General features: G+C 45.4%; 8 protein-coding genes across 8 annotated transcripts in view; 1 reads left to right on the forward strand and 7 right to left on the reverse strand.

Annotated features, from left to right (window-relative positions):
* Positions 1 to 9,880: 9,880 nt before the first annotated feature.
* Positions 9,881 to 10,819, reverse strand: LOC133021944 (olfactory receptor 13C9-like). The gene has a single exon (XM_061088956.1). It carries the CDS (start codon positions 10,805 to 10,807, stop codon positions 9,881 to 9,883), a length of 927 nt encoding a protein of 308 aa, XP_060944939.1. The 5' UTR covers positions 10,808 to 10,819.
* A 9,912-nt stretch (positions 10,820 to 20,731) lies between these two features.
* Positions 20,732 to 21,658, reverse strand: LOC133021954 (olfactory receptor 13C9-like). The gene has a single exon (XM_061088966.1). It carries the CDS (start codon positions 21,656 to 21,658, stop codon positions 20,732 to 20,734), a length of 927 nt encoding a protein of 308 aa, XP_060944949.1.
* Positions 21,659 to 36,881: 15,223 nt separating this feature from the next.
* Positions 36,882 to 37,838, reverse strand: LOC133022002 (olfactory receptor 11A1-like). The gene has a single exon (XM_061089014.1). The coding sequence runs from the start codon at positions 37,836 to 37,838 to the stop codon at positions 36,882 to 36,884; it is 957 nt and encodes a 318-aa protein (XP_060944997.1).
* A 4,130-nt stretch (positions 37,839 to 41,968) lies between these two features.
* On the reverse strand, positions 41,969 to 42,907 carry LOC133021947 (olfactory receptor 13C9-like). Its single transcript, XM_061088959.1, has one exon. It carries the CDS (start codon positions 42,893 to 42,895, stop codon positions 41,969 to 41,971), a length of 927 nt encoding a protein of 308 aa, XP_060944942.1. The 5' UTR covers positions 42,896 to 42,907.
* A 4,115-nt stretch (positions 42,908 to 47,022) lies between these two features.
* LOC133021943 (olfactory receptor 13C9-like) lies at positions 47,023 to 47,961 on the reverse strand. The gene has a single exon (XM_061088955.1). It carries the CDS (start codon positions 47,947 to 47,949, stop codon positions 47,023 to 47,025), a length of 927 nt encoding a protein of 308 aa, XP_060944938.1. The 5' UTR covers positions 47,950 to 47,961.
* A 4,183-nt stretch (positions 47,962 to 52,144) lies between these two features.
* Positions 52,145 to 53,083, reverse strand: LOC133021946 (olfactory receptor 6N2-like). The gene has a single exon (XM_061088958.1). It carries the CDS (start codon positions 53,069 to 53,071, stop codon positions 52,145 to 52,147), a length of 927 nt encoding a protein of 308 aa, XP_060944941.1. The 5' UTR covers positions 53,072 to 53,083.
* A 6,418-nt stretch (positions 53,084 to 59,501) lies between these two features.
* Positions 59,502 to 60,946, reverse strand: LOC133022005 (putative nuclease HARBI1). The gene is made up of 4 exons (XM_061089017.1): positions 60,316 to 60,946; positions 60,122 to 60,234; positions 59,930 to 60,041; positions 59,502 to 59,821 (listed from the first exon to the last, which is right to left on the reverse strand). The coding sequence occupies exons 1-4, from the start codon at positions 60,746 to 60,748 to the stop codon at positions 59,502 to 59,504; spliced, it is 978 nt and encodes a 325-aa protein (XP_060945000.1). The 5' UTR covers positions 60,749 to 60,946.
* A 5,588-nt stretch (positions 60,947 to 66,534) lies between these two features.
* Positions 66,535 to 70,486, forward strand: part of LOC133022006 (MAGUK p55 subfamily member 4-like) — an 11,646-nt gene continuing 7,694 nt past the window's right edge. The window contains exons 1-5 of the mRNA XM_061089018.1: positions 66,535 to 66,556; positions 67,305 to 67,426; positions 67,537 to 67,614; positions 67,791 to 67,874; positions 69,807 to 69,938. Coding sequence (XP_060945001.1) covers positions 66,535 to 66,556; positions 67,305 to 67,426; positions 67,537 to 67,614; positions 67,791 to 67,874; positions 69,807 to 69,938 — 438 coding nt within the window. The remainder of the gene's footprint in view (positions 66,557 to 67,304; positions 67,427 to 67,536; positions 67,615 to 67,790; positions 67,875 to 69,806; positions 69,939 to 70,486) is intronic.

Consider the following 70,486-nt stretch of genomic DNA (forward strand, 5'->3'; position numbering starts at 1 on the left):
GCATCGGAGTAAAAAGAGAAAGGTTTCTGGGAGCTCAGCCTTTTTAAGTAATGTTCCAGGTGACTCCCCCCTGGGAGGAGGGGTCAAGGGTCAGTGTGGCCCCCGGCCAATTAACTATCAGAATTTGGCCCCAAGGGGCGGTTTACAGTGGAGGACCCAGGAAGTGATCTTCTGCCACATGGAGATAAGAGCTCCATGCTGGATTTTTAAATGTAAGGGGTCTCCTGAGGCGGGTCCCAAGTTTTACGACTCTTTGTTATAAGTCAGATCACTGGGACCTCAGTCCCAACAGTCCCCCTTTGACCTGGAAAGTGGGTCGTTACCCGGTTTCCAGGGCACACTAGGGTCGTGAGTCCAGTGATAATTCAGGAGAAGGTAATCCTTGAGTGGAGTTGAAGCATTGAAAGTTAGTTCATCATGAGGCAGAGAGGCATAAATGTCTTTGAGGCATGAGTCTAAACAGAGAGAGGTAATTGTCTGGGCAGACAGGCTAAAACATATATTCTAAAACACGGCGCACATTTTCAATTTCACATCATGCTTATCGGCAGGTATTGTTCACATACCAATGAATTTCGGTGAAGAGTGAAATGAAAGAAAAGTGGAAAAAGGGACAGAAGAAAATGTTTGAGTGGGTGCGGGTGTTTTGAGGTAAACATGTGTGTTATCCTGTCAAACCAAAACATTTAGAACGGCGAGTCACGTTCTGTTGTTCGCTAATCTGTGAATATATGGTAAATCCTATTTCTAGGTTTGCAAATCTACAGATATTGAAATTGCACTGCCAAGACTCAATTGCCAAGTGTACCCGTGAGGGCTGCACAACCGTAGTGGTAACGACTTCAAAATTCCTCACCGAGGTCTAAAGAGTTCACTACCTGAACATACGTTATACAATTTTCTGACCGAAGGTCTAAAGCATGCAGCTATTGATGGAGTGAGTGGTTTGAGCGGTCTTTGTTTTAAAATTGGGATTTCTTTCCCCCCCCCCTTTCAGGTGTGGAGGTGAGAGGGGTTTCTGGCAGCGCCTTGTTCTTCCCAGTCATTGAAGTCATCTTTAGGAGTGGAGAAGGAGGGCGTCTGCTCCTAGTTTCGCCAACGGGGTTCAGTGTCTGGTCTCTTAGGGGAGCCTGGAGGAACACGTGGCACAATGTCTCTCATTGCTTCATCCACACATCTCAGTATTAATTCCTCTGTGCCAGGATGCATCCCATGTGTTGGATTTCGGTCACCATATCTATACTCCTGGTATTGATGAGGTTTCCTTTGGTTCCAGCGCCTACTTCTCTGTTGAGAGGGATTCAGGTGCTGAGGTCGAAACTGTTTGTGGGGCTGGTTGAAATCCTCACCCCCTTGGTTTTGAGGGGCACCCTGTTGGAAGGGTCGTTGTTTCTGGTTCTCTTTGCTGGGGTTCATCTGGGCGTGGGGAAAGTTGTCATCTTCCAGCGCCCGGTCCACATGTGTTTGGACTTGAACTGCCAGAACCACGGTGTCGTCTTCGTTGAACCCTCGGTTGTCTGGGTTGAAGCGATAAATGTCTTTTTTCAAGGGGCTCTTGCTGCCGGTTGCGGATTTCCTCTCTTTGAGGGGGTGCTGAGTCATCAGTGTCTTTGACTCGAATGTGCCACGGTACTCATCTTCGTGGCCACCATCTCTTGCACCGGGGGTGGAGGACCATCCAGGACGCGACCGTGAGTCATGGTGCGCCTCTGCCTGAGTGGCAGACTGGGAATCTCCTTCAGCCCTCCAGGACGGAGTCCTTCCGTCGTTGTGATGTGGATCAGCATGGCTCCGTGCAGGATGTGTTCGTTCTGGCTGGAGTGGATGCTTAGTGTCCGCTGGACAGGCATTTGATGTTGCCTCATCGCGGTCCCAGGTCACTGCACGTCTAGGGGTTGAGTCCGGCTCCCCCTTTGGTGTTGAGTGGGTCGGAGCGGTTGACTGCTGGGTGTGTCTGGCTCTCCAGAGCAAAGCTCCCTCTGCATGAGGGTTGTGGAGCTGTGCTCGCAGCTGTTCTCCCAGTGTCTCTGTTCCGCTGGCTCCACTGGGAATGACATCAGCTCCTGGCCCTGTCATCAGGGATATCAGCTTGAGGGGGGGGCAGCTCTGTTTGACTGTGCCCCCCTTTCTGCTGACCTTTGACCTGCGTGTGCTCCTGCACCGCCTGGTCCTGTTCTTTGCGGGTCTCGATGATATGCCGCAGGTGGGAGTTTTTTCTCCTGCTCCGCTCGACATGCTGCTTGCATGGCTCTGAGCACCTTCGCATGTTCTTGGGTCTGCAGCTCGGCTCTCTGCTGGTAGAGGAGTGTCAGTTGACCCAGAGCATGGGGTATTTTCGGATGCGGGCCAGTGGGGTTGATGAGTGCATGGACAGTTCTTGATCTTACGATCGTAGGTACTTAATTCATACTCGGTCAACTCACTCACCGCATCATTAGAAAAAATTAATCAGACTGGCTACAGTCTCTGATAGGACGTCTGGTCCTGAGGGAGCACTTGCCCCATGGTGATACATGCTACTCATCTTCTGAGTGCGAAAAGACACCTGGTGGACTGCTCACGCTCGCTTGGATAAAAGCGGGTAAAACGCTTAATTAACACTACACAACAAGATGCACAGGTGAGCTTCACCCTGTGTCTATAAAGTAGCACTGAAGGATAGCTCGGTGGCTCAATCCTTAAGACCTAGTTGTTCAACAACTAGTCTTCTCAAAACTAGTCTCTCAAATCTAGTTTGTCTCCTTAAGATCAAAAAGCATGCAGAAAATCTCCTACAAAAATTACCAACTACTGAAACGCAGTCAGCAACCAACCAAAGTTACACAAAAGTATGCTTAGCAAAGGGAATTAAGAATAAAGAAACTTCAAAGAGAAATTAGTTTCGAACCTATGTCTCTCTTCAAAATTTAATCATAATTATTGTGCATTGAGATGACACAACCACTTATATGCTATAAGCAACCAACCACGGATACACAAGGCACTAGTATACCTGCTTGGGACAGGTGCAAAGGGATTAAAAATAAAATTTCAAAGAGAAATAAATTTCCAGAATTATATTTCTATTTTCTTAAATTATTTATGATTCTTGTGCTTCGAGAACACAACCACCGATTGCAATCTGCAGCCAATTACGGATACACCAGGCACTGGTATACCGGTTTGGTAAAAGTTCAAATGAATTAAAAATAAAACTTTGCAAAGAAGAATAAATTTCCAAAATTATTTTCTTCTTCAACAACGAATCATGATCAATACCAAATGAGAGAAAGGAAGAAAAAAAAAGGAAAAAATTTAAATTTTTCGAAAAAATTTAAATTTTTAAAAAAAAATCAATTTCTGGAAAAAAAGAATCTGGATTATTGTACACAGTATAATGATAAAGCTGGAGTTAGATTGCCTCACAGGGGGCACCATTTATGTTGTGCAATAGGAGTAGACTTGACGTTGGCTAATTATTAATAATCATGAAATATGATTATTAAAATAATAAAAGATTATTTATTAAAAATAATTAAAAATGATAAGGCCATAAGTTATCGTAGAGGGGCACCACCCTGGTTTCCAGGGACCAACGATCTCAAGCTATAATTATCAGTCTCATAATGATAAATGTCAAATTAATAATGTAAATATTTTAATATTAACGATTACTTAATAAACAGTGAAGGCTTCTAAGTTCGAGCACAGGCAATCATAATCCAGCTGTATTCACACACCTATGCACAAATAATCACAGACTACAGATACTTTAATTACAAAAGTATTTATTAAAAAGGGGAAATAAAGTTATAATGTTATTCAATGATTCCTCATTTTAACAAGCTCCAATATTTCAAAGATAAACACAGCAGCAGCACTTATCACAATTCAGAAAATACATGTAACCTGCGGTCTACCTATGTATGTCTGTCTCTATGTGTGTGTGTGTCTGTGTCAAAGTGTCTCTCTGTGTGTATGTGTCTATGTGTGTGTGTGTGAAATAAAGTTAGTGTTATTTAATGATCCATCATCTTAAAAAACTCCCATATTTCAAAGATCACAACAGCAGCAGCATTTATCACAATTAAGAAAACACATGTATTCATCTATGTGTATCTGTGTGTGTGTGCATCTGTCTGTGTCTATCAAAATGTGTGTGTGTGTGTGTGTGTGTGTGTGGGTGCGAGAGAGAGAGAGAAAAAGAAGGGGCGTGGCGATGACGCAGTCACGTAGTGACATCACATCTAAGATGGAGGCCAATCATGATTCGTGGAATCAAGGCCTAAAAACTCTCAAAATGGCGGATTGACTACAAAACAAGATGGCGGAGCCGTTATGAATTTAGAGCCAGGATGGGAGGAGAGAGAGAGAGGAGGGAGAGAGAGACAATTCTTTGTCTCTGCTTTGGCCCTGGGCCGCATAGTTTCCAGATGTGTTCAGCCTCTCTGAATATAGATTTAACTATGTTACATGAACTGTATTATAAATACAGATCGGAAGTGTGTATAGGTCAGTCTAGAAGGAGAGAGAGAGAGAGAGAGAGAGAGAGAGAGAGAGAGAGAGAGAGAGAGAGAGAGGGAAGAGAACGAACTCTTAAAAATACGCCTGAGATGAGTTAACAGTGATTCACCCCTCAGCCCTCAAGCGAACGTTGTGGGCCGAGGTTCTGATCGGTGAAATCACTGCAGACTCACACAGACGTTAACAGTGCGGGCGGAGGCGCTTCTCGCGGCCCTATTTACTGTAACACAAAACATTGCCATCAAACCGGAAACCGGAAATAGCGGCTCGGAGTAGTGGCCGGCTAAAACAATGGAACACGGAGGTTCCACCCACAAAATACACTCAAGTATTAAATCAATACGCTACGTATTAAAACTAACATCTGCCCAGACAACATAAGCCTCTCTTACTGTAACCATGGTTTCGTGGGGTGCATGCGCGTTGGCGCGAATCTCCCGGAAGTCCAGTGAACAAGCTCGTAGTCTCTTAGGCGTGTTCCCGCTGTTCCGCCTGGAGCAGCGGGCGTCGCGGAGGGCTGAAGTTGAGAGGATTTTCTCGTGCTGCGTCGACGGGATGACGTCATCTTCTTCTGCAGCAGCGGAGATCGCGCTGCCTCACAGGAACGTGCGGCTGCTTGTAGCCGTTGTAGATCGTGTTGGGAAAGAATAAAAGTAAAGTCCGTGTCTCACTCGTCCCGAGTGAGATTCCTGTTTGTCTTTTCAAGTTAAAACAGCAAAAGTCTTTTCAAAATAAAAACGTCGACTGAGATAAAAGAAGAATACTGGAATGAGTTAAAATAAATGTCTTATCGCCTCCATTAGTTTACTGAGAAGTCTGGTAAATCCTTGGGAGGCCTAATGGTAACTTCAGCGTTGGAGTAGAAAAAGAGGACAAAGAGTTAGTTGCCTCCTAAAGTTGCTGGGTTAACTAGTGAGACCCCGGGGGGGGGGTCTCGTTGTCACATCAGCATCGGAGTAAAAAGAGAGAGGTTTCTGTGAGCTCAGCCTATTTAAGTCATGTTCCAGGTGACTCCCCCCTGGGAGGAGGGGTCAGGGGTCAGTCTGGCCCCCGGCCAATTAACTATCAGAATTTGGCCCCAAGGGGCGGTTTACAGTGGGGGACCCAGGAAGTGATCTTCTGCCACATGGAGATAAGAGCTCCATGCTGGATTTTTAAATGTAAGGGGTCTCCTGAGGCGGGTCCCAAGTTTTACGACTCTTTGTTATAAGTCAGATCACTGGGAACTCAGTCCCAACATAATGATTATTTAATAAACAGTGAAGGCTTTTAAGTTCGAGCACAGGCAATCATAATCCAGCTGTATTCACACACATATGCACAAATAATCACAGACCTCAGATACTTTAATTACAAAAGCATTTATTAAAAAGGGGAAATAAAGTTAATGCTATTTAATGATTCATCATTTTAACAAACTCCAATATTTCAAAGATCACAACAGCAGCAGCACTTATCACAATTTAGAACATACATGTAACCTCTGGTCCATATATGTGTCTCTATGTGTGTGTATCTGTCTGTGTCTATCAATGTGTGTGTGTGTGTGTGTGTGTGTGTGTGTGTGTGTGTGTGTGTGTGTGTGTGAGAGAGCGAGAGAGAAAAAGAAGGGGGCGTGGCGATGACGCAGTCACGTGGTGACGTCACATCTAAGATGGAGGCAGACAATGACTCAAAGAGTCATTAGGCTTAAAACTCTCAAAATGGCCGCTTTGGAAGTTAGATCCAGAATGGGAGGAGAGAGAGAGAGAAGGCGTGGCAATAATAGACTCTCAAGATGGTGGTTTAACTGGCGTTATTCAAAATGGAGTTTATGTTAATGACCATGTGGCCTGAGCCCACAATGGCGGTCGCCACATGAATTACACAAAGAGATTTTCAGACAAAGAGAATTTCTTATCTCTGCTTGGCTTTGGGGGCCGAATTGCTTCCAGATGTGTTCAGCCTCTCTAAGTATAGATTTATCTATATGACATGAACTGTATATACAGATCGGAACGTTTGTGTAAGCCGGTTCAGGAGAAGAGAGAGAGAGAGCGAAGAGAGAGAAAACATGCGAGGAGAGTTCAAAGAGGCTCTTAAAACACGCCGGAGATAAGTTAACAGTGATTTAACCAATCAGCCCCAAGCGGACGTTGTGGGCTGAGGTTCTGATCGGTAAACTCACTGCAGACTAACACAGACGTTAACAGCGCGGCCGGAGGCTTTCCTCGCGGCGCTATTCACTGTAACACAAAACATTGCCGTCAAACCAGAAACCGGAAGTGGCGGCTCGGAGTAGCCGGCTCGTCACGGCTAAAACAACGGGATGACGTCGTCCTTCTTCTTCAGGGATGTGCAGCTGCTTGTAGCCGTTGTAGCTCATGTGGAAAAAGAAGAATAGTAAAGTCCGTGTCTCACTCGTCCCGCAAGTGATTTCCTTTTTCGGCCTTCTAATCGCCTCCTTAGTTACTGAGTCGTGTAGTTAGGCCCCTGGAGGGTCTGGATACGACTTGAGCAAAGTGGAAAGAGGACAAAGAGAGTGTTAGTCATTCCCTCCTTAAATTTGCTGGGATGACTAGTAGGACCCCGGGGGGGTCCAGTTGCAGCCTCAGCATCAGAGTAAAAAAGAGTGATTTCTGTGAGTTCAGCACCTTTGTACCTTCTCAAAAAGTACCGGCCCCCTGGAGGAGGGGTCAAGGGTCAGTGTGGCCATCAGCCAATTGAGATGTCAGGATTTGGCCACCAGGGGCGGGCTTCACCCTCAGTGGACGTCTCAGGTTTCATTTAGATCTCAGCAGAGCTGATTGCAGCATCTCCCACCAGGGCCTGCTGCTGGGGGGGGTTGGGGTGTCGACACCCAGGAAACTCTAGGGCTGGTCTCAGGATCGCGTTTAGGCCTCAAGTTTTATGGGCCTTTGTTGAAAACTCAGATCACTGGGGCCTCAGTCCCAACAGTAGTCAACCAAAGTTTACAGAATGGAAGGCTACCTCTGAGCTGCAGGAGGGCCGTCATCACCCTGCTGCCAAAAAAGGGAGACCTACAAGAGCTAAAGAACTGGAGGCCATTCTCTCTGTTGTGCACAGATCACAGAATCCTGTCCAAAGCTCTGGTCCTCAGACTGAGGGAGGTGATGGCGTCTGTCATCCACCATGACCAGATTTACTTTGTGCCCGGCTCATAAGTGACAGTGTCCCTTTGATTCCAGATGTTTTGGACCTCTCCAGTGTTGGGACAGTGTTTTTTTTAAAACCAAAGGCCTCCTCTTCGGCCTCTATGTTTAGTCAAAATCCGGAAACCACATGTTCCATGGTTCCGGAAAAAAACAGAGCACAGGGAACTCAGTCTCCCAGGATTCCTCAACTTCACACAGAGGTGTGAAAAGCCACATGGGTCAACTCCTATTGGTCACACTGGACCCCATGACCTGTGAGGTCCCAGATCAATATAAGGCCACATCACCCCTTCCTCAATCTCTTTTCTACAATCCCTCCAAAGAGAGAAGGATGTCAGCCTCTCTTCCTGCATCGCCGAGGGGAGAAGCCTGATTTCTCCAGCTCACATCTTCTCTTCGCATCCAACTCTACGAGAGGAGCGCAAAAGTGCAGCTTCCAGCTCATCTCACCAAGGAAACCTCCTTGCACTTCAAGCTCTACTAAACTCCTAGTAGCGACTCGATGTCCTGCAGGAAAACTTCAACCAGCATCTGAGCTGCACAGCTCAACAGAACCGCGAAGGCAGAAACCAGATGACCAGCTAGAAGACTTCACAGAACTGAGGACTGAACTGCAACTTCCTTTTCCCCCTCTCCACGGATGGGTAACAAAACCGGGCTTAATAATTATACTAGGCTAAGCAAGACTGTTTATTTGATTCTGTGTGATGTTTATGAGTTTGATATGTGTTGTGATATTTTGTGTTATAAGTTCATAATAAATGTTTTCTTTTCACAAATGTTCTTTCATTAAGGTTGCATAAGTGAATTTTGCCAAAATCTACACTGTCAAGAACTCCATAACCTTCACTGTTCATTATATGATCTATAATAGTAAATATTGAGATTTCTAATTGAACTAGATCAAAATGAGACTAATCTTTACATTTGATTGTTGGTCCCTAATACCAGGGTGGTGCCCCGTTGTTTATAAATTATAATTGCAAATTATATTATTCTTAATTGATAACTTTATCGTTTTTTAAATGATGATTGTATTATTTTAAATAAATAATTGTATTGTTTTAATAATCATATTTTATGATTATTAATAATTAGCAAACATTAAGTCTACCTATTATTGAACAACACCAGTTCATTGGCAATAGAGTCTTATTTCCACAGACCAGGAACCGGCTTTTGACCGGGTTGAACACTAGTACTTATGGCAGACTCTGGCTGCTTTTGGGTTCAACTCAGGCTTTATAGCCATGATCCGGGTTTTTTATACAGACATTGAGAGTGTTCTGAAAGTAAATGGTGGGCTGAGTGCTCCTGTTAACCTCCAGAGGGGGGTGAGGCAGGGCTGCTCTCTCTCCGGCCAACAAGCCTCTGCTCCACAACCCAAGGAAGGTTTTAAAAGGTGTGATTTCTGCAAAGAACAGAAAAGCTAATTAGCTGTTTCCAACACTGGACAATATCGTCTCTAAAGCTCTGCCGTCAGATACCACTCGGTCCTGAACGTCCTCTTCAGGAACATTTAAAGTGACTCTCGGACTTCGTGTGGTCTTCATCTGTTGTTTCCTGTTTGACTTTAAGTTATTTTGTGTCTGATGATGTTTGACTTCGTCTTGTCTCCTGCTCGGAGCTGATTCACCTCATGTCTCACTGTCCCTGCCTCAGCTTCACCACCTCTATCGCCCATGTGTGTTACACACTCAGAGCCTTCGTCACCGAACATCGTCATCAGGCCCATATGACGGAGCTTAGGCAGTTAGCGACTGTTTGCCAGATCCAGGCCACAAGTAAACCATAGCAACACCACATGTAAACCAAAGGGGCCAAAGGGGAGCTCAGTTAGTTTTGTGCCATATTCAGCATTTACCTCCTGGGACACTTTAGGTTCATAGATCACACTTTGTCTAGAGCTCTTTAAATAACACATTGCTTCATAATAAAAGGTCACCAGCAAAAGAAGGAATAAAGATCTTTGTGATGCAGTCGTATTATACTTTATTTAAAGATGTTAGTATTTGAAACACAGACTTTCAACACCGTACAGTTTACAACTTCTCAAATATTGATCCTTATTTTGTGACCTTTACGAAACTGAATCAATACAAATACAGTGACACTAATATCATTCTCAGTAAAGATGCTGTTCGATGGTGTTAAAGGAATCTGGAACATACTCATCATCACTGCAGGAAAAAGACCTGACATCAGATCACAGTGAGGATATTTTAATGTGATTTGACCTGGAACAACAAATGTTTGAGGTGTTTGGAGATTTCTTTCATTTTCAGTCCGTATATAAATGGATTAAGAAGAGGATGATACACCATTATTTGTAATGTCAATATCAAACGGGTAGGTTTTGGTATATCTGATTCCAGTCGAACTACAATAACGTCATACGCAATAAAACCGGAAAGGTTGATGAGAACCAGCAGGTGAGGTAAACAGGTCTGTAGAGCTTTTGTCCTCGTTGTTTTAAACATTCTGTAAGTGACGATGAGTATCCTGATGTAAGTAAAAAGTATGAAAAACATCGGGAGAAGAACAGTATTCAGCAACACAAACACTCCATAAATGGACAGAGCCACTGAAGGCACACATTGAAGTTTGTAAATTGACGTGTTGCAGAAGATGCCTTTCAGACTGATGTGACAGATCTTTACATGAATGTACAATACAACTAATATTACAAATTGACAAACAGGAACAAACCAAGCTGTGAAGAGAAAGACTTTTACAGTTGTCTTCCTCATGATGGTTGGATATTGAAGAGGTTTACATATGGACACATATCTGTCATAAGCCATGGCCGACAACAATAGAAACTCTGAAGTGGTCAGAGTGTAATACACAGCAAATTGAAAGAGACAACGTGGGAAAGTCGTGATCTGTTCTTCAGATAAGAAGTCGATCAAAAGCTTGGGGTAGATTGTTGTGCTGTAAAGTATAGAGTTGATTAACAAAGCTGCAATGAAGATGTACATCGGCTCATGGAGGTTTTCATGAATCACAATAAGATAAACAATGGTGGAATTCCAGCAGATTATTATAATATATAATGTAAACATGACCACAAAATACACATATCTGTATTTCTGCACTTCCACATGTCCATCGAAAGTTATATACGTTACATTGACTTCATGATCCATCAGGCTTCTGAAAAACAGAGTGAATCAGTAACAGGTGCAGATCAAACAACAGACGTTCATAAAGAACACGTAGCAAGTCTCCCTGAGAGGATTCAGGAGCCTGTGGCCTGGAGGAGATTCACTCACTGACTCCAGAGGCACAGACAGTGGAGGGCTGCACTCTGGCTTTTTATCAGACTGCTTCACCCTCCATGAATCTCATTAAACTCTCCAACAACATGTCAACAACTTCAGAAAACTCTAGAGTCCTGGACCCAGAGGTTTTGTTCCTGTTGACCTCATCTTGTTAGTTCCTACACTTTGTTTTCTATTGTTTTCATGACTCTGTGCTTACTTAGTTTTCTTGTCCGTGATATGTTAAGATCAGCTTCATGTGAATATCTTCAGATTTGGAACTGATTAGATTTTGGTGATTTAAGGTCAAAAGATCAAGGTCAAGTGACCTTTTGTTGTTGTGAACATGATATTTAAGGAATTAAAGGATATAAGGATTCTGCGCAGCCATCACTGTCTGGTTTGGATCGGCCACCAAACAGGAACAGACAGCAACAGACAGTCCGGTCTGCAGACTGCCCCCCCCATCCAGGACCTGGACAGAGTCAGGAACCATCACTACAGACCCTTCACAACTAGTTCCATCTCCTCCCCTCTGGAGGCGCTAAAGAGCGCTGAGGGCGACCAGACAGCAGAACAGCTGGTTTCCTCTGGCCTCTTTTTTCATTGTTGTTGTGTTTTATGTCATATAAACATACTTTTGCATATGTAATTATATTTATTTTCTTACTAAGTAGTTAAATGTTTGCTTAACCTAGTGCTGCTTTTTTCACCTCGTTCTTTATGGTTTATTGTCTATTTCTGTACGTTGAGAGCAACAGAAAAACCAGAGTCATATTCCTTGTATGTGTACGAATACATGGCCAACATCTCAATCTAGTAGCTTCCACAGGAACTCGAGGGCATTTAGATTCCCTCAGGTCCAAACAGTCGGCTATAGCCAACCTGCTGGGCGTCTCAGCACTGGGAGCTCTGGTCAGGTCCCGGTTCATGAACATCTCACAGATGGATGCCCCCTCCCAGTTCGTCTTTGGGTTGGAGCAGACAAATGGACAAAGGAAGATCATTCACTGTTTACGAACATGGAGCAGCTCTGAAGTCTCCGACTCGTCTTAGGTCAGGAAGTGTGCTACCGGTTTCTATAGAGACCTCTTTGAGAGTGAGTTGTCCAGTAATCCAGATGTGCACAGCAGCTTTCTGGATGGTCTCCCTCAGGTAAGCAGGAGCAACAACACGGAGCTAGCTGCAGACATTACAAAGGAAGAGCTGCACAGAGCCACTGTTGGGAAACACGTTTTTATGAAACCAAAGGCTAATATCCGGCCTTCATGTCTAGTCAAAACCTTGAGGCCGCATGGCCTCTTTGTCTAGAGAAAGGAAGGAACTCAGTCTCCTAAGGGGCAACATGTTTTATTTGTTCTTGGAAGGCCAAGAAACTCAGCCTCCCAGGGGGCAACAGGTTTCATTCTTCTCCCAGGATGCCCAGAGGTGTCAAAAAAGCCACCAGAGTCAATTCCAATTGGTCACTCTGGCCCATGTGTCACGGGTATGGTGAGGACCCAAATGCAGCACAGGCAGACGAGATCTTAATTGGTAATGAACTTTATTTTTCACTGCAGTCTTAAACAGTTCTTAACAGTGGCAGGGTGAAAAGTCTTTGTTCCCAGTGATCTTCAGCGAGATCTGGCAAGGAGTGAGTCTGGTGTTGCTGAGTGGAGGCAAGGTCCACAGCAGGAGGATTACCTAGATGCAGACAGGTTCAGTGGTGAGCTGTGTAGCAGGCCGGAGCAGGTAGCAAGCAGGTAGCAAGCAGGTAGCAGGCAGATAGCAGGCAGATAGCAGGCAGATAGCAGGTAGCAGGCCGGAGCAGGTAGCAGGCAGGTAGCAGGCAGATAACAGGTAGCAGGCCGGAGCAGGTAGCAGGCAGGTAGCAGGCAGATAACAGGTAGCAGGCCGGAGAGAGAAATGCTGGAGGTCAGGCATTTACGCAAGACAATCTGGCACTGAAGCAGAGACAGGAGCAGGCTTATATGCAGCCAGGGCTGTCACAGGTGTGGAGAGTTGGCCTGATGAGTGGGCGTGGCTAACAGGTAGAGTGGAGCAGAGACAGAGGAGTGGAAAAATACCAGCAGACAGGAGATGAGCAGACTGTGACAGAACCCCCCCCTCAAGGGACGGCTCAAGACGAATGGACCAAACCGGGTGGGAGGCGGGGGCCTGGAGGAGGGCTAATACTCGTCCGAGAGCCCAGCGTCCATCTCCAAGACCCTGGTCCCGGGGAGACTGTCGTCGCTGTCGTTTGGGGACTCCGACGGAGGATGTGGTCTGGGAGGTGGCCTGGTTCTGGACGTCTGGGTGGGGTTGCGTCGATGGAAATCCCTGATGATGGTGCGGTCCAAGATGTTCCTCCCAGGAACCCAGAACCTTTCTTCAGGGCCGTAACCCTCCCAGTCCACCAAGTACTGGAATCCCCTCCCACGCCGGCGAGACTGCAGGATACGACGGACAGTGTAGGCGGGACCTCCATCGATGAGGCGAGGAGGTGGTGGAGGTGGTGTGGCAGGAACCAGGGCGCTCTCTTGGACCGGTTTAACCTTGGAGACATGAAACGTGGGATGAACCCGCATAGATCTAGGGAGTTTGAGCCTCACTGCCACTGGGTTGACGATCTCCTGGATCTCGAACGGGCCGATGAAGCGAGGAGCCAGTTTCTTGGATTCCACCCGGAGGGGAAGATCACGGGTGGAAAGCCAAACTTTCTGACCCGGCTGGTAGTCTGGGGCCTTGGAGCGGTGGCGATTGGCGGCCGCGGTGTAGCGGTCAGCGGCCCGGAGTAGAGCCGCCCTGGCTCGGGTCCAAGTCCTGCGACAACGGCGGATGAAGTCCTGGACAGAGGGGCAGGATGTTTCTTTCTCAAGTGCCGGAAAAAGCGGTGGTTGGAACCCATAGGTGCACTCAAAGGGGGAGAGACCGGTGGCGGAGCTGGTCAAGGTGTTGTGGGCGTATTCTACCCATAGGAGCTGTTCGGACCAAGAAGTAGGGTCTTGAGACGTCATGCAACGTAGTGCCGTTTCCATCTCCTGATTCTTGCGTTCGGTCTGGCCGTTGGACTGGGGGTGGTACCCCGAGGACAGGCTGACGGTGGCTCCCAGGAGCGAGCAGAACTCCCTCCAGAATACTGAGGCGAACTGGGGACCCCGATCAGAGACCACGTCCACTGGGATGCCATGGAGACGGACGACGTGGAGGAGGAGTAGTTTAGCCGTCTCTTTGGCAGATGGGAGTTTGGGCAGGGGCACGAAATGTGCCATCTTGCTGAACCTATCTACCACCGTCAGGATAGTAGTGTTGCCGCTGGATGGTGGTAGACCGGTGACAAAGTCCAAAGAAATGTGCGACCAGGGACGATGAGGCACAGGCAGAGGATGTAGAAGACCGGCAGGGGCATGATGAGCCGGCTTGTGCTGGTTGCAGGTGGGACAGGCATTGACGAACCCCCGAATGTCCTCATCCAGTGACGTCCACCAGAACCGGCGCCGCACCACGTCCTTGGTCCGTTGGATCCCTGGATGACAGGTAAGTTGAGTGCTGTGGGCCCATTGTAGAACCTCGGACCGGAGGTCAGGCGGGACGAACAGACAGTTGGGAGGGCAAGCACTAGGTCCGGGCTGGTCTTGGGCGGCGACCCTGACCTTCTCCTCTATCTCCCAGGTGAGTGTGGCCACCAGACGGGAAGAAGGCAGGATAGTGTCTGGGTCGGTCCTGTCCCCCTCCTTTTCCGAGAACTGACGGGACAGGGCATCGGGCTTGACGTTGCGGGACCCCGGTCGATAGGAGAGGGAAAAGTTGAAGCGGGTCAGGAAGAGTGCCCATCGATCCTGGCGGGAGTTCAGTCTTTTGGCGGACTGGAGGTACTCAAGGTTTTTATGGTCAGTCCATACCAGAAACGGCAGTTTAGTCCCCTCGAGCCAGTGTCGCCACTCTTCTAAAGCCAACTTGACGGCGAGGAGCTCTCGGTTTCCAATGTCATAATTCCTCTCTGCCGGGGTCAAACGTCGGGAATAGAATGCGCAGGGGTGCAACCTCTGGTCGGAGGCTGCTCTCTGGGACAAGACAGCCCCCACTCCCGAGTCGGAAGCGTCCACCTCGACCACGAACTGCCGTTCAGGGTCCGGTATTTGGAGGATGGGGGCCGAGGTGAATCGTGTCTTCAGGGCCAGAAAAGAGTCATTGGCGGCCGTGGACCAGAGAAACGGAACCTTGGAGGAGGTAAGAGCTGTGAGGGGGGCCGCCACCGAACTGTAGCCCCTGATGAACTTCCGGTAGAAGCTGGCGAAGCCCAGGAAACGTTGCAGCTGCTTGCGGGAATCAGGGGCGGGCCAAGTGGTGACGGCAGAAACCTTGGCTGAGTCCATCTCCACGGTCCCTCTCCCTACGACGTACCCCAGGAAGGAGACAGACGAGACGTGAAACTCACACTTCTCGGCCTTGATGAACAGGGAGTTTTCCAGCAGACGTTGGAGGACCTTCTGGACGTGATGTACATGTTCCTCTCTGGAGCGGGAGAAGATCAGAATGTCATCAAGGTACACGAAGACGACCTTGTTGAGCATGTCCCTGAGCACGTCGTTGACCAGAGCCTGGAAGACAGCAGGAGCGTTGGTGAGGCCGAAGGGCATCACCAGGTACTCGTAGTGACCAGTGGGGGTATTGAACGCCGTCTTCCACTCGTCCCCCTCGCGGATCCGGACCAGGTGGTAGGCGTTGCGCAGGTCAAGCTTGGTGAATATGGTGGCCCCCTCTAGGAGCTCGAAAGCTGAGGAGATGAGAGGCAGGGGGTACCGGTTCTTGATGGTAATGTCATTCAATCCACGGTAATCAATGCAGGGGCGGAGTGTCTTGTCTTTCTTCTCCACGAAGAAGAAACCTGCTCCAGCCGGAGACGAGGAAGGGCGGATGATGCCTGCCGCTAGACCGTCATTGATATATGTCTCCATCGCCCCCCTCTCAGGAACGGACAGGGAATACAGGCGTCCTCTGGGGGGCGTGGCACCGGGCTGGAGGTTGATGGCGCAGTCATAGGGCCGATGTGGGGGCAGGGAGGTTGCCTTGGCCTTACTGAACACCTCCCTGAAGTCCAGATACTCAGCCGGGACCCCCAGCACATCGGTAGAAGAACTGGTCGTGGCAGAAGGTCGTGGTGTGGCGGCTTGCTTGAGGCAGACCTGGTGACACGATGAACTCCACCCCAGGATCGCCCCTGTGGTCCAATCAAGGTGTGGATTGTGACGTCGGAGCCATGGGAACCCCAGAAGGAGAGGATGACGAGGAGAGTGCAGGATGTGAAACTGGAGTGTTTCATGGTGGTTCCCGGAAATTAACATCCGTATAGGCACTGTCAGGTGGGTCACAGTTCCCAGAAGTCGGCCATCCAGAGCGTTGGTGGAAACTGGAGCTGGCAGGGGAATCTGACCGACACCCAGCTGCAGAGCTAGGTTAGAGTCCATAATGTTGGCATCAGAGCCAGAGTCAATGAGGGTGGCGAGGGTCTGGGATCCCTCAGGCAGTAGCAGGCCGACCTGGCACAGGGATCGTGGGCTGGAGGAGGAGCTAGATGTATGACTCACCAGGAACTCCTTCCTTCCTGATGAGCCCGACCTTTTAGCGGGCACCTGGAAATAAAGTGTCCCGCTTGGCCACAATACAGGCAGAGGCTCCCCTCGCGGCGTCTCCTCCTCTCTTCTGGAGTTAGACTGGCCCGACCCACCTGCATGGGTTCAGGCTCCCCTGAATACCGGCAGCCAGAAAGCATCGATACGTCGGAAGCCGCTGGTGAAGGGGCGGGCTGGCGTCGTCCTGCGAGCCCCTGATGTTTCTCCCGCTGTCTCGCTTGAATGCGACGGTCGATGCGGGACGCCAGCTCGATGATGCCGTCGACAGTGGTGGGAAGGTCGTACGAAATCAGTTCGTCTTTAATGTAGTCAGCGAGCCCCATCAGGAATGCGTCGCACTGGGCAGCCTGGTTCCACTCACTGGAGCTAGCCTGGGTGCGGAAGTGGATGGAGTAATCGGCCACTGAACGAGACCCTTGCTTCAGACCTAGAAGCCCTCCAGAAGCGTCCGGACCTCGGGAAGCTTCTCCGAACACTTTGCGGAGCTCAGCGGCGAAGGCTTGGAAAGTGGAGCACGCTGGAGTGCGACGCTCCCACTCGGCTGTTCCCCACAGCCGAGCGCGCCCAGTCAGATGATTCACGGTGAACGCCACCCTGGCGTCTTCCGAAGCGAAGGTGTGGGGCTGGAGGGCAAACAGGATGGAACAGTTCGTGAGGAACGGGCGGCAGCCCTCCGCGTCCCCGGCGTAGCGTTCAGGAACCCCCACACGAGGCTCCGAGGCGGAAGCAGAGGCAGCCGGGACTGGTAGAGGCTGGACTGGTTCTGGAGGCAGAGGGACAACTTGAGCAAAAGCTGCGGCGAGTTGTTGGACCTGCGAGGCTAGCAAGGTAACCGCCTGCTCCTGCTTAGTCACCGCCAGTTGAACATCTGCTGAGTTCGAAAACAGCAGCGCCTCGTGGTGCTGGAGCATCGCCTCTACCTTCTCCAGGCGATCCATCGGCGTGTGCGCTGGGTCCATGTCTGGCCAGATTGTACTGTCACGGGTATGGTGAGGACCCAAATGCAGCACAGGCAGACGAGATCTTAATTGGTAATGAACTTTATTTTTCACTGCAGTCTTAAACAGTTCTTAACAGTGGCAGGGTGAAAAGTCTTTGTTCCCAGTGATCTTCAGCGAGATCTGGCAAGGAGTGAGTCTGGTGTTGCTGAGTGGAGGCAAGGTCCACAGCAGGAGGATTACCTAGATGCAGACAGGTTCAGTGGTGAGCTGTGTAGCAGGCCGGAGCAGGTAGCAAGCAGGTAGCAAGCAGGTAGCAGGCAGATAGCAGGCAGATAGCAGGCAGATAGCAGGTAGCAGGCCGGAGCAGGTAGCAGGCAGGTAGCAGGCAGATAACAGGTAGCAGGCCGGAGCAGGTAGCAGGCAGGTAGCAGGCAGATAACAGGTAGCAGGCCGGAGAGAGAAATGCTGGAGGTCAGGCATTTACGCAAGACAATCTGGCACTGAAGAAGAGACAGGAGCAGGCTTATATGCAGCCAGGGCTGTCACAGGTGTGGAGAGTTGGCCTGATGAGGGGGCGTGGCTAACAGGAGGAGCAGAGACAGAGGAGTGGAAAAATACCAGCAGACAGGAGATGAGCAGACTGTGACACCATGACCTGTGAGGTCACCGGGCCTATATAAAGGGACTTCTGCCCCATTTCTATCTCTCTTTTCCAACAACCCCTTCAAGGACAGCAGGCTGTCCAGCCTCTCCTCTCCTGCATCGCCTAGCGGGGGCCTGGCTGCTCCTGCCTGGCATCTTCTCTTCGCATCAAAATCTACAAGAGGAGCGCAAAGGTCTAGCATCCAGCTCACCTTCTCAAGGAAACCTCCTCACCCTTCAATCTCTACCAACTCCTAGCAGCGACTCGGTGTCCTGCAGGTAAGGACTTCAAACAAGCAACGGAGCGCCACAGCTCCACAGAACCGCGAAAGCAGAAACCTTACGACCAACCGGAGACTTCACACAAAGCCAGGACAAACGGTGAACTGCACAGCAACTTTCTCTCTTTCTGAGGACTGGTAACATACTGGGCTTAATAATTATACTAGACTAAGCAAGACTGTTTATTTGATTCTGTGTGGTGTTTATAAGTTTGCTACATGTGGTGATATTGTGGTTACAAGTTAAATCAAAGTTCACAGAATCTTTCATTCTCTAATAAGCATTTACACAGTAACGCATATCACTACCTACTTAGCTACGTCCCCACTCCAGAAGAAGGGGGGGAGCTACCAACTTACCAGCCACCATTTTGAGAAAACCCTGACTTACTTACACACACACACACACTCACCTACACACCTTTGTTTTAGATCGTACTCTGTTAGTAATTTGTGTTTTATACTTTATTATATTCATATTAAATGTTTTTCTTTAACAAATGTTCTTTCATTAATGTTGCATAAGTGAATTTTGCAAACCTCTACACTGTCAAGAACTCTATAAACCTTCACTGTTCATTATATAATCTGTAATAGTAAATATGGAGATTTCTAAGTGAACTAGATCCAAATGAGACTGATCCTAATCAATAAATTGGCTATCTTTTCCCTTCCATGAAGGGTGGTGCCCCGAGAGAACTTTAACAAACTAAAGTTATGATTTAATTTTAATATTTTAATATTAATGTTTTATATTTTATTTTTTATAACCAAATTTATTGAACGCCTAAAGGCACACCATCTTATGGTATCACTCCTAACATTATTGCACAACACCACCATGAGCCTGCAGAGCGGCAAAGCTCCAGGGACAGACGGCCTTCCTACTGATTTCTTTAAGTCCTTCTGGGACATCTTAGAACAGGATCTGCTTAAGGTAGTCAATGACAATCTACAGAATGGAAGGCTACCTCTGAGCTGCAGGAGGGCCGTCATCACCCTGCTGCCGAAGAAGGGAGACCTACAAGAGTTGAAGAACTGGAGGCCGGTCTCTCTGTTGTGCACAGATCACAGAATCCTGTCCAAAGCTCTGGCCCTCAGACTGAGGGAGGTGATGGCGTCCGTCATCCACCCTGACCAGACTTACTGTGTGCCCGGCTCATAAGTGACAATGTCACTTTGATTCCAGATGTTTTGGACCTCTCCAGTTCATTGGCAATAGAGACTGGTCTTATTTCCATAGACCAGGAACAGGCTTTTGACCGGGTTGAACACTAGTACTTATGGCAGACTCTGGCAGCTTTTGGGTTCAACTCAGGCTTTATAGCCATGATCCGGGTTTTCTATACAGACATTGAGAGTGCTGTGAAAATAAATGGTGGGCTGAGTGCTCCTGTTAACCTCCAGAGGGGGGTGAGGCAGGGCTGCTCTCTCTCCGGCCAACAAGCCTCTGCTCCACAACCCAAGGAAGGTTTTAAAAGGTGAGATTTCTGCAAAGAACAGAAAAGCTAATTAGCTGTTTCCAACACTGGACAATATTGTCTCTAAAGCGCTGCCGTCAGATACCACTCGGTCCTGAACGTCCTCTTCAGGAACATTTGAAGTGAATCTCGGACTTCGTGTGGTCTTCATCTGTTGTTTCCTGTTTGACTTTAAGTTATTTTGTGTCTGATGATGTTTGACTCCGTCTTGTCTCCTGCTCGGAGCTGATTCACCACATGTCTCACTGTCCCTGCCTCAGCTTCACCAGCTCTATTGGCCATGTGTGTTACACTCTTAGAGCCTTCGTCAGTTTGTCTGCTCCTCTCACACCAAACCTGTGACACCGAACATCGTCATCAGGCCCATATGACGGAGCTTAGGCAGTAAGCGACTGTTTGCCAGATCTAGGCCACAAGTAAACCATAGCAACACCACATGTAAACCAAAGGGGCCAAAGGGGAGCTCAGTTCGTTTTGTGCCATATTCAGCATTTACCACCTGGGCCACTTTAGGTTTATAGATCACACTTTGTCCAGATCACTTTAAATGACACATTGCTTCATAATAAAAGGTCACCAGCAAAAGAAGGAATAAAGATATTTGAAATGCAGTCGTTTTATACTTTATTTAAAGATGTAAGTATTTAAAACACTGACTTTGAACAGCGTACAGTTTACAACTTCTGAAATATTGATCCTCATTTTGTGACCTTTAGGAACTGAATCAATACAAATACAGTGACACTAATATCATTCTCAGTAAAGATGCTGTTCGATGGTGTTAAAGGAATCTGGAACATACTCATCATCACTGCAGGAAAAAGACCTGACATCAGATCACAGTGAGGATATTTTAATGTGATTTGACCTGGAACAACAAATGTTTGAGGTGTTTGGAGATTTCTTTCATTTTTAGTCCGTATATAAATGGATTAAGAAGAGGATGATACACCATTATTTGTAATGTCAATATCAAACGGGCAAGTTTTGGTATATCTGATTCCAGTCGAACTACAATGACGTCATACGCAATAAAACTGGAAAGGTTGATGAGAACCAGCAGGTGAGGTAAACAGGTCTGTAGAGCTTTTGTCCTCGTTGTTTTAAACCATCTGTAAGTGACGATGAGTATCCTGATGTAAGTAAAAAGTATGAAGAGCATCGGGAGAAGAACAATATTCAGCAACAGAAACACGCCATAAATGGACAGAGCCACTGAAGGCACACATTGAAGTTTGAACATGGAAGTGTTGCATAAAATGCCTTTCATACTATTGTGACATATCTTTACATTCATATACAATACAACTGATATTCCAAATTCACAAACAGGAACAAACCAAGCTGTGAAGAGAAAGACTTTTACAGTTGTCTTCCTCATGATTGTTGGATATTGCAGAGGTTTGCATATGGACACATATCTGTCATAAGCCATGGCCGACAACAATAGAAACTCTGCAGTGGTCAGAGTGTAATACACAGCAGCTTGAAAAAGACAACATGTGAAAGTTGTGATCTGTTCTTCTGATAAGAAGTCGATTAAAAGCTTGGGGTAGATTGTTGTGCTGTAAAGTACAGAGTTGATTAACAAAGCTGCAATGAAGATGTACATCGGCTCATGGAGGTTTTCATGAATCACAATAAGATAAACAATGGTGGAATTCCAACAGATTATTATAATATATAATGTAAACATGACCACAAAATACACATATCTGTATTTCTGCACTTCCACATGTCCATCGAAAGTTATATACGTTACATTGACTTCATGATCCATCAGGCTTCTGAAAAACAGAGTGAATCAGTAACAGGTGCAGATCAAACAACAGCCGTTCATAAAGAACACGTAGCAAGTCTCCCTGAGAGGATTCAGGAGCCTGTGGCCTGGAGGAGATTCACTCACTGACTCCAGAGGCACAGACAGTGGAGGGCTGCACTCTGGCTTTTTATCAGACTGCTTCACCCTCCATGAATCTCATTAAACTCTCCAACAACATGTCAACAACTTCAGAAAACTCTAGAGTCCTGGACCCAGAGGTTTTGTTCCTGTTGATCTCCTCTTGTTAGTTCCTACACTTTGTTTTCTATTGTTTTCATGTCTCTGTGCTTATTTAGTTTTACGTGACCGTGATATGTTAAGATCAGCTTCACGTGAATATCTTCAGATTTGGAACTGATTGGATTTTGGTGATTTAAGGTCAAAAGATCAAGGTCACTTGACCTTTTGTTGTTGTGAACATGATGTATAAGGAATTAAAGGATATAAGGATTCTGCACAGCCATCACTGTCTGGTTTGGATCGGCCACCAAACAGGAACAGACAGCAACAGACAGTCCAGTCTGCAGACTGCCCCCCCCATCCAGGACCTGGACAGAGTCATGAACCATCACTGCAGACCCATCACAACCAGTTCCATCTCCTCCCCTCTGGAGGCGCTAAAGAGCGCTGAGGGCGACCAGACAGCAGAACAGCTGGTTTCCTCTGGCCTCTTATTTCATTGTTGTTGTGTTTTATGTCATATAAACATACTTTTGCATATGTAATTATATTTTGTTTTCTTAAATAGTAGGTATATGTTTGCTTAACCTTGTGCTGCTTTTTTCACCTTGTTCTTTATGGTTTATTGTCTATTTCTGTACGTTGAGAGCAACAGAAAAACCAGAGTCAAATTCCTTGTATGTGTACGAATACATGGCCAACATCGCAATCTAGTAGCTTCCACAGGAAATCGAGGGCATTTAGATTCCCTCAGGTCCAAACAGTCGGCTATAGCCAACCTGATGGGCGTCTCAGCACTGGGAGCTCTGGTCAGGTCCCGGTTCATGAACATCTCACAGATGGATGCCCCCTCCCAGTTCTTCTTTGGGTTGGAGCAAACAAATGGACAAAGGAAGATCATTCACTGTTTACGAACATGGAGCGGCTCTGAAGTCTCCGACTCGTCTGAGGTCAGGAAGTGTGCTACCGGTTTCTATAGAGACCTCTTTGAGAGTGAGTTGTCAAGTAATCCAGATGTGCACAGCAGCTTTCTGAATGGTCTCCCTCAAGTAAGCAGGAGCAACAACACAGAGCTAGCTGCAGACATTACAAAGGAAGAGCTGCAGAGAGCCACCATGAGCCTGCAGCGCGGCAAAGCTCCAGGGATAGACGGCCTTCCTGCTGATTTCTTTAAGTCCTTCTGGGGCATCTTAGGAAAGGATCTGCTTGAGGAACCATGACATGACATGGCGGCAGACTCTGAAATTATAAAATAAAATCTTCACCACGGCTTTGATGAAGGAAAACATGCCTCATCCTCCAGCTGATCTGATGCTGCTGATGGTGAGGCTGCAGGTGAAGCTGATGCTGAGGACGAAGGAGATGCCGACGATGATGATGATGAGGATGAGGACGGGTTTGCACTGGATGGGATGAAGGTTAGGGGGTACATGAAATCCCCAGTAAGTGGTTCACACCATTAAATGGTGTGGAAAGAGGGTTTGTAAGGATTTCAATATTTTAACTGTAGTCGCTGTCTTGCTGTACTCTTAACAATAAAGATAGAAGCAGTTTTAGCTAGATATTATGCCTTCATACAAATGATTTTAATAACAGTTTCTGCTTGGGGTTAATAATTAATCTTTTAATTGTTCTTAATTCTTACTTCTGATATTAAAGGCTTATTCCCTTTGCTGCACTCAACATCACACAGACTTCACGGAACTGTCCCTTCTGGGGCAAAGTCAGACTAACATTGTTTGGGTTCAGTTGTTCCTAATGTTTACACAGTCAGGACATGTTTTGATGAAGCAGAAACATAATAATCTTTTCTCCAATTGTAAACACCATTGCCCCTCATGTCATTTGCTGGGTCAAGTCCTTTCAAGAAGTGAACAGGTTGCCGAGCAACTATCAAAGTAGGAGCGTCATTGGGAGTGGCTCCTTGCTACTTCCGTATTTCAAATGCCAGGAGGATGGCCTACGCCTGCGCACTTCCAAGGAGGGAGGAACATAAATCTACTGTTATAAAATGGACAGGCGCCTGATGTTTGTGGCGCTCTGATACGACCAGTGTGTTGAAAGCCCATTGCTTTGCTGATTCATAACCTGTTCATTGCTTCCTAAATAAATTCTTGATTGAACAAACCGAGTTCGGCTCATCTTCTCATACAAAGGATAAACAAACACGCATGACAGTAGTGTTGTGCAATAGGAGTAGACTTGACGTTGGCTAATTATTAATAATCATGAAATATGATTATTAAAATAACAAAAATTATCTATCAAAAATAATTAAATTATTAATTGAAGATGATCAGTAATCAAATAACAATAAAACCACTAATGAGAAAATAGGAATTATCAATTTGAAAGTACAAGCTATCAATTAACAATGATAAGGTTATCAACCAAGAATAATGAAAATAATTATTCAAAAACAATAAAATTATCAATTTAAGAATAATACTATCTATATTAATAATTGAGAAAGGGGGGCACCACCCTGGTTTCCAGGGACCAACATATCAAGCTATAATTATCAGTCTCATAATGATAAATGTCAAATTAATAATGTCAATATTTTAATATTAACGATTACTTAATAAACAGTGAAGGCTTCTAAGTTCGAGCACAGGCAATCATAATCCAGCTGTATTCACACACTTATGCACCAATAATCACAGACTACAGATACTTTAATTACAAAAGTATTTATTAAAAAGGGGAAATAAAGTTATAATGTTATTCAATGATTCATCATTTTAACAAGCTCCAATATTTCAAAGATAAACACAGCAGCAGCACTTATCACAATTCAGAAAATACATGTAAAACCTGCGGTCTACCTATGTATGTCTGTCTCTGTGTGTGTGTGTCTGTGTCAAAGTGTCTCTCTGTGTATGTGTGTCTATGTGTGTGTATATGAAATAAAGTTAGTGTTATTTAATGATTTATCATTTTAACAAACTCCCATATTTCAAAGATAACAACAGCAGCTTATCACAATTTAGAACACGCATGTAACCTGGTCCATCTATGTGTCTCTGTGTGTGTGTATCTGTCTGTGTCTATCAATGTGTGTGTGTGTGTGTGTGTGTGTGTGTGTGTGTGTGTGTGTGTGTGTGTGTGTGTGTGTGTGTGTGTGTGTGTGTGCGAGAGAGAGAGAAAAAGAAGGGGGCGTGGCGATGACGCAGTCACGTAGTGACATCACATCTAAGATGGAGGCCGATCATGATTCGTGGAATCAAGGCCTAAAAACTCTCAAAATGGCGGATTGACTACAGAACAAGATGGCGGAGCCGTTATGAATTTAGAGCCAGGATGGGAGGAGAGAGAGAGAGGAGGCGTGGCAATAATAGACTCAAAATGGTGGGTTAACTTGCGTTATTCAAGATGGAGTCTATGTTAATGACACCATGTGGCCGGAGCTCACACTGGTGGTCGTCACATGAATTACACAAAGGGATTTTCAGACAAAGAGAATTCTTATCTCTGCTTGGCTTTGGGGGCCGCATGGTTTCCAGATGTGTTCAGCCTCTCTGAATATAGATTTAACTATGTTACATGAACTGTATTCTAAATACAGATCGGAAGTGTGTATAGGTCGGTTTAGAAGGAGAGAGAGAGACAGTGAGAGAGAGAGAGAGAGAGAGAGAGAGAGAGAGAGAAAAGAGAACGAACTCTTAAAAATACGTCTGAGATGAGTTAACAGTGGTTCACCCCTCAGCCGTCAAGCGAACGTTGTGGGCCGAGGTTCTGATCGGTGAAATCACTGCAGACTCACACAGACGTTAACAGTGCGGGCGGAGGCGCTTCTCGCGGCCCTATTTACTGTAACACAAAACATTGCCATCAAACCGGACACCGGAAGTAGCGGCTCGGAGTAGTGGCCGGCTAAAACAATGGAACACGGAGGTTCCACCCACAAAATACACTCAAGTATTAAATCAATACGCTACGTATTAAAACTAACATCTGCCCAGACAACATAAGCCTCTCTTACTGTAACCATGGTTTCGTGGGGTGCATGCGCGTTGGCGCGAATCTCCCGGAAGTCCAGTGAACAAGCTCGTAGTCTCTTAGGCGTGCTCCCGCTGTTCCGCCTGGAGCAGCGGGCGTCGCGGAGGGCTGAAGATGAGAGGATTTTCTCGTGCTGCGTCGACGGGATGACGTCGTCTTCTTCTGCAGCAGCGGAGATCGCGCTGCCTCACAGGAACGTGTGGCTGCTTGTAGCCGTTGTAGATCGTGTTGGGAAAGAATAAAAGTAAAGTCCGTGCCTCACTCGTCCCGAGTGAGATTCCTGTTTGTCTTTTCAAGTTAAAACAGCAAAAGTCTTTTCAAAATAAAAACGTCGACTGAGATAAAAGAAGAATACTGGAATGAGTTAAAATAAATGTCTTATCGCCTCCATTAGTTTACTGAGTCGTCTGGTAAAGCCTTGGGAGGCCTAGTGGTAACTTCAGCGTTGGAGTAGAAAAAGAGGACAAAGAGTTAGTTGCATCCTTAAGTTGCTGGGTTAACTAGCGAGAACCCGGGGGGGGGTCTCGTTGTCACATCAGCATCGGAGTAAAAAGAGAAAGGTTTCTGGGAGCTCAGCCTTTTTAAGTCATGTTCCAGGTGACTCCCCCCTGGGAGGAGGGGTCAAGGGTCAGTGTGGCCCCCGGCCAATTAACTATCAGAATTTGGCCCCAAGGGGCGGTTTTCAGTGGGGGACCCAGGAAGTGATCTTCTGCCACATGGAGATAAGAGCTCCATGCTGGATTTTTAAATGTAAGGGGTCTCCTGAGGCGGGTCCCAAGTTTTACGACTCTTTGTTATAAGTCAGATCACTGGGACCTCAGTCCCAACAGTCCCCCTTTGACCTGGAAAGTGGGTCGTTACCCGGTTTCCAGGGCACACTAGGGTCGAGAGTCCAGTGATAATTCAGGAGAAGGTAATCCTTGAGTGGAGTTGAAGCATTGAAAGTTAGTTCATCATGAGGCAGAGAGGCATAAATGTCTTTGAGGCATGAGTCTAAACAGAGAGAGGTAATTGTCTGGGCAGACAGGCTAAAACATATATTCTAAAACACGGCGCACATTTTCAATTTCACATCATGCTTATCGGCAGGTATTGTTCACATACCAATGAATTTCGGTGAAGAGTGAAATGAAAGAAAAGTGGAAAAAGGGACAGAAGAAAATGTTTGAGTGGGTGCGGGTGTTTTGAGGTAAACATGTGTGTTATCCTGTCAAACCAAAACATTTAGAACGGCGAGTCACGTTCTGTTGTTCGCTAATCTGTGAATATATGGTAAATCCTATTTCTAGGTTTGCAAATCTACAGATATTGAAATTGCACTGCCAAGACTCAATTGCCAAGTGTACCCGTGAGGGCTGCACAACCGTAGTGGTAACGACTTCAAAATTCCTCACCGAGGTCTAAAGAGTTCACTACCTGAACATACGTTATACAATTTTCTGACCGAAGGTCTAAAGCATGCAACTATTGATGGAGTGAGTGGTTTGAGCGGTCTTTGTTTTAAAATTGGGATTTCTTTCCCCCCCCCCTTTCAGGTGTGGAGGTGAGAGGGGTTTCTGGCAGCGCCTTGTTCTTCCCAGTCATTGAAGTCATCTTTAGGAGTGGAGAAGGAGGGCGTCTGCTCCTAGTTTCGCCAACGGGGTTCAGTGTCTGGTCTCTTAGGGGAGCCAGGAGGAACACGTGGCACAATGTCTCTCATTGCTTCATCCACACATCTCAGTATTAATTCCTCTGTGCCAGGATGCATCTCATGTGTTGGATTTCGGTCACCATATCTATACTCCTGGTATTGATGAGGTTTCCTTTGGTTCCAGCGCCTACTTCTCTGTTGAGAGGGATTCAGGTGCTGAGGTCGAAACTGTTTGTGGGGCTGGTTGAAATCCTCACCCCCTTGGTTTTGAGGGGCACCCTGTTGGAAGGGTCGTTGTTTCTGGTTCTCTTTGCTGGGGTTCATCTGGGCGTGGGGAAAGTTGTCATCTTCCAGCGCCGGGTCCACATGTGTTTGGACTTGAACTGCCAGAACCACGGTGTCGTCTTCGTTGAACCCTCGGTTGTCTGGGTTGAAGCGATAAATGTCTTTTTTCAAGGGGCTCTTGCTGCCGGTTGCGGATTTCCTCTCTTTGAGGGGGTGCTGAGTCATCAGTGTCTTTTGACTCGAATGTGCCACGGTACTCATCTTCGTGGCCACCATCTCTTGCACCGGGGTGGAGGACCATCCAGGACGCGACCGTGAGTCATGGTGCGCCTCTGCCTGAGTGGCAGACTGGGAATCTCCTTCAGCCCTCCAGGACGGAGTCCTTCCGTCGTTGTGATGTGGATCAGCATGGCTCCGTGCAGGATGTGTTCGTTCTGGCTGGAGTGGATGCTTAGTGTCCGCTGGACAGGCATTTGATGTTGCCTCATGGCGGTCCCAGGTCACTGCACGTCTAGGGGTTGAGTCCGGCTCCCCCTTTGGTGTTGAGTGGGTCGGAGCGGTTGACTGCTGGGTGTGTCTGGCCCGCCAGAGCAAAGCTTCCTCTGCATGAGGGTTGCGTAGCTGTGCTCGCAGCTGTTCTCCCAGTGTCTCTGTTCCGCTGGCTCCACCGGGAATGACGTCAGCTCCTGGCCCTGTCATCAGGGATATCAGCTTGAGGGGGGGGCAGCTCTGTTTGACTGTGCCCCCCTTTCTGCTGACCTTTGACCTGCGTGTGCTCCTGCACCGCCTGGTCCTGTTCTTTGCGGGTCTCGATGATATGCCGCAGGTGGGAGTTTTTCTCCTGCTCCGCTCGACATGCTGCTTGCATGGCTCTGAGCACCTTCGCATGTTCTTGGGTCTGCAGCTCGGCTCTCTGCTGGTAGAGGAGTGTCAGTTGACCCAGAGCATGGAGTATTTTCGGATGCGGGCCAGTGGGGTTGATGAGTGCATGGACAGTTCTTGATCTTACGATCGTAGGTACTTAATTCATACTCGGTCAACTCACTCACCGCATCATTAGAAAAAATTAATCAGACTGGCTACAGTCTCTAATAGGACCTCTGGTCCTGAGGGAGCACTTGCCCCATGGTGATACATGCTACTCATCTTCTGAGTGCGAAAAGACACCTGGTGGACTGCTCACGCTCGCTTGGATAAAAGCGGGTAAAACGCTTAAATAACACTACACAACAAGATGCACAGGTGAGCTTCACCCTGTGTCTATAAAGTGTCAATGAAGGATAGCTCGGTGGCTCAATCCTTAAGACCTAGTTGTTCAACAACTAGTCTTCTCAAAACTAGTCTCTCAAATCTAGTTTGTCTCCTTAAGATCAAAAAGCATGCAGAAAATCTCCTATAAAAATTACCAACTACTGAAACGCAGTCAGCAACCAACCAAAGTTACACAAAAGTCTGCTTAGCAAAGGGAATTAAGAATAAAGAAACTTCAAAGAGAAATTAGTTTCGAACCTATGTCTCTCTTCAAAATTTAATCATAATTATTGTGCATTGAGATGACACAACCACTTATATGCTATAAGCAACCAACCACGGATACACAAGGCACTAGTATACCTGCTTGGGACAGGTGCAAAGGGATTAAAAATAAAATTTCAAAGAGAAATAAATTTCCAGAATTATATTTCTCTTTTCTTAAATTATTTATGATTCTTGTGCTTCGAGAACACAACCACCGATTGCAATCTGCAGCCAATTACGGATACACCAGGCACTGGTATACCGGTTTGGTAAAAGTTCAAATGAATTAAAAATAAAACTTTGCAAAGAAGAATAAATTTCCAAAATTATTTTCTTCTTCAACAACGAATCATGATCAATACCAAATGAGAGAAAGGAAGAAAAAAAAAATTTAAAAAAAATTTAAATTTTTCGAAAAAATTTAAATTTTTCAAAAAAAATCAATTTCTGGAAAAAAAGAATCTGGATTATTGTACACAGTATAATGATAAAGCTGGAGTTAGATTGCCTCACAGGGGGCACCATTTATGTTGTGCAATAGGAGTAGACTTGACGTTGGCTAATTATTAATAATCATGAAATATGATTATTAAAATAATAAAAGATTATTTATTAAAAATAATTAAAAATGATAAGGCCATAAGTTATCGTAGAGGGGCACCACCCTGGTTTCCAGGGACCAACGATCTCAAGCTATAATTATCAGTCTCATAATGATAAATGTCAAATTAATAATGTAAATATTTTAATATTAACGATTACTTAATAAACAGTGAAGGCTTCTAAGTTCGAGCACAGGCAATCATAATCCAGCTGTATTCACACACCTATGCACAAATAATCACAGACTACAGATACTTTAATTACAAAAGTATTTATTAAAAAGGGGAAATAAAGTTATAATGTTATTCAATGATTCCTCATTTTAACAAGCTCCAATATTTCAAAGATAAACACAGCAGCAGCACTTATCACAATTCAGAAAATACATGTAACCTGCGGTCTACCTATGTATGTCTGTCTCTATGTGTGTGTGTGTCTGTGTCAAAGTGTCTCTCTGTGTGTATGTGTCTATGTGTGTGTGTGTGAAATAAAGTTGGTGTTATTTAATGATTTATCATCTTAACAAACAACAGCAGCAGCATTTATCACAATTAAGAAAACACATGTATTCATCTATGTGTATCTGTGTGTGTGTGCATCTGTCTGTGTCTATCAAAATGTGTGTGTGTGTGTGTGTGTGTGTGTGTGTGTGTGTGTGTGTGTGTGTGTGGGTGCGAGAGAGAGAGAGAAAAAGAAGGGGCGTGGCGATGACGCAGTCACGTAGTGACATCACATCTAAGATGGCCGATCATGATTCGTGGAATCAAGGCCTAAAAACTCTCAAAATGGCGGATTGACTACAAAACAAGATGGCGGAGCCGTTATGAATTTAGAGCCAGGATGGGAGGAGAGAGAGAGAGGAGGCGTGGCAATAATAGACTCAAAATGGTGGGTTAACTTGCGTTATTCAAGATGGAGTCTATGTTAATGACCATGTGGCCGGAGCTCACAATGGTGGTCGTCACATGAATTACACAAAGGGATTTTCAGACAAAGAGAATTCTTTGTCTCTGCTTAGCTTTGGGGGCCGCATGGTTTCCAGATGTGTTCAGCCTCTCTGAATATAGATTTAACTATGTTACATGAACTGTATTCTAAATACAGATCGGAAGTGTGTATAGGTCGGTCTAGAAGGAGAGAGAGAGAGAGAGAGAGAGAGAGAGAGAGAGAGAGGGAAGAGAACGAACTCTTAAAAATACGCCTGAGATGAGTTAACAGTGGTTCACCCCTCAGCCCTCAAGCGAACGTTGTGGGCCGAGGTTCTGATCGGTGAAATCACTGCAGACTCACACAGACGTTAACAGTGCGGGCGGAGGCGCTTCTCGCGGCCCTATTTACTGTAACACAAAACATTGCCATCAAACTGGAAACCGGAAGTAGCGGCTCGGAGTAGTGGCCGGCTAAAACAATGGAACACGGAGGTTCCACCCACAAAATACACTCAAGTATTAAATCAATACGCTACGTATTAAAACTAACATCTGCCCAGACAACATAAGCCTCTCTTACTGTAACCATGGTTTCGTGGGGTGCATGCGCGTTGGCGCGAATCTCCCGGAAGTCCAGTGAACAAGCTCGTAGTCTCTTAGGCGTGCTCCCGCTGTTCCGCCTGGAGCAGCGGGCGTCGCGGAGGGCTGAAGATGAGAGGATTTTCTCGTGCTGCGTCGACGGGATGACGTCGTCTTCTTCTGCAGCAGCGGAGATCGCGCTGCCTCACAGGAACGTGCGGCTGCTTGTAGCCGTTGTAGATCGTGTTGGGAAAGAATAAAAGTAAAGTCCGTGTCTCACTCGTCCCGAGTGAGATTCCTGTTTGTCTTTTCAAGTTAAAACAGCAAAAGTCTTTTCAAAATAAAAACGTCGACTGAGATAAAAGAAGAATACTGGAATGAGTTAAAATAAATGTCTTATCGCCTCCATTAGTTTACTGAGTCGTCTGGTAAAGCCTTGGGAGGCCTAGTGGTAACTTCAGTGTTGGAGTAGAAAAAGAGGACAAAGAGTTAGTTGCCTCCTTAAATTGCTGGGTTAACTAGTGAGACCCCGGGGGGGGGGTCTCATTGTCACATCAGCATCGGAGTAAAAAGAGAGAGGTTTCTGTGAGCTCAGCCTATTTAAGTCATGTTCCAGGTGACTCCCCCCTGGGAGGAGGGGTCAGGGGTCAGTGTGGCCCCCGGCTAATTAACTATCAGAATTTGGCCCCAAGGGGCGGTTTACAGTGGGGGACCCAGGAAGTGATCTTCTGCCACATGGAGATAAGAGCTCCATGCTGGATTTTTAAATGTAAGGGGTCTCCTGAGGCGGGTCCCAAGTTTTACGACTCTTTGTTATAAGTCAGATCACTGGGAACGCAGTCCCAACATAATGATTATTTAATAAACAGTGAAGGCTTTTAAGTTCGAGCACAGGCAATCATAATCCAGCTGTATTCACACACATATGCACAAATAATCACAGACCTCAGATACTTTAATTACAAAAGCATTTATTAAAAAGGGGAAATAAAGTTAATGCTATTTAATGATTCATCATTTTAACAAACTCCAATATTTCAAAGATCACAACAGCAGCAGCACTTATCACAATTTAGAACATACATGTAACCTCTGGTCCATCTATGTGTCTCTGTGTGTGTGTATCTGTGTGTGTCTATCAATGTGTGTGTGTGTGTGTGTGTGTGTGTGTGTGTGTGTGTGTGTGTGTGTGTGTGTGTGTGTGTGTGTGTGTGTGTGTGTGTGAGAGAGCGAGAGAGAAAAAGAAGGGGGCGTGGCGATGACACAGTCACGTGGTGACGTCACATCTAAGATGGAGGCAGACAATGACTCAAGGAGTCATTAGGCTTAAAACTCTCAAAATGGCCGCTTTGGAAGTTAGATCCAGAATGGGAGGAGAGAGAGAGAGAAGGCGTGGCAATAATAGACTCTCAAGATGGTGGTTTAACTGGCGTTATTCAAAATGGAGTTTATGTTAATGACCATGTGGCCTGAGCCCACAATGTCGGTCGCCACATGAATTACACAAAGAGATTTTCAGACAAAGAGAATTTCTTATCTCTGCTTGGCTTTGGGGGCCGAATTGCTTCCAGATGTGTTCAGCCTCTCTAAGTATAGATTTATCTATATGACATGAACTGTATATACAGATCGGAACGTTTGTGTAAGCCGGTTCAGGAGAAGAGAGAGAGAGAGCGAAGAGAGAGAGAGAAAACATGCGAGGAGAGTTCAAAGAGGCTCTTAAAACACGCCGGAGATAAGTTAACAGTGATTTAACCAATCAGCCCCAAGCGGACGTTGTGGGCTGAGGTTCTGATCGGTAAACTCACTGCAGACTAACACAGACGTTAACAGTGCGGGCGGAGGCTTTCCTCGCGGCGCTATTCACTGTAACACAAAACATTGCCGTCAAACCGGAAACAGGAAGTGGCGGCTCGGAGTAGCCGGCTCGTCACGGCTAAAACAATGAAGAAACACGGAGGTTCCGCTAGCAAATACCTTCAAGTATTAAATAGTACGCTACGTATTAAAACTAACATCTGCCCAGACAGATTCGCCTCTTACTGTGACCGTGGTTTCGTGGGGTGCATGCGCGTTCCGCGTGGATATCCCGGAAGTCCAGTGAATAACTCGTAGTCTCTTAGGCGAGCTCCCGCTGGTCCGCCTGGAGCAGCGGGCGTCGCGCAGGCCTGAAGAGGAGCGGATTTTCTTGTGCTGCCTCGACGGGATGACGTCGTCCTTCTTCTTCAGGGATGTGCAGCTGCTTGTAGCCGTTGTAGCTCGTGTGGAAAAAGAAGAATAGTAAAGTCCGTGTCTCACTCGTCCCGCAAGTGATTTCCTTTTTCGGCCTTCTAATCGCCTCCTTAGTTACTGAGTCGTGTAGTTAGGCCCCTGGAGGGTCTGGATACGACTTGAGCAAAGTGGAAAGAGGACAAAGAGAGTGTTAGTCATTCCCTCCTTAAATTTGCTGGGATGACTAGTAGGACCCCGGGGGGGTCCAGTTGCAGCCTCAGCATGAGAGTAAAAAAGAGTGATTTCTGTGAGCTCAGCACCTTTGTACCTTCTCAAAGAGTACCGGCCCCCTGGAGGAGGGGTCAAGGGTCAGTGTGGCCATCAGCCAATTAAGATGTCAGGATTTGGCCACCAGGGGCGGGCTTCACCCTCAGTGGACGTCTCAGGTTTCATTTAGGTCTCAGCAGAGCTGATTGCAGCATCTCCCACCAGGGCCTGCTGCTGGGGGGGGTTGGGGTGTCGACACCCAGGAAACTCTAGGGCTGGTCTCAGGATCGCGTTTAGGCCTCAAGTTTTATGGGCCTTTGTTGAAAACTCAGATCACTGGGGCCTCAGTCCCAACAGTAGTCAACCACAGTTTACAGAATGGAAGGCTACCTCTGAGCTGCAGGAGGGCCGTCATCACCCTGCTGCCAAAAAAGGGAGACCTACAAGAGCTAAAGAACTGGAGGCCATTCTCTCTGTTGTGCACAGATCACAGAATCCTGTCCAAAGCTCTGGTCCTCAGACTGAGGAAGGTGATGGCGTCTGTCATCCACCATGACCAGATTTACTTTGTGCCCGGCTCATAAGTGACAGTGTCCCTTTGATTCTAGATGTTTTGGACCTCTCCAGTGTTGGGACAGTGTTTTTTTTAAAACCAAAGGCCTCCTCTTCGGCCTCTATGTTTAGTCAAAATCCGGAAACCACATGTTCCATGGTTCCGGAAAAAAACAGAGCACAGGGAACTCAGTCTCCCAGGATTCCTCAACTTCACACAGAGGTGTGAAAAGCCACAAGGGTCAACTCCTATTGGTCACACTGGACCCCATGACCTGTGAGGTCCCAGATCAATATAAGGCCACTTCACCCCTTCCTCAATCTCTTTTCTACAATCCCTCCAAAGAGAGAAGGATGTCAGCCTCTCTTCCTGCATCGCCGAGGGGAGAAGCCTGATTTCTCCAGCTCACATCTTCTCTTCGCATCCAACTCTACGAGAGGAGCGCAAAGGTGCAGCTTCCAGCTCATCTCACCAAGGAAACCTCCTTGCACTTCAAGCGCTACTAAACTCCTAGTAGCGACTCGATGTCCTGCAGGAAAACTTCAACCAGCATCTGAGCTGCACAGCTCAACAGAACCGCGAAGGCAGAAACCAGATGACCAGCTAGAAGACTTCACAGAACTGAGGACTGAACTGCAACTTCCTTTTCCCCCTCTCCACGGATGGGTAACAAAACCGGGCTTAATAATTATACTAGGCTAAGCAAGACTGTTTATTTGATTCTGTGTGATGTTTATGAGTTTGATATGTGTTGTGATATTTTGTGTTATAAGTTATTCAAAAGTAATGTTAGTTTGCTAGGCTCTTCAGAGTCTTTCTTTGCATTTCAGTCTACACCCTTTGTCTAACTTAGCACCAACACGGACACACAAATATCTCTTCACCTAATTATCTCTCCGCCCGCTACCTGTCGTAAAAACCACTTCAAAAGGAGGGGGGCTGTTTCTTTAGGGTGGCCAGCGACCATCTTAGAAGCACACAGGAAGGTGTTACTCTGGCAAGCCGCCATCTTGGGAGCACTCTGATCTACATAGACACCCACACTTATACACATCTTTGTTTAGTTAGTACATTGTTAGTAATTTGTGTTTTTTATACTTTATTATATTCATAATAAATGTTTTCTTTTCACAAATGTTCTTTCATTAAGGTTGCATAAGTGAATTTTGCCAACCTCTACACTGTCAAGAACTCCATAACCTTCACTGTTCATTATATGATCTATAATAGTAAATATTGAGATTTCTAATTGAACTAGATCAAAATGAGACTAATCTTTACATTTGATTGTTGGTCCCTAATACCAGGGTGGTGCCCCGTTGTTTATAAATTATAATTGCAAATTATATAATTCTTAATTGATAACTTTATCGTTTTTTAAATGATGATTGTATTATTTTTAATAAATAATTGTATTATTTTAATAATCATATTTTATGATTATTAATAATTAGCAAACATTAAGTCTACCTATTATTGCACAACACCAGTTCATTGGCAATAGAGTCTTATTTCCACAGACCAGGAACCGGCTTTTGACCGGGTTGAACACTAGTACTTATGGCAGACTCTGGCTGCTTTTGGGTTCAACCCAGGCTTTATAGCCATGATCCGGGTTTTTTATACAGACATTGAGAGTGTTCTGAAAGTAAATGGTGGGCTGAGTGCTCCTGTTAACCTCCAGAGGGGGGTGAGGCAGGGCTGCTCTCTCTCCGGCCAACAAGCCTCTGCTCCACAACCCAAGGAAGGTTTTAACAGGTGTGATTTCTGCAAAGAACAGAAAAGCTAGAATTAGCTGTTTCCAACACTGGACAATATCGTCTCTAAAGCTCTGCCGTCAGATACCACTCGGTCCTGAACGTCCTCTTCAGGAACATTTAAAGTGACTCTTGGACTTCGTGTGGTCTTCATCTGTTGTTTCCTGTTTGACTTTAAGTTATTTTGTGTCTGATGATGTTTGACTTCGTCTTGTCCCCTGCTCGGAGCTGATTCACCACATGTCTCACTGTCCCTGCCTCAGCTTCACCACCTCTATCGCCCATGTGTGTTACACACTCAGAGCCTTCGTCACCGAACATCGTCATCAGGCCCATATGACGGAGCTTAGGCAGTTAGCGACTGTTTGCCAGATCCAGGCCACAAGTAAACCATAGCAACACCACATGTAAACCAAAGGGGCAAAAGGGGAACTCAGTTAGTTTCGTGCCATATTCAGCATTTACCACCTGGGCCACTTTAGGTTCATAGATCACACTTTGTCCAGAGCTCTTTAAATGACACATTGCTTCATAATAAAAGGTCACCAGCAAAAGAAGGAATAAAGATCTTTGAAATGCAGTCGTATTATACTTTATTTTAAGATGTTAGTATTTGAAACACTCACTTTCAACACCGTACAGTTTACAACTTCTGAAATATTGATCCTCATTTTGTGACCTTTAGGATCTGAATCAATACAAGTGATTTGACCTGGAACAACAAATGTTTGAGGTGTTTGGAGATTTCTTTCATTTTCATTCCGTATATAAATGGATTAAGAAGAGGATGATACACCATTATTTGTAATGTCAATATCAAATGGGCAAGTTTTGGTATATCTGATTCCAGTCGAACTACAATAACGTCATACGCAATAAAACCGGAAAGGTTAATGAGAACCAGCAGGTGAGGTAAACAGGTCTGTAGAGCTTTTGTCCTCGTTGTTTTAAACCTTCTGTAAGTGACGATGAGTATCCTGATGTAAGTAAAAAATATGAAGAGCATCGGAAGAAGAACATTATTCAGCAACAGAAACACGCCATAAATAGACAGAGCCACTGAGGGCACACATTGAAGTGTGAAAATTGACGTGTTGCAGTAGAGGCCTTGCAGACTATAGTGACAGATCTTTATATGAATGTACCATTCAACTGATATTCCAAATTCACAAACAGGAACAAACCAAGCTGTGAAGAGCAAGACTTTTACAGTTGTCTTCCTCATGATTGTTGGATATTGCAGAGGTTTACATATGGACACATATCTGTCATAAGCCATGGCCGACAACAATAGAAACTCTGAAGTGGTCAGAGTGTAATACACAGCAGCTTGAAAGAGACAACGTGGGAAAGTCGTGATCTGTTCTTCAGATAAGAAGTCGATCAAAAGCTTGGGGTAGATTGTTGTGCTGTAAAGTATAGAGTTGATTAACAAAGCTGCAATGAAGATGTACATCGGCTCATGGAGGTTTTCATGAATCACAATAAGATAAACAATGGTGGAATTCCAACAGATTATTATAATATATAATGTAAACATGACCACAAAATACACATATCTGTATATCTGCACTTCCACATGTCCATCGAAAGTTAAATACGTTACATTGACTTCATCATCCATCAGGCTTCTGAAAAACAGAGTGAATCAGTAACAGGTGCAGATCAAACAACAGACGTTCATAAAGAACACGTAACAAGTCTCCCTGAGAGGATTCAGGAGCCTGTGGCCTGGAGGAGATTCACTCACTGACTCCAGAGGCACAGACAGTGGAGGGCTGCACTCTGGCTTTTTATCAGACTGCTTCACCCTCCATGAATCTCATTAAACTCTCCAACAACATGTCAACAACTTCAGAAAACTCTAGAGTCCTGGACCCAGAGGTTTTGTTCCTGTTGACCTCCTCTTGTTAGTTCCTACACTTTGTTTTCTATTGTTTTCATGACTCTGTGCTTATTTAGTTTTACGTGACAGTGATATGTTAAGATCAGCTTCATGTGAATATCTTCAGATTTGGAACTGATTAGATTTTGGTGATTTAAGGTCAAAAGATCAAGGTCAAGTGACCTTTTGTTGTTGTGAACATGATATTTAAGGAATTAAAGGATATAAGGAATCTGCGCAGCCATCACTGTCTGGTTTGGATCGGCCACCAAACAGGAACAGACAGCAACAGACAGTCCGGTCTGCAGACTGCCCCCCCATCCAGGACCTGGACAGAGTCAGGAACCATCACTACAGACCCTTCACAACTAGTTCCATCTCCTCCCCTCTGGAGGCCCTAAAGAGCGCTGAGGGCGACCAGACAGCAGAACGGCTGGTTTCCTCTGGCCTCTTATTTCATTGTTGTTGTGTTTTATGTCATATAAACATACTTTTGCATATATAATTATATTTATTTTCTTACTAAGTAGTTAAATGTTTGCTTAACATAGTGCTGATTTTTTCACCTCGTTCTTTATGGTTTATTGTCTATTTCTGTATGTGGAGAGCAACAGAAAAACCAGAGTCATATTCCTTGTATGTGTACGAATACATGGCCAACATTTCAATCTAGTAGCTTCCACAGGAAATCGAGGGCATTTAGATTCCCTCAGGTCCAAACAGTCGGCTATAGCCAACCTGCTGGGCGTCTCAGCACTGGGAGCTCTGGTCAGGTCCCGGTTCATGAACATCTCACAGATGGATGCCCCCTCCCAGTTCGTCTTTGGGTTGGAGCAGACAAATGGACAAAGGAAGATCATTCACTGTTCACGAACATGGAGCAGCTCTGAAGTCTCAGACTCTTCTGAGATCAGGAAGTGTGCTACAGGTTTCTATAGAGACCTCTTTGAGAGTGAGTTGTCAAGTAATCCAGATGTGCACAGCAGCTTTCTGGATGGTCTCCCTCAGGTAAGCAGGAGCAACAACACGGAGCTAGCTGCAGACATTACAAAGGAAGAGCTGCACAGAGCCACTGTTGGGAAACTTGTTTTTATGAAACCAAAGGCTAATATCCGGCCTTCATGTCTAGTCAAAACCTTGAGGCCGCATGGCCTCTTTGTCTAGAGAAAGGAAGGAACTCAGTCTCCTAAGGGGCAACATGTTTTATTTGTTCTTGGAAGGCCAAGAAACTCAGCCTCCCAGGGGGCAACAGGTTTCATTCTTCTCCCAGGATGCCCAGAGGTGTCAAAAAAGCCACCAGAGTCAATTCCAATTGGTCACTCTGGCCCATGACCTGTGAGGTCACCGGGCCTATATAAGGGGACTTCTGCCCCAATTCTATCTCTCTTTCCAACAACCCCTTCAAGGACAGCAGGCTGTCCAGCCTCTCCTCTCCTGCATCGCCTAACGGGGGCCTGGCTGCTCCTGCCTGGCATCTTCTCTTCGCATCAAAATCTACAAGAGGAGCGCAAAGGTCTAGCTTCCAGCTCACCTTCTCAAGGAAACCTCCTCACCCTTCAATCTCTACCAACTCCTAGCAGCGACTCGGTGTCCTGCAGGTAAGGACTTCAAACAAGCAACGGAGCGCCACAGCTCCACAGAACCGCAAAAGCAGAAACCTTACGACCAACCGGAGACATCACACAAAGCCAGGACAAACGGTGAACTGCACAGCAACTTTCTCCCTTTCTGTGGACTGGTAACATACTGGGCTTAATAATTATACTAGACTAAGCAAGACTGTTTATTTGATTCTGTGTGGTGTTTATAAGTTTGCTACATGTGGTGATATTGTGGTTACAAGTTAAATCAAAGTTCACAGAATCTTTCATTCTCTAATAAGCATTTACACAGTAACGCATATCACTACCTACTTAGCTACGTCCCCACTCCAGAAGAAGGGGGGGAGCTACCAACTTACCAGCCACCATTTTGAGAAATCCCTGACTTACTTACACACACACACACACACTCACCTACATACCTTTGTTTTAGTTCATACTCTGTTAGTAATTTGTGTTTTATACTTTATTATATTCATAACAAATGTTTTTCTTTCACAAATGTTCTTTCATTAATGTTGCATAAGTGAATTTTGCAAACCTCTACACTGTCAAGAACTCTATAAACCTTCACTGTTCATTATATAATCTGTAATAGTAAATATGGAGATTTCTAAGTGAACTAGATCCAAATGAGACTGATCCTAATCAATAAATTGGCTATCTTTTCCCTTCCATGAAGGGTGGTGCCCCGAGAGAACTTTAACAAACTAAAGTTATGATTCAATTTTAATATTTTAATATTAATGTTTTATATTTTATTTTTGATAACCAAATGTATTGAATGCCTAAAGGCACACCATCTTATGGTATCACTCCTAACCATTATTGCACAACACCACCATGAGCCTGCAGAGCGGCAAAGCTCCAGGGACAGACGGCCTTCCTACTGATTTCTTTAAGTCCTTCTGGGACATCGTAGGACAAGATCTGCTTAAGGTAGTCAATGACAATCTACAGAATGGAAGGCTACCTCTGAGCTGCAGGAGGGCCGTCATCACCCTGCTGCCGAAGAAGGGAGACCTACAAGAGTTGAAGAACTGCAGGCCGGTCTCTCTGTTGTGCACAGATCACAGAATCCTGTCCAAAGCTCTGGCCCTCAGACTGAGGGAGGTGATGACGTCCGTCATCCACCCTGACCAGACTTACTGTGTGCCCGGGTCATAAGTGACAATGTCACTTTGATTCGAGATGTTTTGGACCTCTCCAGTTCATTGGCAATAGAGACTGGTCTTATTTCCATAGACCAGGAACAGGCTTTTGACCAGGTTGAACACTAGTACTTATGGCACACTCTGGCAGCTTTTGGGTTCAACCCAGGCTTTATAGCCATGATCCGGGTTTTCTATACAGACATTGAGATTGCTGTGAAAATAAATGGTGGGCTGTGTGCTCCTGTTAACCTCCAGAGGGGGGTGAGATTTCTGCAAAGAACAGAAAAGCTAATTAGTTGTTTCCAACACTGGACAATATCGTCTCTAAAGCTCTGCTGTCAGATACCACTCGGTCCTGAACGTCCTCTTCAGGAACATTTAAAGTGACTCTTGGACTTCGTGTGGTCTTCATCTGTTGTTTCCTGTTTGACTTTAAGTTATTTTGTGTCTGATGATGTTTGACTCCGTCTTGTCTCCTGCTCGGAGCTGATTCACCACATGTCTCACTGTCCCTGCCTCAGCTTCACCAGCTCTATTGGCCATGTGTGTTGCACACTTAGAGCCTTCGTCAGTTTGTCTGCTCCTCTCACACCAAACCTGTGACACCGAACATCGTCATCAGGCCCATATGACGGAGCTTAGGCAGTTAGCGACTGTTTGCCAGATCCAGGCCACAAGTAAACCATAGCAACACCACATGTAAACCAAAGGGGCCAAAGGGGAGCTCAGTTAGTTTTGTGCCATATTCAGCATTTACCACCTGGGCCACTTTAGGTTTATAGATCACACTTTGTCTAGAGCTCTTTAAATTACACATTGCTTCATAATAAAAGGTCACCAGCAAAAGAAGGAATAAAGATCTTTGAAATGCAGTCGTATTATACTTTATTTAAAGATGTTAGTATTTGAAACACAGACTTTCAACACCGTACAGTTTACAACTTCTCAAATATTGATCCTTATTTTGTGACCTTTAGGAACTGTATCAATACAAATACAGTGACACTAATATGATTCTCAGTAAAGATGCTGTTCGATGGTGTTAAAGGAATCTGGAACATACTCATCATCACTGCAGGAAAAAGACCTGACATCAGATCACAGTGAGGATATTTTAATGTGATTTGACCTGGAACAACAAATGTTTGAGGTGTTTGGAGATTTCTTTCATTTTCAGTCCGTATATAAATGGATTAAGAAGAGGATGATACACCATTATTTGTAATGTCAATATCAAACGGGCAGGTTTTGGTATATCTGATTCCAGTCGAACTACAATAACGTCATACGCAATAAAACCGGAAAGGTTGATGAGAACCAGCAGGTGAGGTAAACAGGTCTGTAGAGCTTTTGTCCTCGTTGTTTTAAACATTCTGTAAGTGACGATGAGTATCCTGATGTAAGTAAAAAGTATGAAAAACATCGGGAGAAGAACGGTATTCAGCAACACAAACACTCCATTAATGGACAGAGCCACTGAAGGCACACATTGAAGTTTGTAAATTGACGTGTTGCAGAAGATGCCTTTCAGACTGATGTGACAGATCTTTACATGAATGTACAATACAACTAATATTACAAATTCACAAACAGGAACAAACCAAGCTGTGAAGAGAAAGACTTTTACAGTTGTCTTCCTCATGATGGTTGGATATTGAAGAGGTTTACATATGGACACATATCTGTCATAAGCCATGGCCGTCAACAATAGAAACTCTGAAGTGGTCAGAGTGTAATACACAGCAGCTTGAAAGAGACAACGTGGGAAAGTTGTGATCTGTTCTTCAGATAAGAAGTCGATCAAAAGCTTGGGGTAGATTGTTGTGCTGTAAAGTATAGAGTTGATTAACAAAGCTGCAATGAAGATGTACATCGGCTCATGGAGGTTTTCATGAATCACAATAAGATAAACAATGGTGGAATTCCAACAGATTATTACAATATATAATGCAAACATGACCACAAAATACACATATCTGTATTTCTGCACTTCCACATGTCCATCGAAAGTTATATACGTTACATTGACTTCATCATCCATCAGGCTTCTGAAAAACAGAGTGAATCAGTAACAGGTGCAGATCAAACAACAGACGTTCATAAAGATCACGTAGCAAGTCTCCCTGAGAGGATTCAGGAGCCTGTGGCCTGGAGGAGATTCACTCACTGACTCCAGAGGCACAGACAGCGGAGGGCTGCACTCTGGCTTTTTATCAGACTGCTTCACCCTCCATGAATCTCATTAAACTCTCCAACAACATGTCAACAACTTCAGAAAACTCTAGAGTCCTGGACCCAGAGGTTTTGTTCCTGTTGATCTCCTCTTGTTAGTTCCTGCACTTTGTTTTCTATTGTTTTCATGTCTCTGTGCTTATTTAGTTTTCTTGCCCGTGATATGTTAAGATCAGCTTCATGTGAATATCTTCAGATTTGGAACTGATTAGATTTTGGTGATTTAAGGTCAAAAGATCAAGGTCAAGTGACCTTTTGTTGTTGTGAACATGATATTTAAGGAATTAAAGGATATAAGGATTCTGCGCAGCCATCACTGTCTGGTTTGGATCGGCCACCAAACAGGAACAGACAGCAACAGACAGTCCGGTCTGCAGACTGCCCCCCCATCCAGGACCTGGACAGAGTCATGAACCATCACTGCAGACCCTTCACAACTAGTTCCATCTCCTCCCCTCTGGAGGCGCTAAAGAGCGCTGAGGGCGACCAGACAGCAGAACAGCTGGTTTCCTCTGGCCTCTTATTTCATTGTTGTTGTGTTTTATGTCATATAAACATACTTTTGCATATATAATTATATTTATTTTCTTACTAAGTAGTTAAATGTTTGCTTAACATAGTGCTGCTTTTTTCACCTCGTTCTTTATGGTTTATTGTCTATTTCTGTATGTTGAGAGCAACAGAAAAACCAGAGTCATATTCCTTGTATGTGTACGAATACATGGCCAACATCTCAATCTAGTAGCTTCCACAGTAAATCGAGGGCATTTAGATTCCCTCAGGTCCAAACAGTCGGCTATAGCCAACCTGCTGGGCGTCTCAGCACTGGGAGCTCTGGTCAGGTCCCGGTTCATGAACATCTCACAGATGGATGCCCCCTCCCAGTTCGTCTTTGGGTTGGAGCAGACAAATGTACAAAGGAAGATCATTCACTGTTCACGAACATGGAGCAGCTCTGAAGTCTCAGACTCGTCTGAGATCAGGAAGTGTGCTACAGGTTTCTATAGAGACCTCTTTGAGAGTGAGTTGTCAAGTAATCCAGATGTGCACAGCAGCTTTCTGGATGGTCTCCCTCAGGTAAGCTGGAGCAACAACACGGAGCTAGCTGCAGACATTACAAAGGAAGAGCTGCACAGAGCCACTGTTGGGAAACACGTTTTTATGAAACCAAAGGCTAATATCCGGCCTTCATGTCTAGTCAAAACCTTGAGGCCGCATGGCTCTTTGTCTAGAGAAAGGAAGGAACTCAGTCTCCTAAGGGGCAACATGTTTTATTTGTTCTTGGAAGGCCAAGAAACTCAGCCTCCCAGGGGGCAACAGGTTTCATTCTTCTCCAAGGATGCCCAGAGGTGTCAAAAAAGCCACCAGAGTCAATTCCAATTGGTCACTCTGGCCCATGACCTGTGAGGTCACCGGGCCTATATAAGGGGACTTCTGCCCCAATTCTATCTCTCTTTTCCAACAACCCCTTCAAGGACAGCAGGCTGTCCAGCCTCTCCTCTCCTGCATCGCCTAGCGGGGGCCTGGCTGCTCCTGCCTGCCATTTTCTCTTCGCATCCAAATCTACAAGAGGAGCGCAAAGGTCTAGCTTCCAGCTCACCTTCTCAAGGAAACCTCCTCACCCTTCAAGCTCTAACAACTCCTAGCAGCGACTCGGTGTCCTGCAGGTAAGGACTTCAAACAAGCAACGAAGCGCCACAGCTCCACAGAACCGCGAAAGCAGAAACCTTACGACCAACCGGAGACTTCACACAAAGCCAGGACAAACGGTGAACTGCACAGCAACTTTCTCTCTTTCTGAGGACTGGTAACATACTGGGCTTAATAATTATACTAGACTAAGCAAGACTGTTTATTTGATTCTGTGTGGTGTTTATAAGTTTGCTACATGTGGTGATATTGTGGTTACAAGTTAAATCAAAGTTCACAGAATCTTTCATTCTCTAATAAGCATTTACACAGCAACGCATATCACTACCTACTTAGCTACGTCCCCACTCCAGAAGAAGGGGGGGAGCTACCAACTTACAAGCCACCATTTTGAGAAAACCCTGACTTACTTACACACACACACACACTCACCTACACACCTTTGTTTTAGATCGTACTCTGTTAGTAATTTGTGTTTTATACTTTATTATATTCATAACAAATGTTTTTCTTTCACAAATGTTCTTTCATTAATGTTGCATAAGTGAATTTTGCAAACCTCTACACTGTCAAGAACTCTATAAACCTTCACTGTTCATTATATAATCTGTAATAGTAAATATGGAGATTTCTAAGTGAACTAGATCCAAATGAGACTGATCCTAATCAATAAATTGGCTATCTTTTCCCTTCCATGAAGGGTGGTGCCCCGAGAGAACTTTAACAAACTAAAGTTATGATTTAATTTTAATATTTTAATATTAATGTTTCATATTTAATTTTTGATAACCAAATTTATTGAACGCCTAAAGGCACACCATCTTATGGTATCACTCCTAACCATTATTGCACAACACCACCATGAGCCTGCAGAGCGGCAAAGCTCCAGGGACAGACGGCCTTCCTACTGATTTCTTTAAGTCCTTCTGGGACATCGTAGGACAAGATCTGCTTAAGGTAGTCAATGACAATCTACAGAATGGAAGGCTACCTCTGAGCTGCAGGAGGGCCGTCATCACCCTGCTGCCGAAGAAGGGAGACCTACAAGAGTTGAAGAACTGGAGGCCGGTCTCTCTGTTGTGCACAGATCACAGAATCCTGTCCAAAGCTCTGGCCCTCAGACTGAGGGAGGTGATGACGTCCGTCATCCACCCTGACCAGACTTACTGTGTGCCCGGGTCATAAGTGACAATGTCACTTTGATTCGAGATGTTTTGGACCTCTCCAGTTCATTGGCAATAGAGACTGGTCTTATTTCCATAGACCAGGAACAGGCTTTTGACCAGGTTGAACACTAGTACTTATGGCAGACTCTGGCAGCTTTTGGGTTCAACCCAAGCTTTATAGCCATGATCCGGGTTTTCTATACAGACATTGAGAGTGCTGTGAAAATAAATGGTGGGCTGTGTGCTCCTGTTAACCTCCAGAGGGGGGTGAGATTTCTGCAAAGAACAGAAAAGCTAATTAGCTGTTTCCAACACTGGACAATATCGTCTCTAAAGCGCTGCCGTCAGATACCACTCGGTCCTGAACGTCCTCTTCAGGAACATTTAAAGTGACTCTTGGACTTCGTGTGGTCTTCATCTGTTGTTTCCTGTTTGACTTTAAGTTATTTTGTGTCTGATGATGTTTGACTCCGTCTTGTCTCCTGCTCGGAGCTGATTCACCACATGTCTCACTGTCCCTGCCTCAGCTTCACCAGCTCTATTGGCCATGTGTGTTACACACTTAGAGCCTTCGTCAGTTTGTCTGCTCCTCTCACACCAAACCTGTGACACCGAACATCGTCATCAGGCCCATATGACGGAGCTTAGGCAGTTAGCGACTGTTTGCCACATCCAGGCCACAAGTAAACCATAGCAACACCACATGTAAACCAAAGGGGCCAAAGGGGAGCTCAGTTAGTTTTGTGCCATATTCAGCATTTACCACCTGGGACACTTTAGGTTCATAGATCACACTTTGTCTAGAGCTCTTTAAATTACACATTGCTTCATAATAAAAGGTCACCAGCAAAAGAAGGAATAAAGATCTTTGAAATGCAGTCGTATTATACTTTATTTAAAGATGTTAGTATTTGAAACACAGACTTTCAACACCGTACAGTTTACAACTTCTCAAATATTGATCCTTATTTTGTGACCTTTAGGAACTGTATCAATACAAATACAGTGACACTAATATGATTCTCAGTAAAGATGCTGTTCGATGGTGTTAAAGGAATCTGGAACATACTCATCATCACTGCAGGAAAAAGACCTGACATCAGATCACAGTGAGGATATTTTAATGTGATTTGACCCGGAACAACAAATGTTTGAGGTGTTTGGAGATTTCTTTCATTTTCAGTCCGTATATAAATGGATTAAGAAGAGGATGATACACCATTATTTGTAATGTCAATATCAAACGGGCAGGTTTTGGTATATCTGATTCCAGTCGAACTACAATAACGTCATACGCAATAAAACCGGAAAGGTTGATGAGAACCAGCAGGTGAGGTAAACAGGTCTGTAGAGCTTTTGTCCTCGTTGTTTTAAACATTCTGTAAGTGACGATGAGTATCCTGATGTAAGTAAAAAGTATGAAAAACATCGGGAGAAGAACGGTATTCAGCAACACAAACACTCCATTAATGGACAGAGCCACTGAAGGCACACATTGAAGTTTGTAAATTGACGTGTTGCAGAAGATGCCTTTCAGACTGATGTGACAGATCTTTACATGAATGTACAATACAACTAATATTACAAATTCACAAACAGGAACAAACCAAGCTGTGAAGAGAAAGACTTTTACAGTTGTCTTCCTCATGATGGTTGGATATTGCAGAGGTTTACATATGGACACATATCTGTCATAAGCCATGGCCGTCAACAATAGAAACTCTGAAGTGGTCAGAGTGTAATACACAGCAGCTTGAAAGAGACAACGTGGGAAAGTTGTGATCTGTTCTTCAGATAAGAAGTCGATCAAAAGCTTGGGGTAGATTGTTGTGCTGTAAAGTATAGAGTTGATTAACAAAGCTGCAATGAAGATGTACATCGGCTCATGGAGGTTTTCATGAATCACAATAAGATAAACAATGGTGGAATTCCAACAGATTATTATAATATATAATGCAAACATGACCACAAAATACACATATCTGTATTTCTGCACTTCCACATGTCCATCGAAAGTTATATACGTTACATTGACTTCATGATCCATCAGGCTTCTGAAAAACAGAGTGAATCAGTAACAGGTGCAGATCAAACAACAGACGTTCATAAAGATCACGTAGCAAGTCTCCCTGAGAGGATTCAGGAGCCTGTGGCCTGGAGGAGATTCACTCACTGACTCCAGAGGCACAGACAGCGGAGGGCTGCACTCTGGCTTTTTATCAGACTGCTTCACCCTCCATGAATCTCATTAAACTCTCCAACAACATGTCAACAACTTCAGAAAACTCTAGAGTCCTGGACCCAGAGGTTTTGTTCCTGTTGACCTCCTCTTGTTAGTTCCTGCACTTTGTTTTCTATTGTTTTCATGTCTCTGTGCTTATTTAGTTTTCTTGCCCGTGATATGTTAAGATCAGCTTCATGTGAATATCTTCAGATTTGGAACTGATTAGATTTTGGTGATTTAAGGTCAAAAGATCAATGTCACATGACCTTTTGTTGTTGTGAACATGATATTTAAGGAATTAAAGGATATAAGGAATCTGCGCAGCCATCACTGTCTGGTTTGGATCGGCCACCAAACAGGAACAGACAGCAACAGACAGTCCGGTCTGCAGACTGCCCCCCCATCCAGGACCTGGACAGAGTCAGGAACCATCACTACAGACCCTTCACAACTAGTTCCATCTCCTCCCCTCTGGAGGCGCTAAAGAGCGCTGAGGGCGACCAGACAGCAGAACACCTGGTTTCCTCTGGCCTCTTATTTCATTGTTGTTGTGTTTTATGTCATATAAACATACTTTTGCATATATAATTATATTTATTTTCTTACTAAGTAGTTAAATGTTTGCTTAACATAGTGCTGCTTTTTTCACCTCGTTCTTTATGGTTTATTGTCTATTTCTGTATGTTGAGAGCAACAGAAAAACCAGAGTCATATTCCTTGTATGTGTACGAATACATGGCCAACATTTCAATCTAGTAGCTTCCACAGGAAATCGAGGGCATTTAGATTCCCTCAGGTCCAAACAGTCAGCTATAGCCAACCTGCTGGGCGTCTCAGCACTGGGAGCTCTGGTCAGGTCCCGGTTCATGAACATCTCACAGATGGATGCCCCTCCCAGTTCGTCTTTGGGTTGGAGCAGACAAATGGACAAAGGAAGATCATTCACTGTTCACGAACATGTAGCAGCTCTGAAGTCTCAGACTCGTCTGAGATCAGGAAGTGTGCTACAGGTTTCTATAGAGACCTCTTTGAGAGTGAGTTGTCAAGTAATCCAGACGTGCACAGCAGCTTTCTGGATGGTCTCCCTCAGGTAAGCCGGAGCAACAACACGGAGCTAGCTGCAGACATTACAAAGGAAGAGCTGCACAGAGCCACTGTTGGGAAACACGTTTTTATGAAACCAAAGGCTAATATCCGGCCTTCATGTCTAGTCAAAACCTTGAGGCCGCATGGCCTCTTTGTCTAGAGAAAGGAAGGAACTCAGTCTCCTAAGGGGCAACATGTTTTATTTGTTCTTGGAAGGCCAAGAAACTCAGCCTCCCAGGGGGCAACAGGTTTCATTCTTCTCCAAGGATGCCCAGAGGTGTCAAAAAAGCCACCAGAGTCAATTCCAATTGGTCACTCTGGCCCATGACCTGTGAGGTCACCGGGCCTATATAAGGGGACTTCTGCCCCAATTCTATCTCTCTTTTCCAACAACCCCTTCAAGGACAGCAGGCTGTCCAGCCTCTCCTCTCCTGCATCGCCTAGCGGGGGCCTGGCTGCTCCTGCCTGGCATTTTCTCTTCGCATCCAAATCTACAAGAGGAGCGCAAAGGTCTAGCTTCCAGCTCACCTTCTCAAGGAAACCTCCTCACCCTTCAAGCTCTAACAACTCCTAGCAGCGACTCGGTGTCCTGCAGGTAAGGACTTCAAACAAGCAACGAAGCGCCACAGCTCCACAGAACCGCGAAAGCAGAAACCTTACGACCAACCGGAGACTTCACACAAAGCCAGGACAAACGGTGAACTGCACAGCAACTTTCTCCCTTTCTGTGGACTGGTAACATACTGGGCTTAATAATTATACTAGACTAAGCAAGACTGTTTATTTGATTCTGTGTGGTGTTTATAAGTTTGCTACATGTGATGATATTGTGGTTACAAGTTAAATCAAAGTTCACAGAATCTTTCATTCTCTAATAAGCATTTACACAGCAACGCATATCACTACCTACTTAGCTACGTCCCCACTCCAGAAGAAGGGGGGGAGCTACCAACTTACAAGCCACCATTTTGAGAAAACCCTGACTTACTTACACACACACACACACTCACCTACACACCTTTGTTTTAGATTGTACTCTGTTAGTAATTTGTGTTTTATACTTTATTATATTCATAACAAATGTTTTTCTTTCACAAATGTTCTTTCATTAATGTTGCATAAGTGAATTTTGCAAACCTCTACACTGTCAAGAACTCTATAAACCTTCACTGTTCATTATATAATCTGTAATAGTAAATATGGAGATTTCTAAGTGAACTAGATCCAAATGAGACTGATCCTAATCAATAAATTGGCTATCTTTTCCCTTCCATGAAGGGTGGTGCCCCGAGAGAACTTTAACAAACTAAAGTTATGATTTAATTTTAATATTTTAATATTAATGTTTCATATTTAATTTTTGATAACCAAATTTATTGAACGCCTAAAGGCACACCATCTTATGGTATCACTCCTAACCATTATTGCACAACACCACCATGAGCCTGCAGAGCGGCAAAGCTCCAGGGACAGACGGCCTTCCTACTGATTTCTTTAAGTCCTTCTGGGACATCTTAGAACAGGATCTGCTTAAGGTAGTCAATGACAATCTACAGAATGGATTGCTACCTCTGAGCTGCACGAGGGCCGTCATCACCCTGCTGCCGAAGAAGGGAGACCTACAAGAGTTGAAGAACTGGAGGCCGGTCTCTCTGTTGTGCACAGATCACAGAATCCTGTCCAAAGCTCTGACCCTCAGACTGAGGGAGGTGATGGCGTCCGTCATCCACCCTGACCAGACTTACTGTGTGCCCGGCTCATAAGTGACAATGTCACTTTGATTCCAGATGTTTTGGACCTCTCCAGTTCATTGGCAATAGAGACTGGTCTTATTTCCATAGACCAGGAACAGGCTTTTGACCGGGTTGAACACTAGTACTTATGGCAGACTCTGGCAGCTTTTGGGTTCAACCCAGGCTTTATAGCCATGATCCGGGTTTTCTATACAGACATTGAGAGTGCTGTGAAAATAAATGGTGGGCTGAGTGCTCCTGTTAACCTCCAGAGGGGGGTGAGGCAGGGCTGCTCTCTCTCCGGCCAACAAGCCTCTGCTCCACAACCCAAGGAAGGTTTTAAAAGGTGAGATTTCTGCAAAGAACAGAAAAGCTAATTAGCTGTTTCCAACACTGGACAATATCGTCTCTAAAGCTCTGCCGTCAGATACCACTCGGTCCTGAACGTCCTCTTCAGGAACATTTAAAGTGACTCTCGGACTTCGTGTGGTCTTCATCTGTTGTTTCCTGTTTGACTTTAAGTTATTTTGTGTCTGATGATGTTTGACTCCGTCTTGTCTCCTGCTCGGAGCTGATTCACCACATGTCTCACTGTCCCTGCCTCAGCTTCACCAGCTCTATCGGCCATGTGTGTTACACACTTAGAGCCTTCGTCAGTTTGTCTGCTCCTCTCACACCAAACCTGTGACACCGGACATCGTCATCAGGCCCATATGATGGAGCTTAGGCAGTAAGCGACTGTTTGCCAGATCCAGGCCACAAGTAAACCATAGCAACACCACATGTAAACCAAAGGGGCCAAAGGGGAGCTCAGTTAGTTTTGTGCCATATTCAGCATTTATCACCTGGGCCACTTTAGGTTCATAGATCACACGTTGTCCAGAGCTCTTTAAATAACACATTGCTTCATAATAAAAGGTCACCAGCAAAAGAAGGAATAAAGATCTTTGAAATGCAGTCGTATTCTACTTTATTTAAAGATGTTAGTATTTGAAACACAGACTTTCAACACCGTACAGTTTACAACTTCTGAAATATTAATCCTTATTTTGTGACCTTTAGGAACTGAATCAATACAAATACAGTGACACTAATATGATTCTCAGTAAAGATGCTGTTCGATGGTGTTAAAGGAATCTGGAACATACTCATCATCACTGCAGGAAAAAGACCTGACATCAGATCACAGTGAGGATATTTTAATGTGATTTGACCTGGAACAACAAATGTTTGAGGTGTTTGGAGATTACTCTCATTTTCAGTCCGTATATAAATGGATTAAGAAGAGGATGATACACCATTATTTGTAATGTCAATATCAAACGGGCAGGTTTTGGTATATCTGATTCCAGTCGAACTACAATAACGTCATAAGCAATAAAACCGGAAAGGTTGATGAGAACCAGCAGGTGAGGTAAACAGGTCTGTAGAGCTTTTGTCCTCGTTGTTTTAAACCTTCTGTAAGTGACGATGAGTATCCTGATGTAAGTAAAAAGTATGAAAAACATCGGGAGAAGAACGATATTCAGCAACAGAAACACGCCATAAATGGACAGAGCCACTGAAGGCACACATTGAAGTTTGTAAATTGACGTGTTGCAGAAGATGCCTTTCAGACTGATGTGACAGATCTTTACATTCATATACAATACAACTAGTATTACAAATTCACAAACAGGAACAAACCAAGCTGTGAAGAGCAAGACTTTTACAGTTGTCTTCCTCATAATTGTTGGATATTGCAGAGGTTTACATATGGACACATATCTGTCATAAGCCATAGCCGACAACAATAGAAACTCTGAAGTGGTCAGAGTGTAATACACAGCAGCTTGAAAGAGACAACGTGTGAAAGTTGTGATCTGTTCTTCAGATAAGAAGTCGATCAAAAGCTTGGGGTAGATTGTTGTGCTGTAAAGTATAGAGTTGATTAACAAAGCTGCAATGAAGATGTACATCGGCTCATGGAGGTTTTCATGAATCACAATAAGATAAACAATGGTGGAATTCCAACAGATTATTATAATATATAATGCAAACATGACCACAAAATACACATATCTGTATTTCTGCACTTCCACATGTCCATCGAAAGTTATATACGTTACATTGACTTCATCATCCATCAGGCTTCTGAAAAACAGAGTGAATCAGTAACAGGTGCAGATCAAACAACAGACGTTCATAAAGAACACGTAGCAAGTCTCCCTGAGAGGATTCAGGAGCCTGTGGCCTCGAGGAGATTCACTCACTGACTCCAGAGGCACAGACAGTGGAGGGCTGCACTCTGGCTTTTTATCAGACTGCTTCACCCTCCATGAATCTCATTAAACTCTCCAACAACATGTCAACAACTTCAGAAAACTCTAGAGTCCTGGACCCAGAGGTTTTGTTCCTGTTGACCTCCTCTTAGTTAGTTCCTACACTTTGTTTTCTATTGTTTTCATGATTCTGTGCTTATTTAGTTTTCTTGCCCGTGATATGTTAAGATCAGCTTCATGTGAATATCTTCAGATTTGGAACTGATTAGATTTTGGTGATTTAAGGTCAAAAGATCAATGTCACATGACCTTTTGTTGTTGTGAACATGATATTTAAGGAATTAAAGGATATAAGGATTCTGCGCAGCCATCACTGTCTGGTTTGGATCGGCCACCAAACAGGAACAGACAGCAACAGACAGTCCGGTCTGCAGACTGCCCCCCCATCCAGGACCTGGACAGAGTCAGGAACCATCACTGCAGACCCTTCACAACTAGTTCCATCTCCTCCCCTCTGGAGGCGCTAAAGAGCGCTGAGGGCGACCAGACAGCAGAACACCTGGTTTCCTCTGGCCTCTTATTTCATTGTTGTTGTGTTTTATGTCATATAAACATACTTTTGCATATGTAATTATATTTATTTTCTTACTAAGTAGTTAAATGTTTGCTTAACCTAGTGCTGCTTTTTTCACCTCGTTCTTTATGGTTTATTGTCTATTTCTGTATGTTGAGAGCAACAGAAAAACCAGAGTCATATTCCTTGTTTGTGTACGAATACATGGCCAACATCGCAATCTAGTAGCTTCCACAGGAAATCGAGGACATTTAGATTCCCTCAGGTCCAAACAGTCAGCTATAGCCAACCTGCTGGGCGTCTCAGCACTGGGAGCTCTGGTCAGGTCCCGGTTCATGAACATCTCACAGATGGATGCCCCCTCCCAGTTCGTCTTTGGGTTGGAGCAGACAAATGGACAAAGGAAGATCATTCACTGTTCACGAACATGGAGCAGCTCTGAAGTCTCAGACTCGTCTGAGGTCAGGAAGTGTGCTACAGGTTTCTATAGAGACCTCTTTGAGAGTGAGTTGTCAAGTAATCCAGATGTGCACAGCAGCTTTCTGGATGGTCTCCCTCAGGTAAGCAGGAGCAACAACAGGGAGCTAGCTGCAGACATTACAAAGGAAGAGCTGCACAGAGCCACTGTTGGGAAACTTGTTTTTATGAAACCAAAGGCTAATATCCGGCCTTCATGTCTAGTCAAAACCTTGAGGCCGCATGGCCTCTTTGTCTAGAGAAAGGAAGGAACTCAGTCTCCTAAGGGGCAACATGTTTTATTTGTTCTTGGAAGGCCAAGAAACTCAGCCTCCCAGGGGGCAACAGGTTTCATTCTTCTCCCAGGATGCCCAGAGGTGTCAAAAAAGCCACCAGAGTCAATTCCAATTGGTCACTCTGGCCCATGACCTGTGAGGTCACCGGGCCTATATAAGGGGACTTCTGCCCCAATTCTATCTCTCTTTTCCAACAACCCCTTCAAGGACAGCAGGCTGTCCAGCCTCTCCTCTCCTGCATCGCCTAATGGGGGCCTGGCTGCTCCTGCCTGGCATCTTCTCTTCGCATCAAAATCTACAAGAGGAGCGCAAAGGTCTAGCTTCCAGCTCACCTTCTCAAGGAAACCTCCTCACCCTTCTAGCTCTACCAACTCCTAGCAGCGACTCGGTGTCCTGCAGGTAAGGACTTCAAACAAGCAACGGAGCGCCACAGCTCCACAGAACCGCGAAAGCAGAAACCTTACGACCAACCGGAGACTTCACACAAAGCCAGGACAAACGGTGAACTGCACAGCAACTTTCTCTCTTTCTGAGGACTGGTAACATACTGGGCTTAATAATTATACTAGACTAAGCAAGACTGTTTATTTGATTCTGTCTGGTGTTTATAAGTTTGCTATATGTGGTGATATTGTGGTTACAAGTTAAATCAAAGTTCACAGAATCTTTCATTCTCTAATAAGCATTTACACAGTAACGCATATCACTACCTACTTAGCTACGTCCCCACTCCAGAAGAAGGGGGGGAGCTACCAACTTACAAGCCACCATTTTGAGAAAACCCTGACTTACTTACACACACACACACAGTCACCTACACACCTTTGTTTTATTTGTGTTTTATACTTTATTATATTCATAACAAATGTTTTTCTTTCACAAATGTTCTTTCATTAATGTTGCATAAGTGAATTTTGCAAACCTCTACACTGTCAAGAACTCTATAAACCTTCACTGTTCATTATATAATCTGTAATAGTAAATATGGAGATTTCTAAGTGAACTAGATCCAAATGAGACTGATCCTAATCAATAAATTGGCTATCTTTTCCCTTCCATGAAGGGTGGTGCCCCGAGAGAACTTTAACAAACTAAAGTTATGATTTAATTTTAATATTTTAATATTAATGTTTTATATTTTTTTTTTATAACCAAATTTATTGAATGCCTAAAGGCACACCATCTTATGGTATCACTCCTAACCATTATTGCACAACACCACCATGAGCCTGCAGAGCGGCAAAGCTCCAGGGACAGACGGCCTTCCTACTGATTGAGAAGTCCTTCTGGGACATCTTAGAACAGGATCTGCTTAAGGTAGTCAATGACAATCTACAGAATGGAAGGCTACCTCTGAGCGGTAGGAGGGCAGAGCTAGGAACCATCACTGCAGACCCATCACAACCAGTTCCATCTCCTCCCCTCAAAGATGGTGTCGCGGACGGCTGCCTCGGTGATTTGGTGCGCGATGTTTTGTCTTGTTTTGTTAGTAAATTCAGTTTTCTGCCTTAAAACCGGGAGCTCTTTCACCAGAGAGATGCTCATGAACATCAGGGACACTACTCCGGATAATATAATTCTGACTTTCATTGCCTCATCTATCGAGATTTTGGACATTCTGGTCAAAGGTGCACTCACCTTTGCTCACACGGTGAAGCGGCGGAGGAGAGGTAAACAGGCCGGCGCGCTTGTGCGTCTCTGCCGGCGGGGACTCCGCACAGCGCTTCCTGGAATATTCCTCTCTAACGTGCGCTCACTGTGCAACAAGCTGGATGAACTCCAGCTACTAGTTAGTAAAAACAGAGACTTCTCCGTATCTTCCGTTTTGTGCTTCACGGAGACGTGGCTGTGTGGATCTTTACCGGACTCCCCTCTGCAGCTGGCAACTTCCAACTCGTCCGAGCGGACCGCGACACGGAGCTCTCCGGCAAGACGAAAGGTGGAGGTATCTGCTTCTACACTAACTCTGGCTGGTGCAACGATGTGACAGTGATCCAACTACACTGCTCTCCTGATCTGGAATATTTCTTCATCAACTGCAAACCCTTCTACTCCCCCTGTGAGTTCGCTTCATCCATTCTGGTTGGTGTTTACATTCCACCGCAGGCCAACGTGCAGGGGGCTCAGCGCATGCTCGCTGATCAGATTCTGTGTGTGGAGCGGACTAACCCGGACTCCTTAGTGATTGTCCTCGGTGACTTCAATAAAGGAAATGTCACCCGTGAACTCCCCAAATATAAACAATGTATTAAATGCCCGACCAGAGAGGAGAACATTGTGGATCACTGTTACACCACAGTAAGCAGTGCTTATCACGCCGTCCCCCGGGCTGCACTGGGCCTCTCGGACCACGTCATGGTGCATTTGATCCCTGCATACAGGCAGAAACTAAAACTCTGTAAACCTGTTGTGAGGACTTCAAAGCAGTGGACCAGTGAAGCTGTGGAGTATCTTCAGGCGTGCTTTGACTGTACAGATTGGGAGGTGTTCAGGACTGCTACTAACAGTCTGGATGAGTACACAGAGGCTGTGACTTCTTATATCAGCTTCTGTGAGGACAACTGTGTTCCATCACGAACCAGGGTGAGTTACAATAATGACAAACCCTGGTTCACAGCCAAACTCAAACAGTTAAGGTTGGAGAAGGAAGAGGTGTTCTGGAGTGGGGACAGAGGTTTTAAATACAGGTTTAGCAAGGAGGTGAGAGCAGCTAAACGATTGTACTCTGAGAAACTTCAACACCAGTTCTCAGCCAATGACTCTGCCTCTGTCTGGAAAGGACTAAGGCTGATCACAAACTGCAAGCCCGGAGCCCCCCACTCCACTAACGACTCACGCCTGGCTCCAGTCACCAGTCCGTCAAACTCCTAAAGTTCGCGGACGACACCACCCTCATTGGGCTCATCTCTGGTGGGGATGAGTCCGCCTACAGGTGGGAGATTGATCATCTGGTAACCAGGGGCCCGTTTCACAAAGCAGGTTCAACAAACTCTGAGTTAAAACCTTAACTCTGGGTTGAGCAACTCTGAGCTGTCAAACTCTAAGTTTTCGGTTTCAGAACAGGTGATAACACTTAGTTCAATCAACTCAGAGTCAAGGTAACCCTGAGTGAAGCTTGTGCATGAGGATATAAAAAGCCTTCATCAATGGAACACAGATAACATGATTCACCATGGCAACAAGTGGTAAACAGCCTCGATCCTCCTACTTCTCCCCAGTGGAGTTGGAAATATTAATGACTGCGTATGCAGAAAGTGAGCATATATTTTTAAAAAGAAGCAATACTGTGGCAGCAGCAAAAGCGTGGGATCTTGCGTGGCAGGAAATTGCTGACCGAGTCAATGCGTCAGTATTAATTTGAGAAAAAAAAGAAATGTTTTGTCTTGAATGTTCCACTTATTCAACAATTATATTCCATATGTGTGTCTGTGAGCACAGGTGCAACCCAACAGGCACCAAACGGACTTGGCAGCAGCTAAAGATGAAATATAAAAATGTAGTTCAAACAGGTAAGGTATAATAAAGTACAAGCAATTGTGATGTTGTTTAGCCTGCCCTCATTAAACAGCATTTAGTGGCTACATTCAACATGTGATGGATATATTTAAGTAATTAGGGAAATCTGCAAAAAAAAGAGAAATCCCAACACTGCCAGTATTTAATATTGTCTCTATGAAAACAACACCTAAATGCCTTTTATACATACAAGTCTCCAAAGTTGTGTTTTCTGTATGTATTTAAATTTGACCTCCATTATAGCCAACAGAAAAAAGGCTGAGGCCCGCAAAACAGGTGGCGGTCCACCACCACCACCTCTCACAGAGGCTGAAAAGATGGCCCTCAGTCAGAACAGTGGACGACCCATTGCTGAGGGCATCTCTGGGGGGAGTTCATCGGACCCACCCACGCCCCAGGTCACAGGGGCCTACATAAGAGGTAAGTTATTCAAATGAATGGCATGTACGTTAATCCTTTTTTCTAGTGTTCGCTCAGTAATGGCCACCCATTCATCTTAGACACAACTTAGTTGGCACACTGATTTTTCTTGTAGCAGTAAGCTACAGTTCTTTGCAATTGGCTGCTTTTGCTTTCAGATATCAATCTATTTTAAGGTGACTCAGAGTTTGAAAAATTGTGTTTAAATTAGGTGGGGCACTTTTCTGGGTAATCATCAACTGTCTAATCTTCATTTTCTACCAGTTACTGATGGTGTAATCTGTCTCGTTGAGCCTTCTGCCATAACAGACCTCCATGCTGTTGTAAGTACTCTTAATATTCCACAGATTTTTCATAATTGGTAGAATATAACACACACATTCTGTTTCATTACAGGAGGATGATGAAGAAACCTTATCAGCTGCCACAGAGAGGGAAGATGCAGAGAGGCCTGCTGAAGTATACACTTTTTTTTTTTAAATAACTTTGGCTCAGTTAATAGTGTTGTTCCACAATACAACTTGCAACTTCTTTCTCTCTAACAGAGCCATGCTGGAAATTACAATGGGGAAGAAGGTCCATCAACCTCCACAGCACAGCTTACCTCAGTAAGATGTTGTTCAGCATTGACCCACAACTTACAATGACACTAAATAGACATGGCACTGAAATTCAATGTCATTTATGTTCCTATAGCTCCCTGTGAAACAACTTTACAAGGTATATTTAGAATCTCAAATAAACAAATCACACCTAGAAATGGAGCACATAAGGCTGCAGATCACCAAAACAGAAAAGGAAATACAACTGCTGGACCATCAGTTAAAGGTGGGTGACGTGCCCACAGGTGGATGTTTTTTAATTGTTTCAACAACAAAGGATTAACAACTGTACAAAATTTGTCCTTCTAGGAAATAAAGAAGACCTCATAAAATGAGATGCATATTGTCGTTCTTGAACATTGGGGAGGTGATGGGTCAGTTAGAAATGATTGACACATATCATGTCTCTAACAGCTCTTCCATCTCGTGTATCAGCAGGGGGGGGTATGATTAATACCTGGATCACAGGGGGAAAGAGTAGGACATTGTTCTCCTCTAATAGTGGCAATGTTGTGGAGAACCACACATGCCACTATAATGTCACAAGCTCTCTCTGGGGTGACCCTGAGCCTACGAAGGCACTGGAACCGGGCCTTGAGTATCCCGATGGTCATCTCCACTCTGGCTCGTGTCCTGCAGTGAGCCAAGTTGTAGTGTCGCTGTGGGCCAGGCTCAGGGTCAGGGTAAGGGGTCAGCAGATAGCGCTGGCAGGGGTACCCTCTGTCTCCGAGTAGGTAACCATCGAACTCTACTATGATAATACAAGATACAGTTTGTTTCAGTTGCAATAGGAGGAAACAAAATATTTGATCATAGGATATAACTATATACTGTATATAAATTATATATATAAACTCACCACCGGCAAATCTGGCACTCAGTGTCGACTCACGAAACATTCGTGAGTCATGCACAGACCCAGGCCACTTCGCTTCCACATTGTTAATCATGTGGGCTCCATCACATATGATCTTCACAGTGGAGAACAGTAATTAGCTGTATGGTGTAGTGTATTTAATTTGGAATGTTAAAGGCTACTATTTAGGCCTACCTGCACATTAATGCTGTGGACAGATTTCCTATTCACATAATCTCCTTCATTTATTGAAGGAGCGATGATAGGAATGTGAGTGCCATCTATGCAGCCAATCACACCTGGAAACCCTAAAATATATCAAATTGACTGATTAGTGCTTCAAGTCTCAAAGCTTTATGACATAAATGAATTACTGCTTAGACTGATACCTGCAATTCTGTGGAACTCTTCTTTGAGAAGTCTGGTGGGTCTGTGACTTGGGAACACTACAAACGTGCATAGTAGCCGTTTCAGTGCAAGTGTCACATTTCGGACAGCCCGACAGACAGTTGCCTTGGACACATGCTCTGCATCACCGACGTTATACAAAAAACTGCCGTTGGCAAAAAAACGAAGTGCAATACAAAGAATTTGCTCGGAACTGAGAGCATGTCCACGATGCGTCATGTGAGCGATGTGAGGGCTGAGAATATCGTTTATATAAATTATAGATGATGCAGAGAAACGGAAACGCTCAAACAGATACTCATCAGGGAATGATAAAACATCCAATCGGGGTCTAATAATCCTCTCCCGGTGGAGATGTCTGCGGAGTATCTGCGCCTCGACATCAACTGGCTCTTCAATAAAAGGACACGCCATGTCTGCCACTGCCTTCAGTCTGCAGGCTTCAACTTAAGAGCAGGAGAAACTCGGGGTTAGTTGAAGAAAACCTGCCAGCGAGCAGGTTAGGTTCACGGAGTATGTTGCCAGGGTAACTGACTCAGAGTAAAGCTGAACTGGCTTTGTGAAACTGAAAAACCAGAGTTTCCCTCATCTCAGGGTTAACTAACTCAGAGTTTTCACTAAACCTGCTTTGTGAAACGGGCCCCTGGTGTGAGCAGAACAACCTGGAGCTCAATGCTCTGAAAACAGTGGAGATGGTTGTTGATTTTAGAAGGAACCCAGCCCCACCCACCCCCATCACCCTGAGAGACGCCCCAGTCGTCACTGCGGAGTCCTTCCGCTTCCTGGGCACCATCATCTCCCAGGACCTCAAATGGGAGCTGAACATCAGCTCCATCACCAAAAGAGGACAACAGAGGATGTACTTCCTGCGGCAGTTGAAGAAGTTCAACCTGCCAAAGACAATGATGGTGCACTTCTACACCTGCATCATCGAGTCCATCCTCACCTCCTCCATCACCATCTGGTTCGCTGCTGCCACCACTAACGACAAAAGGAGGCTGCAGCAGATCATCCGCTCTGCTGAGAAGGTGATCGGCTGCAATCTGCCATCTCTCCAGGACCTGTTTGCCTCTAGGACCCTGAGGCATGCAGGTCAGATTGTGGCCGATCCCTCCCACCCGGGTCACAAACTCTTTGAGGTTCTTCCCTCGGGCAGGAGGCTGCGGGCCATCAGGACCAAAACCTCCCGCCACAAGACCAGCTTCTTCCTGACTGCAGTTGGCCTTATCAACAAGGCCCGGGACCCCCACCTGACTCGGACTCTTATCCCGCACCCACGTCTCAATTCTGTGTTACATTAACACACATAACAGTATATTGCATATTGCACATCCCCATTTCTCTCCTGTTTTGCATTTCACTCTTTATTTAACTTTTATGTCTTGTATATATATTGTTTTATATACAGATATTTCTTTCTTATGTGAAGTACTTATTGTGTTTTTATGCTTTATGTTAAATGTATGCACCTTTTTACCAAAGAAAATTCCAGGTAGGTGTAAACCTACTTGGCAATAAATCCTTTCTGATTTCTGATTTCTGATCTGAGCGCTGAGGGCGACCAGACAGCAGAACAGCTTGTTTCCTCTGGCCTCTTATTTCATTGTTGTTGTGTTTTATGTTCATATAAACATACTTTTGCATTTGTAATTATATTCTGTTTTCTTACTTAGTACTTAAATGTTTGCTTAACCTTGTGCTGCATTTTTCATCTTGTTCTTCATGGTTTATCGTCTATTTCTGTACGTTGAGAGCAACAGAAAAACATATTCCTTGTATGTGTACGAACACATGGCCAACAAATCTGATTCTGACTCTGATTCTGAATCTGGTTCTGAATCTGATTCTGAATCTGGTTCTGATTCTGAATCTGATTCTGATTCCGAAAAGGACTTTCATTTCATGTGGTACTAACTCAATGATTGTGGTCAAAGGTCAAAGGTCACTGGGACCGTGCCTTGTGAAGGTGAATTCTTTCACATTTGGCACAAACATTAACTTGTACTTGGATTTTAATTTGGTGGCCAAATGTCAAAGGTTAAGATCATTGTGGCCTCACAAATTAGGTTTATGTTTTTCTTATACTATTATGTTTCCTTCTCTTATTCAATTCATATCACATTGATCTGAAGTGTCGAGTCTCGAGTATTAACACTGTTCCTGAAATGTTTAATCTATTTCCAATTATATATAATTGTCAGACAGAAGTTATAGCTTGTCCTTCTTTCACAAAACAGTCTTTGTGTGTGTGTGTGTGTGTGTGTGTGTGTGTGTGTGTGTGTGTGTGTGTGTGTGTGTGTGTGTGTGTGTGTGTGTGTGTGTGTGTGTGTGTGTGTGCTGATGTAAGGTTACTGCAATGATGAACAACAGACCAGGCATCAGGGGACCGGCCTGAGTACAGCCAGTTTGTAAACACCTCATTATCGCCCAGTGGCCTCATGGGAAACTCAATCAGTGACGGGTTCTGTAAACAACTCACGAGACACAGAGAGACAAAGACACAAGTAATGTGTCCTTCAGGGAGAGAAGTTTAGTTGTGTGTCTGTCAGAGTGATGGAAAAACACACATATTTGTTACAGTCGTGCTGACCAGCCTGGTGTGTGGTCGATCATCTGTCTCTTACGATATAGATCCGCCTGCAGGGGTCGCTCAGAGGCCGGGTCAGAACCACAGGAATCAAACCTCCGGACCTGGAGCGCCCAGTGGCCCCTGTGGTCGAGCGGGTTTGGGTTGAAGTTAAAGATGAGGCGGGGGGGCAGGTCCTCTATTCAGGAATACTGATGCAGTGGTGATTTTAGCGCGAAATTTCTGGTCGGGCAATTTTGTATGACGTCATGTCACCGTCACAAAACTAGAGGCAGCTGATTATTATAAGCAGTAGGCCTATATAGACCAGTGAGATATATTATGGGCTGCATTTTGAGTGCCAGCAGGGGGCAGAAATCCTATTTCTTTTTTTTTTTTTAACTTATTTTTTATTTGGTTTTCAACAAAACAATATGCATGTCCAGACAGTTACTTTCTTTGTCCATTTTTCAATTGTATACAATATTGTTATACATGGCATTCAAGTATAGTGTGCAATGCATAGAAGAAACAACAAACATCAAACAGTGCTCACTCCAAGAGAAAAAGAGGGGGGATAAAAATAAGAATAGATGATTGATTGCATACATAATATATTCAATTAAACGAGGAAAGAAAAAAGCAAAACAAGTAAATGAAAACAAAACCAGGGATAAAGAAATAGTTATTGTCCACTCCAGAATGTAGTTTCATAGGTGCTATATATGCTTTTCCGAGAGGATGGTGTATGGTGTACGTAAGTAGGGAGAGTTGACAGATAGCCGCACAATCAGAGGCCCAGAGCGATATTAATTAGTAACCCTCATTGTATTAAAAAATGCATAGACAGGACCCCATCGTTTAGTAAAGATAGACTTTTGGAGCCTTAATGAATATGTGATTTGCTCCATTTGGTAGATGTCCCATACTTTTTGGGTCCATATATTATATGTGGGTGGGTCTGGTTTTAACCATTTGATGGTTATACATTTCAATGCTGCTGTGAGTAGTATGTTTAGCAGGTATTCTTTGGCCCTCCCATTCAGGCCTTCAGGTATTGCTCCCAGTAGTGCTACTGTGGGGTCTTGCGGGATGTCCTGTCGGAATATCTCTTTGAGGGCATCAAAGACTTCTCTCCAATATGTGTTTAACTTAGGGCAGAGCCAGAATATATGTGTGTGATTGGCAGAAAGTGTAGAAATCCTATTTCAAATACATTTCACATGCTTTAGCGCTCAGCCCGACACACAGATGTTGCCTATAATCGAGCATTAAAGTAAAATGGTTGCAACAAAGTAAAAAGATTAGTCAGACACATAGCTCAAATAACTTGCATAATTTATTAATGTATTATTATCAACATGAGGCGACATGCACCAGCTTCATCTGCACAACACTTTGTGTTTTCCTCCCTTAACTAAAGACGGCCTGCACCTGTTTAGAGTCATTGCTAAGTGTCATGGATAAAAGAGTTTATTTCTATATTCATTATATATTCAAATGAACACTTACTAGAACAATGTTTATCTTTTGCTTTCTGATTTGATACACTTTAGATAAGAACCCACTGTTTTGTTTTTCTTCTTTGCCATAAGAGACAGAACACGGTCAGCACAGCTGTGTCCTTCAGGCTCATCTGTGCCTAATAAAATGATAGGAAACATAAAATATGGCATTATTGTAGAGGAAGTGTTACTTATGAACAAAGCTTGTATCTTTATTTTCTGTGGATATTCAACTACTGATTTTGAATATGGTTTTGGATTAAACTGTGCACTACCAAGACAATGCATGTACAGTATGGAGTTCTTCCACATTATTAGTATTGCATATATTATTTAATACATTATGTATTATGTGCAATACTTTGCTTTGATTGTTTGTAAGTTATGAAAACATGTCTGTACCTGGAGTCAGTGTTGAAGTGATGACTCAGTGTTGTCTGGTTGTATTCCAGTTGTGTTTCTATTGCAGTATTTAGGTTTCTGCACAACAGCTCCATCTGGTGGATCTGTGCCCCACCTGCCACTAGTGTAGAAACGCCACTGGACGGATGCAATGATGTCTTAGTTATGAGGTTATGATCTGGTTTTATTTGTCTGTTTGCTTGATTACATGAAAACTACAGATCTCTGTCTCTCTCTCTCTGTCTCTCTCTGTCTGTCTGTCTGTCTCTCTCTCTGTCTCTCTGTCTGTCTGTCTGTCTGTCTCTCTCTCTCTCTGTCTCTCTCTCTGTCTCTCTCTCTGTCTCTCTCTCTGTCTCTCTGTCTGTCTGTCTCTCTCTCTCTGTCTCTCTGTCTCTCTGTCTCTCTGTCTCTCTCTGTCTCTGTCTCTCTCTCTGTCTCTATCTCTGTCTCTCTCTCTCTGTCTCTCTCTCTGTCTCTCTCTGTCTCTCTCTCTTTCTCTTTCTCTGTCTCTGTCTCTGTCTCTATCTCTGTCTGTCTCTCTCTCTGTCTCATTGTCTCTCTCTCTCTCTCTCTCTCTCTCTCTCTCTCTCTCGTGTTAATCACTGAGGAGGTGACCCAGTGACAACACACACACATACACACAGACACACACGCACAGACACACACACACACACACACACACACACACACACACATACACACACACAGACACACACACACACACACACACACACACACACACAGACACACACACACACACAGCTGATAACGGCTGGTCTCTTGAAGACCCAGATGTTGCAGTGAAATTGAATGTATTGCAACTATTATTATGTGTGTTTGTGCGTTGCTCTCTGTTTCCTGTGTGTGTGTGTGTGTGTGTGTGTGTGTGTGTGTGTGTGTGTGTGTGTGTGTGTGTGTGTGTGTGTGTGTGTGTGTGTGGCTAAAAGCAGCGATGAGTTAAGGAGCTTTGTGATCTGTTGAAGTACTTAAAGTGAGAGAGAGCGTGAGTGGGCGATGGATGGAGGAAGCCATCAGACGGAGGGAGGAGGTGTGGAGAGGTGGATGAAGAACACAGCAGCAGATGCAGTGAGTGGCAGGAGGCCGGGGGGGGGGGGGGGAGAGAAGGACTTTAAAAACCCTAAAAGAGGGCAAAGAGACGGAGAGAGGGAAGGGGGGGGGGGCTGAAGAGAGAGAGGGGGCTGAAGAGAGAGAGAGAGAGGGGGGGTGGTTGCTGGATTAAGTTGTGTTAAAGAGGATTAGTGTGTGTTTTGGTTTGGTAGTAAAATCACATCCGTGTCAGTCGCACACAGAAACATCAGCAGAGACACAGGCACTGGTGAGTTTCTCTTGTTTTGTGTGTCTGTGTGTTTGTGTGTTTGTGTGTCTGTGTGTGTCTGTGTGTGTCTGTGTGTGCTCCTGTTGTCAGTGTCAGCAATGACAACGGTAACCAAAGTGTTTGACCAAGCGCCACAGGAAACAGCATCACTGAGTGGTGAAGTGTTTCCTCTGATTCATCCTGATGAAATTCTATTCCTCTTTATTATCACCCCTGTTTGTGTGTTTGTTTGTGTGTTTGTGTGTTTGTTTGTGAGACAGAAGACATGTGTAGAGCTCTGATATTTATGTGTGTGTGTGTGATTTGTTGCAGCTTTGAGGTTTGAGCCTCAATGAGTCACATTCTGGTTATTTACATTTTAATTTATACGTTTTCAGTGGAGACCGTCACCATGAGACACGCAATGGAGGACGGTGAGAAGCACACACACACACACACACACACACACACACACACACACACACACACACACACACACTCGTCCCTGTATCCATTAGACGCTGACCTTCATCTGGACGGACTGTTAGAAGTGATTCTGTTGGTTTTAGTGTCTCCAGCTCTCGGTTCCTCACTCACGTTCGTCCTGTCTGAGACCAACATGTCTGGGTTTCACCTTCTGCATATCGGGATCTGGAGATGCTCCAGGGCCTCATTCATTCCCCTCATCTGGATCATACTCATAATCATTATCAGATCATTGACACAAAGTCTCAAATGAGTCACAAAATAACACAGTGATCTTAATAATCTCTGGCAGCGAAGAAGTGAAATCAAACTCATTCAGAAATAAAGATTCTCCATCACGTTGAACCTGCCCATGATCAGATTCTTTATTGGCCACACTGACGCTGACCAATTTCAATAAAGTTTATTCAAACAGGACAATTGTACATTTTGTGTTTATTTGAAATCCGTCTCATCAGGAGATTATTGATGAGTCAGGTGATTGGAGTGCAGCAGCCGATCCAGTTCTATACATGTCAAAGTGTGTGTGTGTGTGTGTCTGTGTGTGTGTCTGTGTGTGTGTGTGTGTGTGTCTGTGTGTGTGTGTGTGTGTGTGTGTGTGTGTCTGTGTGTGTCTGTGTGTGTGTGTGTGTGTGTCTCTGTGTGTGTCTGTGTGTGTGTGTGTGTGTGTGTGTCTGTGTGTGTGTGTGTGTGCAGGGGTCAGCGAGGTGCTGTCCAGCGTGGTGGAGGATGTGGGTGGAGCCATCAGCAGAAAGGTGGGCGGGTCTCAGCTGCTCTGTGACCTCCTGACGGCTCCGTGGCTGAGCTCGCTGCTGAAGGTTCGATTCCGTGGCCACTGACACGCAGCGACACCTGTCCACTGATGATGTCACTTGCTGTCTCCTCCCTCCAGCCACTGATGATGTCACTTCCTGTTTCCTCCCTCCAGATGTACGAGTGCCTGTTGCGGTTCCAGAGGTCGACGCCCAGCCCCTTCCTGCCTTACGCCTCAGGCCTTTCTCACCAGGTTCATACTCACACATGTTCCATGATTCTGATCACGTCTGTAATCTGATGAAACCACGAGTCACCACGTCAGCTGCTTCCGACGTGTGGGGTCGATTCGCTGGAGCCACAGTACGAACACACGTGAAGAACCCGAGAGAGAAGAAGAAGAATCGAATTCTGTGTCTGTTCCTTCAGATCATGGCTGAGATCCAGACACTTCACCGTCCATCAGCTGAGGCTCGAGAACTGTCCAGTCTGCTGGGGTGTCCTCACCTGCAGGTCAGTACCTGGTCTGTTACCTGGTCTGTACCTCACCCCCTGGTCTGTACCTCACCCCTTGGTCTGTACCTCACCTCCTGGTCTGTACCTCACCCCCTGGTCAGTACCTCACCTCCTGGTCTGTACCTGGTCTGTACCTCACCTCCTGGTCTGTACCTCACCTCCTGGTCTGTACCTCACCCCCTGGTCTGTACCTCACCTCCTGGTCTGTACCTCACCTCCTGGTCTGTACCTCACCCAGGGTCTGTACCTCACCTCCTGGTCTGTACCTCACCCCCTGGTCTGTACCTCACCTCCTGGTCTGTACCTCACCTCCTGGTCTGTACCTCACCTCCTGGTCTGTACCTCACCCCCTGGTCTGTACCTCACCTCCTGGTCTGTACCTCACCCCCTGGTCTGTACCTCACCCCCTGGTCTGTACCTCACCTCCTGGTCTGTACCTCACCTCCTGGTCTGTACCTCACCCCCTGGTCTGTACCTCACCCCCTGGTCTGTACCTCACCCCCTGGTCTGTACCTCACCTCCTGGTCTGTACCTCACCCCCAGGTCTGTACCTCACCCCCTGGTCTGTACCTCACCCCCTGGTCTGTATCTCACCCCCTGGTCTGTACCTCACCCCCTGGTCTGTACCTCACCTCCGGTCTGTACCTCACCCCCTGGTCTGTACCTCATCTGCAGGTCTGTACTCACCCCCTGGTCTGTACCTCACCCCCTGGTCTTTACCTCACCCCCTGGTCTGTACCTCACCCTCTGGTCTGTACCTCACCCCCTGGTCTGTACCTCACCCCCTGGTCTGTACCTCACCCTCTGGTCTGTACCTCACCCCCTGGTCTGTACCTCACCCCCTGGTCTGTACCTCACCCTCTGGTCTGTACCTCACCTCCGGTCTGTACCTCACCCCCTGGTCTGTACCTCACCCCCTGGTCTGTACCTCACCCCCTGGTCTGTACCTCACCCCCTGGTCTGTACCTCACCTCCTGGTCTGTACCTCACCCCCGGTCTGTACCTCACCTCCTGGTCTGTACCTCACCCCCTGGTCTGTACCTCACCTCCTGGTCTATACCTCACCCCCTGGTCTGTACCTCACCTCCTGGTCTGTACCTCACCTCCTGGTCTGTACCTCACCTCCTGTTCTGTACCTCACCCCCTGGTCTGTACCTCACCCCCTGGTCTGTACCTCACCTCCTGGTCTGTACCTCACCCCCTGGTCTGTACCTCACCTCCTGGTCTGTACCTCACCCCCTGGTCTGTACCTCACCCCCTGGTCTGTACCTCACCTCCTGGTCTGTACCTCACCTCCTGGTCTGTACCTCACCTCCTGGTCTGTACCTCACCTCCTGGTCTGTACCTCACCTCCTGGTCTGTACCTCACCTCCTGGTCTATACCTCACCCCCTGGTCTGTACCTCACCCAAGGTCTGTACCTGGTCTGTTACCTGGTCTGTACCTCACCTCCTGGTCTGTACCTCACCCCCTGGTCTGTACCTCACCCCCGGTCTGTACTCACCCCCTGGTCTGTACCTCACCTCCTGGTCTGTACCTCACCTCCTGGTCTGTACCTCACCCCCTGGTCTGTACCTCACCTCCTGGTCTGTTCCTCATCCCCTGGTCTGTACCTCACCCCCTGGTCTGTACCTCACCCCCTGGTCTGTACCTCATCTCCTGGTCTGTACCTCACCTCCTGGTCTGTACCTCACCCCCTGGTCTGTACCTCACCCCCTGGTCTGTACCTCACCTCCTGGTCTGTACCTCACCCCCTGGTCTGTACCTCACCCCCTGGTCTGTACCTCACCTCCTGGTTTGTACCTCACCTCCTGGTTTGTACCTCACCCCCTGGTCTGTACCTCACCTCCTGGTCTGTACCTCACCCCCTGGTCTGTACTCACCCCCTGGTCTGTACCTCACCCCCTGACTCCCTGTCTGTCCCTCCCAGGCTCTCCTGTCGTCCCATGACAGCGTGGCCCAGTCAGATTATGGACCGGTCTTACCGCCGCTGCCGGACCAGTTCCCTGAGGACGAGGAGGCCATGAGGATCGTGTGTCTGGTGAAGAACAACCAGCCGCTGGTGAGACACAGGATTTCACTGTTTCAGTTTCACCAAAAGGATGTGACGCCACCAACAGGCAAATAAATAAAACACACCATCACTTTTAATTTAAACTACAGATTTCTGAAGGTTTGAAAATCAATGTAAGAACACAACAACTACGATATAACAGAGGTCGGATGATTTCAGTTTTAACCGAAATAACCACAAATACATGTGAGGAGGTGAAATCAGGTCCTGAGCATAAAATAAAAGGATGAGAAGACTAAATAGTATAGAAATGTATTTCTAGAACTCAGTTATGACTCTGACTGAACAGAATCATCAGTCTTCATAGTTTCTGATCTTTCCCTCACCAAGAACGGATCAGAGCGCAGAGCGAGTGCAGGCGATGGGGGGGGTAGACGCTGGAGCAGCCTCCGGCGCCTCACGCTGGAGCGCCTCGCCCCTGGTCGACGGGCTCGGTCGGGGGAGGAGCTCAGCATGACTGACAGTGAAGCCAGGCTGTTGCCCCTCCCCAGAGGAGACCGGTCCCGCCCCTTCCTGCCTCGCTACCAGTCGACAGG

Source organism: Limanda limanda, chromosome 16, assembly GCF_963576545.1.
Source record: "Limanda limanda chromosome 16, fLimLim1.1, whole genome shotgun sequence".
Classification (NCBI taxonomy): domain Eukaryota; kingdom Metazoa; phylum Chordata; class Actinopteri; order Pleuronectiformes; family Pleuronectidae; genus Limanda; species Limanda limanda.

Excerpts from the sequence above, each read along its gene's own strand:
- LOC133021946 (XM_061088958.1), bottom strand. The coding sequence starts at position 53,071 with ATGGATGATGAAGTCAATGTAACGTATATAACTTTCGATGGACATGTG.
- LOC133021944 (XM_061088956.1), bottom strand. The coding sequence starts at position 10,807 with ATGGATCATGAAGTCAATGTAACGTATATAACTTTCGATGGACATGTG.
- LOC133022002 (XM_061089014.1), bottom strand. The coding sequence starts at position 37,838 with ATGGATGATGAAGTCAATGTAACGTATTTAACTTTCGATGGACATGTG.
- LOC133021954 (XM_061088966.1), bottom strand. The coding sequence starts at position 21,658 with ATGGATCATGAAGTCAATGTAACGTATATAACTTTCGATGGACATGTG.
- LOC133021947 (XM_061088959.1), bottom strand. The coding sequence starts at position 42,895 with ATGGATGATGAAGTCAATGTAACGTATATAACTTTCGATGGACATGTG.
- LOC133022005 (XM_061089017.1), bottom strand. The coding sequence starts at position 60,748 with ATGGCGTGTCCTTTTATTGAAGAGCCAGTTGATGTCGAGGCGCAGATA. Across the intron at positions 60,235-60,315 it reads AGAGTTCCACAGAATTGCAG|GGTTTCCAGGTGTGATTGGC; the intron begins GTATCAGTCTAA and ends GATATATTTTAG. Across the intron at positions 60,042-60,121 it reads TCCACAGCATTAATGTGCAG|ATCATATGTGATGGAGCCCA; the intron begins GTAGGCCTAAAT and ends TCCACTGTGAAG.
- LOC133021943 (XM_061088955.1), bottom strand. The coding sequence starts at position 47,949 with ATGGATCATGAAGTCAATGTAACGTATATAACTTTCGATGGACATGTG.